The 72,089-nt window shown below is 42.0% G+C and overlaps 2 protein-coding genes across 5 annotated transcripts; both read right to left on the bottom strand.

Moving 5' to 3' along the window:
* Positions 1–6,246: 6,246 nt before the first annotated feature.
* Positions 6,247–7,662, bottom strand: LOC147620931 (EPIDERMAL PATTERNING FACTOR-like protein 6). Its single transcript, XM_086825483.1, has 3 exons — positions 7,212–7,662; positions 6,952–7,067; positions 6,247–6,757 (listed from the first exon to the last, which is right to left on the bottom strand). The coding sequence occupies exons 1-3, from the start codon at positions 7,336–7,338 to the stop codon at positions 6,551–6,553; spliced, it is 450 nt and encodes a 149-aa protein (XP_086681609.1). The 5' UTR covers positions 7,339–7,662; the 3' UTR covers positions 6,247–6,550.
* A 5,040-nt stretch (positions 7,663–12,702) lies between these two features.
* On the bottom strand, positions 12,703–42,809 carry LOC147620932 (E3 ubiquitin-protein ligase). Of its 4 annotated transcripts, none has more exons than XM_086825207.1 (5): positions 42,569–42,809; positions 13,546–13,616; positions 13,307–13,412; positions 13,084–13,219; positions 12,703–13,004 (listed from the first exon to the last, which is right to left on the bottom strand). In XM_086825207.1, exons 1-5 carry the CDS (start codon positions 42,643–42,645, stop codon positions 12,828–12,830), a joined length of 567 nt encoding a protein of 188 aa, XP_086681333.1. In that variant the 5' UTR covers positions 42,646–42,809; the 3' UTR covers positions 12,703–12,827. The 4 variants fall into 4 exon arrangements, with proteins under 4 accessions (XP_086681333.1, XP_086681335.1, XP_086681332.1 ...); XM_086825209.1 differs by lacking the exon at positions 42,569–42,809 and adding an exon at positions 27,412–27,906 and having other exon boundaries at positions 12,703–12,897; XM_086825206.1 differs by lacking the exon at positions 42,569–42,809 and adding an exon at positions 27,412–27,900.
* Between the last annotated feature and the right edge of the window lie 29,280 nt (positions 42,810–72,089).

The raw sequence follows: 72,089 nt of genomic DNA on the forward strand, positions 1-72,089 counted from the left end.
GACTTGTAGGTGATATGCTTCTTACATCATCCATTATGCTTTACATCAATCCATAATCTTACCAATCTATAGCTTTTCACATCTAAAACTGTATTCACAAAATCTAAAGCTTTTCACATCTAAAACTATATTCACCAAATCTAAATAAGCTTATGTCTTTCCAGATCTTTGCACACATGCAAAAACTTAAAGACTATATCCCCCTAAAACACACAATGCAAAAAACTTAAAGACTATGATCCCCCTAAAATACACAATGCTCTCAAAAAGAGTATGCTCCCCCTCAAATAAACATCTGTCTCGCCACTTTTTTAATACTCCCCCTTGGTGATGTGATTCCCTAACACTGGATGAATTCTAGGGACTATGTTCCAAGCTTGTGGCTTGCCAATACTACCCTAGTGCCTTAAGTTCATGACCTTGGCCACCTTCATCAATAACTTGACATTTATACACAAGGTAGGTCAAGAATGGACATAAAGGGTGAGAGCCACGGCCTTACACCTCATTCAATCATAGCAAGTCTCAAAACACACACATCCAAGCTTGTGGCTAGAATACTACCCTAGTGCCTTAGGTTCGTGACCTTGGCCACCTTCATCAATAACTTAACATTTATAAACAAAGTAGGTTAGAATGGACATAAAGGGTCAGAGCCACATGCTTACATACACCTCATTTAATCATAGCAAGTCTCAAAGCACACACTTCACCTTAACAAAGATAAATGTACATGCTTGTTATACATTCATTTCACATGGCCAGTTACAATAATGTTTCTCACAAAAATTTTGGCCTTCGTCAAATCCAATAGCCAAACAACATCCTTGTTAATGTGGCCAAAGTTGTTTTAGATGGAAAATATGAGTCAACATTCATTTTCATAAAGAGACAAATTGATTTAAAAGATTTCATAAAGGTGTTGTGGACCAGATGGAAGTTAGTGCAAGCGAGGTGCAAGCAAGCTATCAAGTTTTCTATGATGATCCCAAATGATGCACGTCATGGTCATACACACCGGATGGAAGTTAGTGCAAGCAAGCTGTCAGTTTTCTATGATGATCCTAAATGATGCATGTCATGGTGGTTACCATAAGGATTTTTAAATTGTGTGGATGAATGGTCCAATGCATAGAAGGGTCACTTTTGCTAAGTGTGCATGTGAACAAGGACTTAGCATATGAACACTTTTTATGATCTATACACATAGAAAAGTGTCCAATGCATAGAAAGGTCATTTTTGCTAAGTGTATATGTGAACAAGGACTTTGCACGTGAACCCTTTTTATGCATATACTTCTCGCCCCTTTCATACATACGAGTTTCCCCTTTTGTGTGTGAAATCACATTATGTTTATTAATGCATAAACTTTTAGGGTCTTTAAGACCTCCTCACACATAACCTATCAAGTATTAAGTTTTAGGGCATTGTCCCAAATCAAATGATGGAGAGATTCTAATAAAGAGGGGAGGTAGGGAAGACATTCAGAGGGTTCACTTGAAAATATGTATGCATATCACATTTTTCGGGGTAAATTGATAATAGGGTACTTACGTATAAGGGATTTTTCAAATGGAATTTAAGTAAAAAAATTGTAAGCTTGGATATAAAAAGTGGTCATTTTAATTACTCAAAATGCACAACTAAGGGCCCTTAACACATGTGATATATAAGTTTTCTAGTAAAGGCAATGCATAAGTGAACCTACTAGTTGTGGGGAAGATGTCCTCACACGGTGTGTCAAGGTTATTATTGGGAGCTATTTAACTATTAGTGGACATGCTGTTGGGAAGTTTTGTGACTATTATTGGCCACTTTATTGTTGGGAAGTTATGGTACTATACATCTAGGGAAAGGTGCAAAAGTGAGAAGCAGCTACACATATTTGATGGACCTACCACTAGTGGAGTAAGCTTGAGTTGTTGATTGAGGCTACTTTAGTATAGAAACTATGTTCATCTAGCTATACCTAGCCTAATGTGGGTTACACTACACTAAGATGAAGACTCCAAATAAAGGTCAATTTACACCAGAGGAGTTAAATTACCTTACTAACAGTCATCATATCCTACAACCAAAGCTTTTCTATTCTTTAGAGAGTTTCTTCATGTGTAATAAGTTTGAATTTAGTGAAGCATGCCACTTAAGGCTAAGGATATAGTGAACTGCTAGAGAGGTGCAAGGGAGGACTACTAAACCATGGCAATTAGAAGAAGGTTTGTTGGCTTATTTAGCTCTCTCTCTCTCTCTCTCTCTCTCTCTCTCTCTCTGAAACATATATATATGTTAAGAAAATCCCCTTGATGATGCTCAAGCTAACAAGGACTCTCTCTACCTCTCTCTTATCTAAAATAAGAGAATACATGAATCACTTGAAAGAAAAGAAATAAGAAGATAAAATGATATCTAGCAACCTAATTTATTTAACCCGTCACTTGTTCTTTTTGGATATCTAAAGGTTAAAGACTACAAGAATGTGGCCACAATAGCGTACTTAAAATCATGGCGAGCCAAACATCCATATCTTCATCACATTAAAGTAATTAAACATTGATGAAGAATAAGGAAGAGGATTTACAACATTAACTTAATATTTTCATCAGAGTTTATGAGAACCCAAGTGCACATTTTCATAGCTCAATAGGTGCATTCAATGTATACACAACCCATGTGCAGCACAACACATGTGATTAGCACTTTTCATGCCCCCACATAAGGGTCATTGCATCCTCCTTGAATGTGGGGAGATTACTATGACTACGTCATAGTGTAGAAATGTCCACCTCTCAAGGTGTTGCACATTAAAATGCAACCTTTGTTTTAATCTACACGCATTGCATTATAGAAGAGGGTACTGAAGGAAATGCCATACAGGCTTTGCACCTTGCATGTGTGGTGGGTGGTATTGAACCAAGGAGCTTTTTGTTGCTGGCATTCTCGCTTAACCAACCCACCATAGCACCCATGGGTAAAGGCAACCTTTGTTGACTAGACTCTTGTGAGAAAAAGGTTTTTTTTTCTTATAAAAACCTCAAAAAAATTCTATGAAGCTATATGGTTTCAAAGAAATTAATGTTAGGGAAATACTTTCAACACAAGCTAGTAGTTGAACAAAAGATCAAGTACCAAAAAAGTTTAAAAGTGTATTATTCTATGAAGCTATATGGTTTCAAAGAAATTAATGTTAGAGAAACACTTTTAACACAAGCTAGTAGTTGAACAAAAGATCAAGCACCAAAAAAGTTTTAAAGTGTATTATTCCATGGTTATCATTTATAAAAGTTTTAAAGTATATTATTGCATGGTATGATCATTTAGGAATTTATAAAAGTTATCATTTTCATAACACCTCAAAGATATGTGAAAGCACCTATAAATCTATCACCTAGATTCTTCTATATGTATGTAAATTATTAATAGTTATCTTCCATCAATTAAATATATTGATAGGTATCAAAATATACTTTTTTCATACTTCTTCTCAAAATGAAAGGTATTACAACATTTATACCCACGTTTAGTATTTATGAAAATCATAAATTTGCAAGGTACATTATTTATTTTTAATTCTTAGCATGTGTAGCATGTGCTATTAAAGCACACTCAAGTAAAGTTCATGATTTCTTTAAACTTTTATAAATCAGCCTTGATCATTTTTTCTAGCTAAAGCCACTTTTATGGCTCACTTATAAGACTAGAATTAATACAACTTTAAAATTTTGTTGAGAGTATTTTTATGTTACTAAGAGTGGTTATAGAACATAAAACCTTAAGTTCATTTCATAATCCTTTATTATTTTGTGAACCATGACTCTCTTTTTGTTAACATTTTTACAAGCACATGTTACCATTCTTATACATTGAAAGCGTTAATTTCTTGTGAATCCCATGAATTTCCTTTTTTCACCAATACACATCTATTTCATCTCTACATCCCTTTGAGCACTTTAATGATATAAAATTGTCAAACTCCTTAGATCTCACAACATGGCATTGCAATTAGATTTGAAAGAACACATGCATAAGTTATGTCTAGAGCAGCATGGGCTAGTATTTAAGGACAAGACATTTAAGAATTTTGTAAGGGTGCAATCAAATGAGAAATGGATAAAGAAGGATGTAAAAAGGGCAAAAAAAGTGGACATGATTTAATCTTTGAGAGGTGGTAGATGGTTTACAAAAGGCGAGAGAGAGAGTTGCAAGTTGAAATAAGCATTGTTACGTGCTTGATGGTGAGAGACATAGAGCCCATGAGCAAAGTTAAATGACAAGAGTGTTTATAAAAAAAACATTTCATTGTTTTCCCTACTAAGGTAGCTTATTAGTAGCTTCCAAGCACAAGGATCATTGCATGTTCTTGGGAGGCATGAATCCTCTCGTGTATGGGAAAGATATTTTGGCGCTTCATTTGCAGATGTGATTAGTAGTCTTTGAGGCTATCATCTTGAAGCAAATGTGAGGGAGAAAATGGACTTCTTAGTGGGAGCATGTGTGGTGTTAAGGATTATATTTTGGCATGGGTGGGCTTCCTTTTGATCAATGTTCTTAGTCTAATTTTAGGACTCACGAATATCCCTCCCATGCTAGATTGGTGTTTTATAAGGCTATAGTTTTTTTTTGTGTGTGTGGAATTGCAAAACAAATTTGTCGGTGCTCCTCAAGTGTGAAATTACAATCGCAACACACATTTGTCGGTGCTCCTCAAGTGTGAAATTACAATTGCAACACACATTCATTTGAAACATGGCTAAAATTTTCACAAGGGGATAAAATGCGTGGTGTTACAACTGTGAGGTCATGAGAATTGTGCTTTCTGTATGAATGGAAACGTCCTTGTTGTTTCTTGTAAGTTGTAAGGCTGGAAGGTCAAGTATTCCATAACCCCCATGGAAGTGAAGAGAGAATGGAGGGGCATGGAAACTTGACAATCCACTTTCACTAGGGGATGAGAGTATGGAGAATGTGAAGTCATGCATTCACATGGAAAGGGGGAAGCTTCTTCTTGGGTGAAGGACGAAAGGTGAGCCCACTTGAAACGTTGAAAGGGAGGGGAGACAAGATGTGAAAAGGAGAGCCAATCCTTGTCCATCTGTCACGAGGGCTTTGTCGTCTACTTTGTCGTCCAAATATTGCAAGGGTCAAATTATTATTATGGTTTATCTATGCACTAGTGATGATTAATGTGGCGTAAAGGTCTCATGGTTAAGCGACTAATCATTGTGATTAATGTGAGGTAGTGATTAATTGATGCGATTAGCTAAACGATGCTAGATCGTGTGAAAAGGTGGCGGCCATCATCGCCGCCGGCGAACTGAATGACGTCGTGCCGTGTGGACTCGTGCGCGATAGTCGTCTTTTATTTGAATTAATAAAAAAAACATAAAATCTATCATTATTATATAACATATTATAGTAATTGCCGTCACGGCGTCACCGTTGAATTGGGCTTTTTCTTAATTTAATACAAAACATAAATCATTATTTTTACTATTATAGTCGCCGTTGAATTGCGCAACTTCGTCGTGGCATGCATTAAAGGCATAAATATGGGGAGTGGCCTGCCACTCTCTATAATATCAAACTATTATTAAATAATTATTAAATATCAAACAATTATTGAATACATTACAGCCCTTTAAAAAAAAACCTGACAAGCCTTCATTGTTAGCATTAGAAAATAATTAAAATAATTTCTAATCAAACTAATTTCTCTAATTGAATAAATACATTGCATGCCTACTTTTCTAATTGAATAAATAGTTAATACCCTTTTTTTTTCCAAAGTCTATAGGAAACATAGTCTCTAATTTTTGTTTTTTTGTTTTTTTATGTTAAGGAAAAGAAAAAAGTCTGCTACATAGTCTCTAATTTTTGTATTGCTTGGAAGCCTTGGATCACAAAATGCAAAAAAGAAAAAGAAAAAAAGAAGCATTCTCTTTTACATTGAATGCACTATATATGTGTGTGTGTGTGAGAGAGAGAGAGAGAGAGAGAGAGAGAGAGAGAGAGACTTTTTCTCTATAGACACATTATAATATATATATATATATAGTTTATAAAGTCATATATTATATGACTTTTTCTCTGCAGACGCATTATCAAATTTTATGCTCTTGGTGTGTCGTGGTCCGATTCTCGTGTTCCATTTAACGACTCGTCAACTCTAGCTGAGCTGACAACAAAAGCTTTGCTTTAGTGCCTTCATGCTCATAAAACATATCACAAAAGATTCACAATAAAATCCATTGTAAACTAATGTCTAATATGAAAAAAAAATTTAGCTTAACCTAATCATCCACCATTGGCTAATTTAGCCGTTCAATTTGAGCTAATGTACAATGTCTTGGCACTCCAACATGGGATGCTTAGCCTCGCTACTAAACACCCTCCACTGATGGCTAATCAAGCAATTCAATGCAGCTTCTGTCTACAAACCTAGGAGATTCATAAGGAGCCCAGAATTAGGAGCATTTTTGGTAGATTAAGGAGCTTTTCAGGGTAGATTAAGGAGCATTTTGGGGTAGGTTAAGAAGCCCTTAAGTAGGAGCATTAAGGATTGTAGATCTTGCCACCACATTGGCATCTCCAAGCTACAGGATAATAATCTGTTGAACTTGATGGTGTGATTGTGCTGCGAATGGGCACTAGCACGCTCTTGCAAGGACTGCAGCTGCCACATTTCTTTACACACTTGGGTGGAGATGAACCAACTAGAGCTCTCATCAAACCAGCTGCTTCTGATCCGCTCCTCACCACCTGCTTTTTTGCGCACACAAAAAATTCATCATTTCCAATATTTCTAAATATACACCATTGCTTTTTGTAACCCAAATGCATTGAAAATTTCATACTGGCGGCTGCATTATAATTGAATTGTTCTGTTTTAAAGCTTGGAGGAATTATTTTGTTTTAAAGCTTCGAGGAATTATTGATTTTATCGCAACGCCTACCGATAATTGGCGATGGAGCAATGCTATTTGCTGCATACTGAAGGGAGCTTTGAGCTGCATATTGGATACTTTCTCTCCATAGCTTTGCCTTTGATCATCATGGATCACACGAGTAGCTGACATACATAATTGAAATCAGTAAAACTACTGATTTTAGCTGAGAAAACGACTCAATTGTTAATTAATATGCTATAATTAAGTGCAGAGCTAGACTTTAATCGATACAAGGACACAAGCTGAGAAGGAATTAGGGGCCCAACCACTCGAGAATTGGAAACTCATTGCAGCCCACAGAATAATTATCATGAGTGTGGAATAAAAGAACAGGTTTCTTTTGTTGCTAATTGGGGCCGCATGCTGCTGCAATGGATAAACGGTGATTAACATTTTGAGAATCTATGGGGAGGATTAGAGAATACCGAGCTATTAAGAACTCTGATAGTTTGATCACTAGGCTACGGCTAGGGTGATTAAATACTGCTACAAATCAGGGCTATACAAAACTCTGATAAATTTGATAAGAGTTATAGAGATGTATAATGAGTTATTGAATAGTTTGATCATGTGAGCTGGGCCAATACTGTCTACAATCCCAACGTGGGTTTCTCTATCAAAGAGATGGGCTACTTTGGTGATAGACGTGGGGTTTCCCTTTCAAAGGGATGGGTTACTTTTAGTGATAGGTTTGTTTGGTGTGGTGGAGAGGGAGACAGAGAGATACACACACACACAGAGAGAGAGGAGGGGCTCCAACTCTCATATATACACTAAAAAGCTTAGAAAAAGGGTACAGAAGGGGCTCCAACTCTCCTAAAATTACTAGGGGATAGAAGGGTACAAAAGCTTAGAAAAAGGTGGTGAAAGGCAAATATTTTTTTTTGTCAACGACAAATCATCTATGGCCCAAAGGTTGATAGAGGGGTTGTGTAAGGTCGCTTGGCTTTATTGGGTGTGTGTTGGTGTTGCATATAATGACAGCTACATAGGCCTATACGGCCTAACTACCCATGTTTTTCCACACTATATCTCTCTAACCAACCAACACTTGGCACTATTTTTTCTTCACCTTGGTTTGTAGCAAAACATAAGAGCTAGGGGCCTCTCTTTTCTAAGGACTAGTTTCCACGCTAGTGGTGGTTTTGTGTTGGCATAGCACTATTTCCTCACCTTCGTTTGTAGCAAAACATAATAGGTAGAGGTCTTTAGTTTCTAAGGACTGGTTTCCGTGGTTGTGTTGGCATCATAGCACTATTTCTTCACCTTCTAACATTTAGACCACTTTGGGTCTCTAGTTTCTAAGGATTGGTTTCCATGCTAGTCGTAATTGTGTAGGCGAAACAACACGAATTTCGAATTCAACTCATCAAAATCCTATCTAGTTCACAATCGTAAGTTATATGGGCTCTTTTTTCTTCATCTCATTTGATTTGCAGAGCGTGAAAACCAACCCTAATTGCCTTGCAAGATGGTAAATGGCTCTTGATGGTTTCTAATAGTAAGAGCCCAATTTTTGCTCTTAGAAAAAGTTTAAGGCACACGTGTTTGAGAAGCCATGCACAATCACATGCTAGGAATCCCACTATACATGTGCATCATGGCATGTCAAAATATTAAAAATATGAGGCAACCAATTTCATGAGGATGACGTTCTGTTATGACAAGACCAAAAGCAAAAGCACCCATCAAATCCATACCATCCATGCAAGGACCTGTTTCCACGCAAGGCTTAGTTGCATTGCCGGAGCCGGTTGACAGGTGTTTTTTTTGCAAGGAGGCTCAACGTGACGATCTCATGGGATGTTAAGTTTAGAGCGAGTAAGCCCTCCTTCACATGGGTGGCCCACTCTTGTGGTAAAGCTTGGCTAAAAACTCCTCTCTCTCTCTCTCTAGTCTCTCTCTCTCTCTCTCACACACACACAACCAAGGACCTACCACAAGAGAACCAGGTTTAAAAGCTGGGCACAAAACAAGCCCTCGTGAAAATGGCCCCCATCCTATACCACCTCTTTTGTTTCTACGTGGCACATCCATGTGGATTTGTAAACGCAAAAAGAATTTAGTACCATCCAAATGTTTATCTTCCCCTTTGTCTTGTTCATACGGTAGATTCTAGATTGTATACATGTCCTTCATTTGTACTAGTAGTAGTAGTAGTCAATTTCTCTTGCATATCTCCATCCATATTCATGGAGGTATTGCATGTCTTCATCCATCTTGACGGAGATATTCCAAGTCTTCTCGTGTGGTGCTCAGACTCGGATGTTGGATTCTTGCATCGATTTAAATATATTGACCTTTGAAGTTTGAAGTCCTAGTTGATTCTAGCCTTGCAATCAAGCTCTTGCCTTGTGTAATATAATACTTACTTTTTCTCCACATTAGGAATACCTTATGTTGCTCTCCACTTAACCTTGCACTCTCTCTACTTTTTCTTATTTCAACGCCAAGTGCTTAATAGTGTACAAGTATTGGTCTCCATAGCATCACAAAGTACCACATGGAGTTAAGGAGTTAAGTAGATCACAAGCTTACATAGTACATGCATTCAAGGATGAGCTTAAGAATCCCCTTGTCCACCCATGAAGGTCTAAGAGAGCTAAGTAGCTCAAAAGCTTACGTAGTACATGCATTCAAGGATGATCTTTTGAATCCCCTTGTCCAACCATCTTCGCATTTTATGTACGAATGAGTCTCTCTACATAAACCTATAAATCTGGATGTTTACATATTGAGATACCCCTTACAATAATTATTGTATTAACTATGAAGAATTGTGGGTTTTACCTTTAGGATAGACTGAATATTTAATAATAAATCATCAATAGAATAGAACCTTAGAATAGTAGCACATATTATGTGTCTTTAGCATATTAGGACATTTGGCTCAATTGATATCCGCCTCTACACGAACATGGAAACCGTTTACTTTTGATCTTGTCCATTTTCAACACTCTTGCAGATTGAATGGGTAATTGCAAATGCTTCTCCTTAAAGATTCCCTTCAACATACCCCAAAAACAACCTCTCTATTTAAAACGAATAGAGATTGTAGCAAGTTAAATGTCTTTTATAGTTGAGAAAAATTCACATCAAGATTTGTGCTAACGTTTCTTGAGGAAAAAAGGAAACGAACTAAATTCATAATTACAAATACATAAAAAGTAAGAAACACTTAAGTGACTCCTATGGCCTTCTTGACCTACAAGGAAAATGAAGTTGATAAGAACATACTTCGCAAGATTCTCACAATCCCATAGTGTGACTCCTATGGCCTTCCTAACCTACAAACAAAGTGTGCTCATCTTTTAAAAAATGTAAGTTCTAACCATCAAAGATGCACCTTTCTTTAATCCCATAGTATAAGCAAGCTTCTTCACAAACTCTACCATGATCTTATTAACTAGTGACCATTTAGTATAAGGTCCCTTGGATTAAGTTTCCCACCACACAATGATACACCACATTCCTATGTAGGAGCACTTGTTCCCTTGTTTGATCCAAGACTATTATCCATGCGTATTTTAAGATTTATTAAAGTGGCACAATTTTGCAAACGTGGTTTTTTAAAAAGGATTATAGATTGTACACATGTCCAAAAGTGATTGCCTAAGACGATCCAATGGAGAATGTAGATTTTACAAGATACATTCGCACCTCATTCGATCATAGTTATTTATTCCATTAAATAATCACTTATTTATTACTAATGAGAGATTGATTAAAGGATGCAATCAGCCTTGTTATGAGTCAAAAACTCATTTAAGTGCTTAATTGTAGCTTCTGATTAATTACATGTACATTTAGCCATCATTTTACAACGATATTGCTATGATAATCTCTTGATACTCCACTCAAGAATACAAGTAATCATTGATTGACTAAGAGTTAAGTCCACGGTTCACTTTACCTTACATAATATCTCTTCAACCATGATATCTATGATTAATCTCAAAACCTATTCAATGATTAATTGATTCATGTCTTGTCTGCACATTAAGAGATGTTTTGAGGCCAATGATAGATAGCTGAGGAAGGTTATCCTCATATCGAGACCTTCCAGCTACGCCTTATAGTGCCACTGGACTGCTTTCTTTGTCTTGCTGAGAAAGTAGCCACCGATCTAAGCTCTCAAAAAACAATTTGCCCAAATGCTCACTTGAAGCGATAAGCAAAGTACTGCTGCAAGCTCTCTCTCTCTCTCTCTCTCTCTCTCTCAACCTAATTAAGAAGCGAAATCAAGAGAGGATGAGAAATGAAAAGATAATTCCTACCTTTTACCCTGACCAAGTTCTACTACCAATTGAGAAATCTACAAAGCCAGGAAGGGTCAAAGCAAAGTATTAAATCCATGTTTAAAGATTAAAACAATGATAAGCTAATGAATAAGAGAGAGAACCGAAACATTAACATTAATTGCATCACAAATCTCTCTCTCTAAAGTGAGCAAGAGTACATCAATTTACAGCTCGGGAGAGCATCTTCAAGCATCATCTCCAATTGACTCCAAGCAAGCCACCGATACCACCCAATTGGGCAACCCATGTAGTTATCACATAATTGTGTTTGCACCATTACTTAAATCAAGAATCTTTAGAACCGTTTTTACCTTCTCTTTCCAACTTACATGCACCAATGTCTAAACAAATGAGCTTTGAATTTAGGGCATTAAGATCTCACACAACGTGCATCACCTCAGATTTCAATAGCCAAGAAATACTTTCATATCTTAGCAGAAGTATATGCAAGGGAGATACTAAACACATTTGGTATGGCGAAATGCAAGGTACTGGTTACCACAATGGAGGTTGACCTAAAGCTCTATGTTAATATGACACTTTAGAGTATGTGGATGGGACACGACAATGGTTGGAAGTCTAGTCTTGTTGATAGATAATACAAGGCCACATACCAATTTTGTTGTGTTAATCTGCACATGAATTGTTAGAAAGAAGGTATGCCAGTACTGACACATGCGAGGTACTTAAGGAGTGCAACATCAAATAAACTGCCAGCAAAGTCCTATGTGGATTTTGTAACTTATTTTGGGCGGGTAATTTGGACATCGGCAGATGCTAGTAACATGGCATCATTTTTGCACTTGGTTCAAGACGCACCTTGGATCAGTCCACAATTTGCACTCTCAATAATAGAGGCTAGTCACCATGCTAGGGAGTATTCTATAGGATACGGAAGCAATCTAAAACTATCCCCAAGTATGTTAATGTGACAATAGGAATTACATAGCAGTTTCTTGAAACCATTTGCTTTATACTTGAATAAAACACTCTGAGATTTAGTATCATTTGTGTGAGCTAAGCATATTTAGAAAGGTTGAGACTATTGGTATACTTTGCCATAACAAATATTTGTGTAGGCATCTTCACAAAGGCTCTTAACAAAGACTAGATGGAGCATCATCTTTATCAACTTGACCTTGAACACATGGGTAGTTTACCTTTGGTACCAGGGATGTTAAGGATCTCCACACTTATGGCAGAGGCCAAGCACCCACTAGCTCACTTTTGCATAACTCTTACTTGAGGCATACATAGCCATATTGGTTAACTAGACCTGATACTCGAAGATGATATGGAGAGAGCTTGGAAAGGTTTGGCACACTTCCAAATAAACACATGCTTATGTAGTGGGAATTACTCAAAGACACCATATCCTTAGGTTACAGGAACCGACCTCCTCTGGAAGGTGTACCAACAGAAAGCAAGTGCTTCAAGTACAGGGAAGCAAGTACCATAGTTGCAGGGCCATATACTACGAGCCCTGTTATATTAGAAAAAGTTTGTACAAAAATTTTGGAGAAGAAGGAAATCCAAGCAGGGATGAGATAACATGCTATATTAATGCTTCAGGCAACAGGCTCACGCGACCGCCGCTTTTTTGGGTGACATTTCACCAAGCCTGATAGCAGCTCTCTGACTTGGGACTTGCCTACGGTGATCAGCAGCGAACTTCTGAGTAGACCAGCGGAATATAGGAACCAAGAGAACATAAAGAGCACCAAGTATTACAGGTGCAATAACAACCCATCCAAGGACCTGTTGCCGTTGGTGGGGTCAAGCGCTGATTTATACCAAAAGTGCAGAAGAGCGGCACAAAATGCAACCATTAACTTACCACGTGAAGGACTCCATACAGCAAATCTCGGCTAGCGGAACCAGTAATAATCTTCTTAAACGCATCCGACGTCAGCTCAAAATGCATGTGGCTGTTGATGATCCACTCACCAAAGCGCAGGAAAGGTACTATCAAGCTACCACCATCGACAGATCAATGTTAGATTATGATTTTGGTGTGTTTACCATGATGAAGGCAAGTTGGGAGATCGTAGTAAACTCACCTGAGCTCCACAGGTGTTGCAATGAAATTTGCTAGCATGAGGGTGGCCGTATTACACCTAGACCCGAGAATAGCAATGGCTACTCCACAAAGGAACACCGTAACCCCTGAGAACATAGAACACAACAAATGGTAGGATGCATACATGAGCAACACTAGGCACACTAGTCTGCATGCAATTTGAGGAAACAATTCACAAAAAACTTCTGAAGTTCTCAGCTCATTCACCAACCCACCTACCACAAATAGGAAAAACTCCCAAGGTGATGCCCAGAGCCGCTGAAAAAGCAAGTTGTTTTGGCTCTGTACCCCTGACAACCAAACACATCATAAAAGAGTTACGAACTATAATTAAAATTTATGATGTGTCTAATAGAGCACAGAGCTCATCCAATAATAGTACCATCCTCCTCCATAATAGAGCGCGGAGCTGTGATGATGTCACCCTCCTGTGGTGAGGCCTCTCTACGGTGCCAGAGTATGTCCTGGATCTGCACTTGACCAGTAGAAGGTTGGGATCCCTAGGGGTGGGGGCATCTGGCTCTCCGAAGGGATCACTCTCTCTCTTCTTCTTCTTCTCTCTCCAAAGGCACCGCCCATCTCACACTACACCCAGATCCATTTGTCCCATGATTGTGATCTTATCAATGCAGATCAGCTCTACCATCGTCTCTTGGATGCACACCCATCTGCGCCCCTCACCACCCTCACCTCACAGCTCACAACAATCATCCACACATCCACCATCGACAGTTTTCCACATCCCCGCTGGTCCACCACCAAAGCCCGCACAAATACCATGCCTTAGAATTGTTGGTACGACAATGAATGCTGTATCACACGTGCACGTCTTTTGCCTGCACAAATCCAGAAGCGTGAAGCTGAACGGATTAACCAGTACCTTGCTCGCCGCAAGAAACAAGCACATTGTCATAAACAACACGAGGACTTACACCAACTCTTCTTGGGCGGGAATTCTGATGAGGCTTGGTGGATCCGAGAACGATGCTTACCCACCCCCATCACAGACCCACACATTTGGCACTCATATGCACAACCATTATACCACATACCCCACCAACCCCCCCTCCCACATCCACCTCACACACGTCCCACCACATCCACCTTCTTCATAGGGGACATGGTGGTGAAGGCTATATGCAGGCTTCAAAACGGCCAATCACATGATCACAAGGGGCTTAGGCTGAGCACCTCTCGTATGCAGACAACACCCTGGCACCCCTCCTAGCCCATTTTGTAAATAGAGCCCTCTCAAAGGGCTTTCCCCCCAGCTAGTCATCACACATTATTGCGCCTATCCATAAGGCGAGAGACCCCATGGACCCTAATAACTACAAAACCATCACGATCGGCCATGCTCTATGGATCTATACTTGAGTCTGAGCTTAGCACATTGGCAAAGAGAGAGGATACAAGGCACCAGGGCAGGCAATATTCAGGAGGCCCTTCTCCATGCTAGATCACATATTCACGCTTCGGGCTATCATTGAGCAGGCCAAGGTAGATGGTCGCTGACTATACTACTGCTTTGTGGACTTCTGCAAAGCTTTTGAAACAGTAACTCGGGCCCATCTCCTACAACGCTTACAACATCTCGGGGTCCCATCTGACATGATATGGGCTATCATTGCCTTACATGAGTCAGTTACTAGCAGGGTGAGATGCCCAGGAGGACTATCTAAGGAGGTCTCTAGCACCATCAGGGTGAAACAAGGATGCCCACTATCTCCGACCCTCTTTGGAATTTACATAGGGTGCTAGCAAAAAGAGGTCTAGATTGGCTAGAAGCTTATGATTAATAGCCTAGGACTTAATAATGGCTAAAAGCTTATAAATAAAGCAAGAAAGCTAATAAAGCAAGGGCCAATAATAGCTAGGTTATTACTATATATGTGACCCATTGAGCTGCCAAGGTGGGTGGTCCGGCCTGTGTGAAAATGCCATTTTATCCAGCCCTAAAAAGGGGATTTTTTCTGGATTTATTAGGTTTTATTTATGTTTTTTAGGTCTTACTACTGGCCGACTGTCCTTTTGCTGGACTGAACAGCTCGCGCAGCTTCTGCACTTGTACTTCACATCCAAAGGGGTGAAAAGAGCATTGTGAGTTTGTCTTTGATGCGCTCATAAGTCTCCGTTGCAGACGTGGGAATCGATTCTTGAATTTTTGGATCAAATGTTGTTGAGGTGGTAGGTAAGACTGCTGGTTGGTTACCATTGGGGTTGCTTGAACACAGAAGCTCTTGCGTAGGTGCTGAATGCACAAGAGTGGTTGAGTGACTTGCTTAGTGTTGCTTGGGTTTCCATTCTTGTCGAACTTTAGGTGAAGCTATTGGGATTGAAGTCAGTGGTGAGGCCTTCTTCACTTTGTTCGATTTCGGCAACCGTATGATGGGCACTCAAAGTATACAGATAAGCTAAGAAAGCTTGGAAGCTTGAAGCATTTTATCTTCAATTTATGGGGACAGCAACCCTCTCTACTACACAATGCACACCAGTGTTTTATCTTCAGTTCATGGGGACAACAACCCTCACTGCTACACAGTGCACACCAGCGTTTTATCTTCAGTTCATGGGGACACTGGCCCTCTCTGCTACATAGAGTACATCATCGTTTTTTCTACAGTTTACCTTAGGACAACAGCCCACTCTCTCCTACATTACATCATCGTTTTTCTTCTACAGTTTATCTTGGGACAGCAGCCTTCGCTGCTCACTATCTCACATCATCAGGACGGCAGCTCTCTCTGCTTATCTTCACCATCGACACCACTCGGGATGGCAGCCCTCTTTGCTCCTCACCTCTCACTCAAGTATTGCAGCACCCTTGTCGCCAAAGCTTGCACCACTTGCACCACTCAGGACAACAGCCCTCTCTACTTCTCACCACCACTCAAGTATTGCAGCACCATCGTCACCAAAGCCTGCATCACTTAGTGCAGCAGCCCTCTCTGCTCTTCATCACCCCTTACGTAGTACCGCAGCACCCTTGTCACCAGAGTTTGCATCACTTCACATTCCGCTGCCCACTACCACCTTAGAGTGCCTCTACATCCACCGACACAAGCCTTCAACACCGACCACCTCACGGCGTGCCTTTGCCTCACATTGACGCGAGCCTTAGCAAAATAATGCGTAATGCAGGATCCTGTCACACACAGTCTCACACCACCTTCTTGATCCTGAGTTTCGCGAGTCTTTAGCAATCCACTTTTAGCACTTCAAACTTTAAGAGATGAGAGAGAGAGAGAGAGAGATATAGATCTATATACCTTATTGGGTCCCAAATTACCCATTGAAGGGCCCCCTCCTATTGCTAGGAGTATTTGCTTTATTATCTTTGAAGAGAATGACCAAGGGACTGACTTTGGATTGTAGATAAGCCAAATGCAAGACCTCTAAAAGACCAATTGTCGGGATAAATTGTACACGGCTGTAGAAGCACCAATGATGACCGATCTCAAGCCTATGCACTCTTCCAATGGAACGTAAGAAGGCTGCAAATCTGAGGCTGAGAGAAGGGGCTGATTGGGACTGTCCTAGGCTGTGAATGTATGCTGAAAATGAATGTATGAATGCGTTTTACCTTCACCGGTAGGGCTGTAGCAAAACGATGATGTGAGTGAATGCTGAAAATTGTATGAATGCTAAAAACGCAAGGTACTTAAGTGGCTGATTGCTGAAGGTGCTGCATTTTGATGATGTATGGCTGAATGCTCAATCATCGATGCTCCTTGTGCTGAAGGATGAAAAGCTTGATTGGGATGATGACTGAATGATATGGAATGCAGCAAGCGATGCTATTTATATGGGTTTGATGCTGGTCGGCTGGCTACAGAGCTGGCCGACTGCATCATAAATGCTGCACGACTGGATAATATGCAATAAATGCTGAAATAATGATAATAAAATGCTAGAAAATATGGTAAAAATGTAGAATAATGCTGAATAATATTCTGATGCTTCTGCCATGGTCTATGTGGTCTTATGTGCATATGAGATGAATGTTATGCAAAATGCAACCATGAACTGATGCAGACCCTAAGGCTTCTACTGACTCTATATGCATGAATGATTCTCTCCAAGTGGGTTAAGGGACTTCACTAACTGACTGACTCTCTAAGACTGAGGAATGACCTACGTAGCTCGTGCCTGACATATCTTGGACTGAGGATTACAATGGGGTCACGGCGTACGACAAATATCAAATCCTAAAGGATTCTACTGCTGTACAATGTTGCATTGATAATGAGCCATCTTGTCACCATGCACTACAGTGCAGAGTGCATGCTCTTCGTCTAGCCAAACTGCTTCGTGGGTACCTCTGAAGGAGCTAAAGAAGCTCAGCTGAAACAGTTAGGATTTCATGTGGGAGACACACACAGAGAAAAAGGGAGAGAGAGAGAGAGAGAGAGAGAGAGAGACATGTGGGGATAAGTCAACTCACAAAGTATGAGTGTGTGACTCCCCTATCACACATGTATATTTGCTCTAGTGCACATAGTGCACTTAGTACTTTTAATGTACTAAGTGTACTATGTACTATAAAACTTATGGGCTTGTACACACTATAAGGGTGCCTTTACCCCAACAACCTCCCACTTAAAGGCAATGTGTCCTTAAGTGAAGGAAAAGAAAATAATCAGCATGTACATGATAATATACAAGGCCATATCAAGGCTGAAACTGGCCTCATCCAATGCCCATCAAGTGTCTGCAATGAGCAAACCGCTCTGGAGGCAAACTCTTTGTCAACAGATCAGTCGGGTTGTCATCCGTATGAATCTTGACAAGCTGAATCAGCTTGTCCTCTATCACCTCTCTGATGAAGTGATACTTCACATCCACATGCTTCATCTTTGCATGAAAGACAGGGTTCTTTGCCAACTGGATGGCACTCTGACTGTCACAATGCAACAATGGAATATCCCCTATAAAACCCAAATCAACCACTAACCGAGATAGCCATAATGCCTCCTTGCAAGCCTCTGTGGCTGCAATCTGTGGCTGCAATATACTCGGCCTCTGTAGTAGATAAGGCAATGCACTTCTGCATCCTGGATATCCATGACACAACACCTCCTGTGAATGTAAACACATAACCGGTAGTAGACTTCCGATTATCTGGATGACCGGCATAATCCGAATCCGTGTAACCATGCGCTAATGCATCCTGTTTGCCAAAGCAGATGCACATATCCTGTGTGCCCTTCAGGTATCTCATGACACCTTTCACTGCTTCCCAATGCTTCTTGCCAGGGTTGGCCATGTATCTAATAACCACTCCCACTTCAAATGCAATGTCCGGCCTGGTAGCAACCATGGCATACATGAGACTGCCACAAGCTAAAGCATACGGAATCTTGGCCATATCAGCCCTGTCACTATCCGACTGTGGGCTGTCCATAGCACTGAGTTTCACATATGGAGGCAAAGGAGTACTAGTCTTCTTCCCCCCCTCCATATTGAACCTCTGCAAAACTTTGCCAATGTATTCCTTCTGAGACAAATACAACACATGCTGATTTCTGTCCCGAAGTATCCGCATACCCAAAATGTGATTTGCATCACCCAAATCCTTCATATCAAAGGTCTGATGCAGCCTCTTCTTCAAGGCATCCATCTCTTTACGAGATTTCCCGGCAATCAACATATCATCAACATACAAGATGAGGATCAATAGACTACCATCCAAAGCTTTCTTGGTGTATAAGCAGTGATCTATGTCACTCCTCCTGAAATCCTGGGATTTCATGAATGTATCAAATTTATGATACCATTCCCTTGGTGCCTGTTTGAGCCCATAAAGACTCTTTTTCAGCTTGCATACAAGCTTCTCCATTCCATTCACTGCATTACCCTCTCGCTGTTGCATATATATCCTCATGGAGATCACCGTGAAGAAAAGCACTCTTCACATCCATCTGAATCAAATCCAGATCATCATGAGCAACCAAAGCAAATACAGCTCTAAGTGTGGTCATTATGACCACTGGAGAGAAGATCTCATCAAAGTCCACACCATATTCCTGCTTGAAGCCCTTAGCCACTAACCTGGCTTTGTATCTTGGCTTTGCATCAGGTGCAACTTTGAGCCTATAAACCCACTTGCATGGCAAAACCTTCTTGCCTGTAGGCAAATGCACCAACTCCCATGCAAGGTACGTAAGTGGCTGAATGCTGAAGGTGCTGCGTTTTGATGATGTATGGCTGAATGCTCAATCATTGATGCTCCTTGTGCTGAAGGATGAAACGCTTGATTGGGATGATGAATGAATGATACGGAATGCAGTAAGCGATGCTATTTATATGGGTTTGATGCTGGTCGGCTGGCCACAGAGCTGGTCGTCTGCATTATAAATGCTACACGATTGGATAATATGCGATAAATGCTGAAATAATGATAATAAAGTGCTAGAAAATATGGTAAAAATGTAGAATAATGCTGAATAATATTCTGATGCTTCTGCCATGGTCTATGTGGTCTTATGTGCATATGGGATGAATGTTATGCAAAATGCAACCATGAACTATGCAGACCCTAAGGCTTCTATTGACTCTATATGCATGAATGATTCTCTCCAAGTGGGTTAAGGGACTTCACTGACTAACTCACTCTCTAAGACTGAGGAATGACCTGCGTAGCTCATGCCTGACATATCCTAGACTGAGGATTACAATGGGGTCATGGCATACGACAAATATCAAATCCTAAAGGATTCTACTATTGTACAGTGTTGCACTGATGATGAGCCATCTTGTCACCATGCACTACAGTGTAGAATGCATGTGACTGACCGTGCTTTAGCTCCAACATCATCTTTGCTTCTACATTGGTCTTTTACTCAGAGTCTCCTCACATCAAAGAGCCTCTTGTACATATTTTCACTCACCATCATATATACACGCACTCACCCATTTCATGCTGTGTTGTTTTGTTCTGATCTCTCGTACATCTAGTCCTTTCATCCTTTTGCCCTCACACGGCCTAGTGGTATAGGATGCTAGATTGGGGCCATCGGTACCAAGCAGGCTTGCAGTAAATAGACCTCCGGCTTGGGAGTGGTGCGAGGCACTCAATCTATGGGTGGATGGTGAGTCACTAGCTACAATCCATCGCGGTCATGCGATGTGTACGACGATGTCGGGTCTATGAAACCTCGTTAGGGTTTCGGTTGTAGGTCAAATAATCCTTTGGTGTAGTCCGTGGAGACCTTACACGGTGGTATCTTTCATCCTTGACTTTGCATGGACTAGATTGACCCTCAAGTTGACTTAAGGTGTAACACGTGGAAGCTCTGGGGATCTTCTTTCAGCCCTAAACACTACTGGAAAACATGCTGATGCAAAACGCAGACATGAAGAGAGAGTAGAGAGAGAGAGAGAGAGAGAGATATGGCTGGAAAATCAGTATATCTCATATGGTACAAAAAGGTACCTAATTCTGCAGCCCTAGGCTGCCTTCATACAAAAGGTGGTATACACCCAAATCTATCCTAGACTAAGGACCCTAAGGACCCACCCCTTATGGGAGTGAATCACTCTACCAATGAGCACTCAATGCCTTATATAGTCTTCTTGAACATTGGAGGAGCTGGCCGACTGCTGTCGGACCAGCCGACTTGGCTTGAATTCCATAAAACGCTCGTCGGGCTGCGCCTCTCCATGGACTGAAGCGCCTACTGCAGCCGACCTCTTCTGGTACAGGCGACTTCACTTTTCTTGCAGCCTACTGAGCCCTCTAAGTCCTCCAAGTCTTGCTCCTCAAGTCCACACTAGCCACTTCTGTATCTTGTGCTCCAAGTCCTAGCTCTAATGGTCTTTTTCTGGCTGCCCCTTCTGGATTAGCCCTGATAATGTACATGAGCATGTCATGCACATGACATAAGGTTTGACGTTGGTGTTTAGAGGGAAACTCAGTTGCTTCAAGGCTAGGTTGTAGGAGGCAAAGTTGGTCATTCCACCTATCATTATGCTTAACGGAGGTTTTATGTGGGGTGTGCTCTCGTCGTATGGACACCAGAGTGTATGCCCACGTAGGATCTCCCAAGGCTTCGCCAGTTTCTTGTTTGGGATAGTATATGTTTTGGCATAGTTAACCTCTTGTAACTATCAGAAGCAATGCGTCTTTGAATGACAACAAGATAAGGGACTTTCTTGGTTGTCCGAGCATTGGCATATCACTCCTAGGGTGACAAGTTTTATGATTCATAACACACTCTCATGATGGTCAAACGATATTGATGCATGAGGCAACCTCAAAATTGTACATGAGAGAGGAGAAGTTTGGAACTTCTCGGTGTTAGACTGAATTTGTAGACCAGTTGACATTGAACCGTTTGATACTCCAGGGTGGGTAGAGTTCTGCAGGGTTATTTTTTATTCCAAGACTTTGGAGTCATATGGACTTTGCACTTGTTCGATGGGGTGTAACCCATGGACATGTTAGGGGTGGAATACGTTGTAACCATTGTCCTTCCAAGATCTCTATTAATGGGATCGCGTGGACCTTTAGTAACCTTAAGTTCATTCCCGTTTGGTGGGGTGAAAAGTAGCTAGAAACCGTATGTCATCTTCAAGTTGTTCGAGGACATGGAGCATACACTAAAGTTAATGGGGAGTTTTATGCTTAGATGTGAGTAATTATTGGTTAAGTGTGAAAACACAATCTCCGTTCAATCTTAGATGAGGATTGGACAGGGAAGATCTTGTGGTTGGAATATTGTGCTGGAAGTACATGGCACTAGGACTTGTTTGTGCATTAACCGGACTAGTTTTTGCCGAAACTAATGCAGGATGCCATTTGGTATGACAATTGAGTTGTGCTATGGGTCTGTGCTAGGGGTGTTATGGTAGAGCTTATTGCACTTCAAGACTGGATGTCCTATCTCTTGGATGAGAGATGGATTGACAGTAAGCAATTGGAACTTTGTAGCAAGGTCTACAAGAGGAGTCTCACACTAGGCTGGGTAAGAGGCAATAGATGCTATGGACATATGTCTGGATCCGAGGATTCGCTTACATATGCTTGTCTCCTTATGCATTCACAAGGACGTGAATTGGCCATAAGGGGGGAAGTATGTTATGTCCCGACAAGCCTAGGATTAGGGCTAGGGACGTGTGCTAACCTAGGATTAGGGTTAAAGCTTAGCTATGGCATAGGGACCTAGAGGGTTGACACATGGGCTAAGGGTGCTAGCAAAAAGAGGTTAGATTGGCTAAGATCTTATAATTAATAGCCTAGGGCTAATAATGGCTAAAAGCTTATTATATGTCACGTGCAAGACATGCGCATGCTCAGCATTATGAAGGCATATCTGTGTCGACTGCAGTAACTGGGGGATTTGTCTAGGGGACTGGCTAATAGCAGGTCAGCCAGTCTACAAGTGTTTTCCAGGCCTATAAATAGCAATCGCTTGGCTCCTTGATGATCATTCAGTCTTTCATGGGCTAAGTCATTAGACTAGGCATAGATTATGTGTTTTTCACCTTTTGAGGGGCAGCCAAAGGCTTGCCAAGACATGTACACCTTTTTGTACTATATGAATATACTGAAACTTAGCTCTCTCTCTCTCTCTCTCTCTTCTCTCCATCTCTCTTGCTTGCTAGGTTGTTCCACGATGGTGTTTAGGGCTGAAAGAAGACTCCTAGAGCTTCCGCATGTAACATTGGTATCAGAGCATCTGTGACATTGGTATTAGAGCATCAAGCTCCGCAAGGCTAAACACTGATTCAGTCCCAGATGAAGGTGCACAGTCCAAGAAGAGTAACACAAGACATGGGAGAAGTTCCCCGGAGGTTAGTTGGTGGTGTTCCACAAAACCTAAGGAGAATGGCAGTCTTGTGAGTCAAGTGCCCCTTGGGGCATACAGGAAAGGCTTTCAAGAAACGGTTCCGAGGGAGGATAATCCTCCAAGGTGTGGAGTGAGAGTGCCAGACTCAATAGTCAGGAAAAGAAGACCAAAGAATGTGTTTAGGGATAGGCCATGAAGGGCTAGGGGACAAGATGGAACAGATTGTCATGTGCATGAAATGCCATGGACACTCCCAGAGCTAATCCAGAAGGGGCAGCCAAGAAAAAGATCCTTAGAGTTAGGATTTGGGGCACAAGGTTGAGGGTGGACTTGCAGCAGGGCATGGAAGGATTTGGTTGTGCTGTCGGCTGCTTGCAAAGGTGGTCGGCTGAACCAGATCGAGGCGGGCTGGACCAGATCAAAAAACGCTGCATTTTTATGAAATAAGTACCACGACTGCTGGCCGACCAACAGTCCGCCAGTTCTCATTGTGTCCAAGAGCCTATAAATAGGCAGTTTGCTCATTGTGTTAAGTATTCATTCCTTTATGGAATGGGTCAAGTACTAGGAGTAGATTTTGGTGTTTACCACCTTTTTAGCAAGGCAGCCTAAGGCTGTAGAAGAGTACCTTTTTGTACTATATGAAATATATTGAATTTCCAGCATTTCTCTCTCTCTCTCTACTCTCTCTTTATGTCTGCGTTTTGCATCAGCATGTTCTCAATGGTGTTTAGGGCTAAAAGAAGACCCCCAGAGCTTCCGCGTGTTACATTGGTATCAGAGCATCAGGCTCAGCAAAGCTAAACACTAATTCAGTCCCATATGATGGTGTACAGGTCCAAGGTATAGGAAAGTACACGGGTACGAAGCCCAAGGCAGGAACACAGAATCGGGAAGAGCTCCCAGAAGATTTGTTGGTGGTGTTCCACAAAGCCAAAGGGGATGGCAATCCTGTGAGCCAGATAGGTTCAGGGGCAACGGTCCTAAGGGAGGATTATCCTCGAAGGGGTGATGTGAGAGTGCCACACTCATTTCTCAGGAATGAAGACCAAGATAGTGTTCAAAGTCAGGGCAAGAATGGATTGGGGACTGGAGGGAACAAATGCATAGATTTTATTCAGAGTCGGAGTGGTTTTGGAGACTGGGCCTTGTTTTCAGAGAAAAGGGTTTGCCAGAGATGGATGGATGACAGAGGGACTTCAAGAAAAGATTGGGCTGATGACAGTCATCCAAGAACAGGTTGGAATCCCGTCATCAAGTTTAGCAGAGGGGGATGTCATGTGCATGAAATGCCATGGACACTCCCAGAGCTAATTCAGAAGGGGCAGCCAAGAAAAAGATCCTTAGAGTTAGGATTTGGGGCACAAGGTCAAGGGTGGACTTGCAACAGGGCATGGAAGGATTTGGTTGTGCTGTCGGCTACTTGCAAAGGTGGTCGGCTGGACCAAATCAGAGGCGGGCTAGACCAGATCAGAAAACGCTGCATTTTATGGAATAAGTACCAAGACTGTTGGCCGACCAGCAGTCGGCCAATTCTCATTATGTCCAAGAGCCTATAAATAGGCAGTTTGCTCATTGTGTTAAGTATTCATTCCTTTATGGAATGGGTCAAGTACTAGGAGTAGATTTTGGTGTTTACCACCTTTTTAGCAAGGCAGCCTAAGGCTGTAGAAGAGTACCTTTTTGTACTATATGAAATATACTGAATTTCCAGCATCTCTCTCTCTCTCTCTCTCTCTCTCTCTCTCTCTCTCTACTCTCTCTTTCAGTCTGCGTTTTGCATCAGCATGTTCTCAGTGGTGTTTAGGGTTGAAAGAAGACCCCCAGAGCTTCCGTGTGTTACACAGACGCATGGATCTTCAACAAATTTGGAGTTGGATTGGGAGACCAAGCAAGGTTTCCAGTGAAAAGGTTGCCATGAAGGGAAGGATGACAAGTTTGGGAATCCACGAAGAGACAAAGGGATGATGACAATCATCCAAGAACACAAGTGGGAATCCCATCATCAAGTTTAGCAGAGGGGGATGTCATGTGCATGCTCATTCCTAGGGCTATTTCCTGAAGGGCAGGAGATAAAGAACTAGTTTTGGAACCAGACTCTAGAGCTACAACAGCTAGGCATTCACAGGAAGACTATGGAATCGCCTAGGAAGCTCTCGGCCAACATTTATGGAGGCATATCTGTGTCGGTTGTTGCAGCAAGTAGGGGATTTGTCCAGGGGGGGTTGGCCGACAACAAGTCGACCAACCCACAAGTGTTTTCCAGGCCTATAAATAGCAATCACTTGGCTCCTTGATGATCATTCAGTTCTTCACGGGTTGAGTCATTAGACTAGGCACATATTAGGTGCTTTCCACCTTTTGAGGGGCAGCCAAAGGCTTGCCAAGACATGTACACCTTTTTTGTACTATATGAAAATACTGAAACTCAGCTCTCTCTCTCTCTCTCTCTCTCTCTCTCTCTCTCCACCTCTCTTGCTTGCGTTTTGCATCAGGTTGTTCCAAGATGGTGTTTAGGGCTGAAATAAGACTCCCAAAGCTTCTGTATGTGACACTATAAATAAAGCAAAAAGGCTAATAAATAAAGGCCAAGTTATTACTATATATGTAACCTTGGGTTCACTTATTAGACATAAGAGGTCAAGTAGTCATGCGGTGGCCTCGGGAAGCATCACGTTGCCATGGCACTACAAGGTGGGTGGTTTGGCCTAGTGATATGGGACACTAGGTTGGGGCAAACGTTACCAAGGCTTGCGAAAATTAGACCTCAGGCTCGGGGGTGGTTCAAGGCACTGAACCTACGCTTGGGTGGTGAGTCGTTAGCCACAATCCATCGCGGTCATGCGATGCGTACGGCAATGTCAAGTGTATGAAACCTCGTTCGAGTTTCGGTTCTAGGTCTGTGGAGACCTTACAAACCCTCCTTCGGAGCGAAGGTGTAGATGCTTGAGAAAACCTTCAAAAGTCATAATGAGTTGGCCTCTAGACTGTACCAACATGGCTCAAGGGCTCACCAAAGCATGGTCTTTGTGAAAGAATCAGAGACCAAGGTTTGCTTTCAGGGAGACAATGGCACCAACACCCATACTCTCATGTTGAGCCTGATATAAGAACTTGACCAACAAATGATAGCCTACATTAGCTCACCAAAACATCCCCCCTTGCTTTAAGCAGGCTATGACACAAAATGATGGAGCCTTTTATAAGATTCAAGGCTTATTACAAAAATGGAACACATATGAAAGACTAACACACTCACACAATGTTTATTACAATCAATTTTGGGGGACCACCTGGGCAGAGAACCCATGACTCAAACATTCACACGTAATACAAATTAGATAGTCCAACCACCAAGGACATCTCTTATATTCCCAATCAGAAACCCCTCTCTCAACCCATTCCTTCCGGTACATTGTCGATCATATCAAATATCCTTCATTCATTGAAATGCCAATTTGGTAAAGCATAGGGTTATATTGGAACAATCTGTGTCTAAAAATGGTATCTCCACGGATATTCCACCTACTAATTTTAAGGGAGTGCAAATATTTATCGGATATGTTGAGTACTATAGAAGGTTTATTATATTCCATGCAGAGATTGCAAGCCCATTATATAGACACTATTAATCTTTAAATGGATCGATGAGCTTAAGAAGGCCTTGGTAAGTGCACCTATCTTAATACCCCCAAACAGGGACATAACCTTCCATGTGCATATTGATGCGTCAAATTTTGCCATTAGGTGTGTGCCGGCAAACACTAGGGGAACACAAGTTGGACTACCCTCTTTGTTTTGCTAGTAGTAGGCAACTCAATAAAGCTGAGATGAATTGAACAACCATAGAAAGAGAAACATTGGGGCCATGTTTTATGTGGTGAATAAGTACAGGCACTATCTTTAAGCTAACAAAAAAATTATATTATTTATGGATCACAATGCATTGTTATATCTTGTCAACAAGCCCATGGAATACATAGTTTCCATACAATAACCGAAATGGGGTGACCCAGTTGTTACTCCTTTTGCGTCAGCGTTGCCAAGCGGTTGACGCTTGGGCAATCATTTCTAGGCTTGGGGGTCAAGGCAGAGGACCCAGAATGGCTTCAATTTGAAGTAAGAGGCTCCAATTTGGAAAAGCCCCAAATTTTGGATATTGTTTAAGTCTTAATTTGATGCAGAGGACTCAATTTTTGAAAATCCCCAAAAATATGTGTATAAGCTCTAACTTGATCAATTTTACTAGATTCCTGAAAAGTCCTAATTTTTGTTGATAAGTCTTTGCAAGTACCAGTGGCTGTTGTGGATGATGACAGCGGTGACGGAGGGCAACGGTGGCGGAGGAGGCAAAGGAGTGCTGATGACATGTTGAGGCCAGGTGTTGACGTGGATCCACATGTACAAGTGGAGCAGATGTGCGAAGATGATGGCAACAGAGAAAGTGGTGGCTGAGGCGGCAGCTGCAAAGGACAATGCAGGGTAGGCGCTAGCAAAGGTGGCTCTCACAGGCTGCACAAGACAAGGGAGGCGGTGCAGGGCAGCGACAGAGGTAGGTGCAAGGGGCTGCACAAGTGGCACTGGTCATACGCAGCAGTGTTGGGTAGGAGGTAAGAGGCGAAGGTCTACGAGACTGTCACGCAAGGCTTGGCAGGCTTGTCGGCATCAACAACGGGTGTGCCGGACAAAGCGTGCCAGCAGCAGGTCGATGGCGAGCTCGCATACCAATAGGAGATCTAGGGTTTGCATCCATGGTGTGTATATGAAGAGAGAGAGAGAGAGAGAGAGAGAGAGAGAGAGCGAGCAAGGAGAGTATTACAATAGAAGTGATGTCCACTCACCAAGTACAACGCTTTTAAGCCTTATCTTTTGAGCCATACAAATATCACACTTTAATAAGTGTATGCCACATGGCACACTTATCTTATCCATTTATAAGAGTGTGTTCACACAACTAGAATAATAACCCTTTTAGAGGCTGTTCACACACACATACGGACATGCAAACAGGGGTTCACACACACACGGGGACACCCACATGAGACTCTGAATCCCAAATACTAGTCACACTAGAAGAGCCCCTAAGGAATACTTAGCCACACTAGATCTCCGACTCTAGTCACACTAGAGTGAAAGCAATACCAGTCACACTTACTAAAAATAAACAATGACAAGTCACACTAGCTTTCGTTATGTCCCAAAGAAGACAATTTATGCACTCACATCATATCTAATCATGCTTAGGGAGTAAAATGGTGACAAAGTGCATGGTAGAGTATGACTGGATTGGGGCTTCTTTGGCAGCCCAATAGGTGCCGAGGACATGGATCAATAGTTGGGACACAAGTCCATAATGCCTTTCATGTTGGCCTCCTATGCAAGTATGTGGGGCCTAAGCCACTTGTGGAGAATCAACCAGAGGTGGAAGAGGTAGAAGAGATTTTGTAGCCTGATCAGGTTGTCTTCCACAAGGAAAAGAGGTTTCTTCGTCACCACCTACAGTTCTAGTCACTAGTGTCAATATCACTGCTCATTGCAGAGCGCTCAATGATCAATCCATTTCATCACCAACAGATGATGAAGAAGCTGAAGATTCAAGATCTCCATCTGTCAACATGTTTCCTTAGCTATCATACTTTGGCTCTGCAATGGCGATGACCGCAGCTGGGTTGGCACCGCATCATCATCATCTGTCACTGCTAAGTTGTTAGTACCAAAAGTATGTGCGTATCATGCGATAAAACACACACATAAGTTAAACAAGAAAGTGCATGTATCCTCACCTGCTTGGGTGTCCCCAGCTTGTGGACACGCCTAAAATCAGTGACGACGGCTGGCCTAGGGTTTTTTTTTGACCCAAAATGTTTTTAAAAACTACCACGTACGGCCAATGAGGTGATAGCTCAATTGGTGAAGGTGTTTGCCTAGGACCAAGAGGTCTTGGGTTCAAAACCCCCCTTAGTGCTTCCTCGGCGGCATCGCCTAGTGGATAAATAAGCGCCTACGGGCAATGAAAAATTGGTAGCTATGGGAGGATCTTGGGCCAAAGGCTAATTTGAAAAAAAATTGCCACGTACGGATCCGTATTGTACCGTACAATACCGTACCGTACACTAGAACGCACCTTTTCATAAGGTACATGTGTACAGATGCAACCTTGGGTGGGAGACGTCACCATTTGGCTCCCTACGCATGATTAGCTTTGATGTGAGTGCATCAATTGTTCTCAAAAGCTCTTCTTTGGGATATAATGAAAGCTAGTTGACTAGCCATTGTCTTTTTAGTGAGTGTCACTAGTACTGCTTTCACTATAGTCTCTAGTGTGTCGGGACTCTGCTAGTTAGACTAGTATTCCTCGATGGGGACTCTGCTACAGTCACTAGTGACTAGTATTCCCCATCTGCAATGTGATTGGAATTTGCTAGTGTGACTAGTTAGTTGTCTTCTCTCTCTACCTAGTGTGACTAGATGAGAGACCGGTTTGACTCGCAGCTGTGTGCCACCAATGTGACTAAGAAAACACCAAGGTCACCTAGTTGACAAGAGCCCTGCAGATTGCCATGTGGACATTAGGGCTTTCTTAATCCCCCGCATTACACACTTTGCCTAGAAGGCGGTTGTAAGTAGGAAGCTTGTCCACTTGGCACTCACATGCATGATGCATGTGACAATGGCTCACAAAATGCTTGGTGTTTGGATTGAGGTTTGTACTTGTCCTATACAACACAGTATTGAGCCGGAACAGTCGGCCCCCCATAGGAACTTCTTTATTCAATGAATAAACTATTACAACAGACCAAGGTGTGGGTGCAACTTGCACTGGATTCTCCACAAATCTTCCACAAACACTCTTGCGCAAATATCTATATAGATACAAAGGCAAATCAGCCCTGAAACTGTCCAAAAAACCTGTCTCATGACAGCAAATTCAGCTCCAAACACAGCCAGAATAGAGTAAAGATACTGGCAGCTGTATGGTCACCTCTGTATGGCCAGTACCCAAAAGAGAAGATAGATTAGCTGCCGTCGTCTGCAAACAACCAGCACACAGCAGTGAGGGAGAACATGCACTGTACGGCCAGCGCTCAGAAATCGCCACCAGACAACTGTATGGCCAGAGGGAGTGCAGTCGATTGCAGATATCTGCAGTCGATTGCTGCAGATATAGATACGACTGAATTTTCACTTGAAATCTCATTTATGCTCTCACAAGTACCAAACAGGGAACTTGTCAAAGAACTATGTCTAGTTTTGTTTATCTCCTTCCATCCCCTTAGTCTTCTTCTGTTTGGTCCCGTCTGACTGTTTGAACGCTGCTAATTTCTGTCCATCAGGCCGCTTTGTGCTACGTTTGCTGTTGAGCTAGGAAGGTAAGAATGAGTTATAAAGAATGGGATTTCCTCCTTCCTTGATGGTTGGCTAGTCGGCCTGATGGTCATGGCTGCAAGTGGGGAAAAATGCCATTTTTTAGCCCCCGTCACGTGCATCTTGCACTTGGATGCCACCTGGACATGATGTATAGGAGAGCGAAGTTTCGGAGGAGATCTAGACACTATTTTGAGTGCTATGAATTTTGGTATTTTACTGCAATATTTATGGGATTTCGTCCCAGAAATTTTGATTGTACATAAATATATTGGCAATAAACTTTTTATCGAGATAAGTATTTATGTTTAATGCTTTTCTTTTGCCAATATTTGGAATTTTGTACATGTTAAACTCCCTTGCTAATGCAAGTGGCGAGTGTTTCTCATGTTCAGGAAAGTTATTTTCCTGAAAGGCATTTTCTTTGGAAACCATTCTTGATTCTAGAAAAGGCTTCTCTATTGTTTTGATGAATAGTTTATGGTTTTGGTCTTGTATATTGGAGGCTGTCACGTGCATCCCGCACTTGGATGCCACGTAGACATTTCTGTACAGAAGGTGCAAGACCTGGGATGGTGAACTGGTCCCATGTGAGCCCAGTCCGGGACGAGTCAGCCAGGGATCCATCTCAGTCGTCCGAGGTCAGGTGTGCATTGTCCTGCACATGAGTCCAAGGTCAGGTGTGCACTGTCCTGCACATGAAACAGTGCCAGTCCGCGTTGTGAGTCTCCCTCTGGAATGATGTCAGATGTTCTGTGTATCGAGTTTGCAACTGGATGCCAGACCTCTGTGGGCATGTAGGTTTGCATGTAGAGATGGGGCCAGCCCATAGGGCTATCCCAGTGCGAAGGTTTACACTTGTAGTGTGGGCATGGGGGAGGTGTAGAACCACCCCCAAGGGGCCAGGAGGGCCCAGGCTGTGCCCACCAGCCATGGCATGGGCTGGAAGGGCTGTCGGCCAGCCCTAGTGCTTCTGGACAGGCAGCCGACAGGGTTAGAAACCCTACCCAGCAGGTCGGCCAGGTGTAGGGGGCAGTCCCACACCCATGCGCAGAGTGCCCAGCAGTCTGGCACTGTCCAGCAGGCATGCGCAGAGTGGCCAGCAGGCTGCCTAGTGTGAAAGCACAATATTGCATGTGAAAACATTTTATTTCTAAAGACCTAGTCGTGGGGCTTTAATAAAGCTGGCCGACTGGATGAAAGGGGGAGTATAAATACTCCAGCCAAGAATCAATGAAAGCATCTCATAATTCACCAAGTGCTTAAGCAAAAAGGGGCCAGGACAGCCAAGAAGTTGCTAGCGCAAAGGGGTGAAGGACTGAAGGTCAAGGGCAGGATTCTCCAGCCAAGAAAAGGTCAAGTTTCTGTATTTGTTTTCAGATTTACATCATTCTAATAAAGCAAATACACCATCCGTGGTGGGGGCCCTACAGAGGGTAATTGGGACCCAATACTGTGTCCTCTCCATCTCCCCCATCTCTCTCTATTTTCTGCACATCTCCTTTCAGTTTGTGCGTTACTTCCGTCGCGAAAAGAGTGCTGATTTCTGAGTTTTGAAGTACCGATCCTTCTCCGAAGCTTCCGCATATTACAGTGGTATCAGAGCTCACTTCAAGGACAAAGATTCAGCAAAGAAAACCAGAAAATTTTTTCGCTCGAGTGGTTGGTTTTTAGACGCCGGTGGACTACCCCTTTCGGAGTGACTCCTGTCCCTCGAAGGACGGTTGGTTTTTAGCCTCCGGAAGCCTCCGGAAGTCTCCCACACAGATAGTGGATGGTCAGATTGCGTTCCGGAAAGGAATTGCATTTTCCCGCTATGGCGAGTTTCGGCGACGAGAGAGAACCAGAACCATGGGACCAGACTGCACCAGGCAGCCCAGCTAGGGCACCCGGCTTGAGTGTCACAGACATGTTCCAGCAGATGATGCGAGCAATCGCAGACCAGACAACCAAGTTGGATGAGCAGAAGGCACGGATTTTGGCTCTGGAGGAGCGTTCTCGCTCTCCAGCGTCGCGTTTTTCATCTCCTCCTCCCTCTCCTTCTGTATCCCAGATACCAGATCCTTGTCACAAGGACCCTCTCACGGGGTCACAACCGCAGCCAAGCTCCTTGCTTGAGATGCAGATGCGTGCATTGGAGATTCGACAACGAGAAGACGACGCCATGCGACGAGTGGAACACGAGCGTTACCTCAGAGCTTTGGACGCCAGATTGACACCGGCGGTGCCGTGGAATCATTTTCTCGAGAAAATGAATTTCAGTAAGTATAATGGTAAACTCGATCCCACTACTCTTTATTCATGGTCACGTCAATTTGAAGCTTACTTTGCCGCAGTTAGGAAAACAGATATTGACAAAGTGATCTTAGCTAGTTGGTACTTGGAAGGTGAGGCCATTCCTTGGTGGACTCAGTGGGCTCATGCCAACACCAGAGCAGGTATGGCAGCTTATGGGTGGGACGAGTTCGTCCGCGACCTTATGCAGCGGTTTCTACCGCCCCACTATCTTGAGCGACTCGAAGACGAGTTCAGGGGAGCGCGTCAGAATGCGCAACCAGTCCTTCAGTTTGCCAATAAAATTTCGACCTTGTGTCTGCAATTAGGCTTATCTGATATGGACAAGAAAGGGCAGTTTTTGTATGGCCTGAACACGCAAATCTAATGGGAGGTGCGTATGTTTAGGCCAGCCACCTTTGAGGACGCACTCTCGCTTGCGCAGAGTGCAGAAATGAAACACAATGGTGGCAAGCCCAAGACTTCCCAGCCGGCTTCTCCCAAGGCTAACGCCTCGGGGGGCAAAAGCCAGAACCAGACGGGGTCTTCCCTAGGACAGAGCCCGGGAGCCTCTGGCTCCAAGAACTCGAACAATGCGTCTAAGCTTACTCCAGACCAAAAAGCAGAGGCAGGCAAGACAAGTGGAAAGTTGAGTGCTGAGGAGCTTTCTCAGTACAAGAAGGAGGGTAGATGTTTCTTTTGTCAGACAAAAGGACATACTTCTCGGGATTGTCCGAAGAAGCCTCCAAAGGCTGCCGCCGCCTCCACAACTTCCGTGGTGAGCACAGCTCCCACCCAGACCCCAGCGGCTACCCCTAGTTCTTCAACCCCCAGTGCTTCAGTTGGAGCAATTATTAGCCAGGAGCTCGAAGATAAGCAGAAGGGCGCCCATGACCAGGAGTATGAGCGCAACGAATTGCTCAAGTCCTTTGGCTACATAGGTGGCCAGAGAGTCGTTGTCTTGTTTGACAGCGGCAGCACAGAGGATGTGATCACGGAACAGGCCGCTAGGCGTGCCCGTTTCGAGCTGACTCCGGTGGACAAACAAGTTGAGGGTTTTAGCACAGGCATGACAACGAGCGTCAAGTATGAAGCTCTAGGTGCTAAGTTAGTGATTCAAGGCATAGAGTTTGTGCGTGACTTTATGGTTGCCCCTCTTGTAGGAGCAGACATAATTTTGGGTATCCAGTGGTTTCACAAGTTTCTTCCAGATGTCAAGTGGGACAAGCACACGTTCCAGATCGATCGGAATGTGTCAAACACCCCCGTGACCATTAAGTGTGAGCCAGGTATTCCAAACTTTCCGCTCATAAGCCACTTGCAGGCTAAGCGAGCAGTCAGGAAAGGCGCACAGTGTGCGATGATTTACATCCAGACAGCCCAGACGGTGGCCAGTGCTTCCGAGAAGTACTCGATTCTCCATGAAAAGTTCCAGAAGATTTTTCTTCGGGATAGTCTCCCTCCCCAGCTCCCCCCGTCCAGACCAGAGGATCACAAGATTGACCTCCTCCCAGGCTCGGAACCCCCGAGCAAGTTTCCGTATCGCCTTTCTAAGGCAATGGAATCTGAGTTGGACCGCCAACTCCAAGAATTGTTGCAAGCTGGCTTCATCCGCCCCAGCGTGTCGCCATTTGCAGCACTGATCTTGTTTGTCAAGAAGAAAGATGGGTCTTCTCGGTTGTGTGTCGATTATCATGCACTCAACAAGCTGACTATCAAGAGCAGATTCCCGATGCCTCGAATTGACTATATTCTCGAGAGGCTGAATGGAGCTAAGGTGTTTTCCAAACTGGATTTAAAGAGTGGGTACCACCAAGTACGGATTGTAGAGGGGGACATCCCCAAGACAGCCTTCCGTCCAGAACAGGCCCACTATGAATTTGTGGTTATGCCATTTGGATTGACGAACGCCCCAGCTACATTTAACCGCATGATGATGCGTATTTTTGATGTGGAGAAAGTCCTTAAGTTGCTGGAAAGCAACGAGCTCTATGTCAATGAAAAGAAGTCAGAATTTTATCCGTTCCACGTACATTACTTGGGATATATAATTAGTGCTGAAGGCATTCGACTTGATCCGGCTAAAGTAGCCGAGATTGTTAACTGGGAAGTACCTCAGACCGCTTATGACATTAGATCATTTGTGGGTATATGCCAAGCATATTCCACCCACATTGACAAGTTTTCTGATCTCTCGGCAGACCTCACCGATCTGCTAAAGGGAGTGAAAACAAGAAGGCAAAAGATTCGAATGACTCCACGAGCGTTGGAGGCATTCCAAAACCTCAAGGTGGCTTTGTCAGAAGCGCCTTGTTTAGTCCTTGCCTCGTGGGACGAACCATTTCAAGTGATCACCGATGCGAGTAACATCGCAATTGGAGATGTATTGCAACACAATGGTCATCCAGTAGCTTACATGTCTCGTAAGTTACTGCCCGCCGAAAAGAACTACTCAGTCTATGATCGTGAACTCCTAGCAGTTATACAGGCCTTGAAACATTGGAAACATTTCCTGTATGGCCGTGACTTCGAGGTTCGCACTGACCATCAGGCATTGCGCTGGGTTCAGACGATGCCAAGTGCACAGTGGAGTGATTGACAACACCGCTGGAGTCAGATATTCCAGCAGTTCGGTGGCATGATTGAGTACCTTCCAGGAAAGGCCAATCCAGTGGCCGATGCTTTGAGCAGGAAGGGACAAGTATCTGCGATCCAGACCACTAGACTTGACCTTGTTGGTACAGGACTAGAAGACATGAAGCACACGTACGCGGATTCCGAGGAATTCGGTACACAGTGGGAACAGGCATTGGATGCCACAGGACCATGCCATTTTCTGATACGCGATGGTTGGCTTTTCTACAAATCTGCCTCCCAGTCCGAGTAAGCGTAATACACAGTGTTTAACTATTGTTGATAGGTTCAGCAAATTTGTTATACTTATTCCTTGCAGGGCCAATGTGACCGCCGAGGATGTTGCCCAGCTATTCATTCGGCATTGGTACCCGATTGGCGGGATTCCTAGGACCATAGTGTCAGACCGAGATGCCAAGTTTACCAGTCATTTTTGGAGGGCATTGTTTGATAATTTTGGTACTAAGTTGAATTTTTCCAGTGCATTCCACCCACAAACAGATGGCCAGACAGAGATATACAACCAGTTGGCCTTTGATGTGCTGAAGTGTTATGTCCACGATCAGCAAGGTAAGTGGGAATCGTTTTTGCCTTTAGTTCAAGCTGTTTTGAAAGACTCTTTTTCTTCAGCTATTGGCAGGACTCCATATGAGGCAGCGTTTGGAAGGCCTTTCCAGTCGTTGTTAACCAGGACTTCGTCTTCAGTACCGGAGGCGAACAGAGTGACGGAGTCTTACCAGGAGATCCTAGAGTCTGTTAAAGACAGATTAGCTAAAGTGCAAGAGGCCTACACTCGACACGCCAATAAAGACCGAAGGGACATGAAGTTTTCGGAAGGGGATTGGGTGTATCTTCGGACTATGAAGCAAAGATTGAAGCAGATGGGCAAGTGATGCCCAAAGTTGTCTTTCAGGAGCTTCGGACCATTTCCCATCCGGAAAAGGATTAATGAGGTGTCTATGCAGTTAAAGCTACCTCCGAGTTGGACTATGCACGATGTATTTCATGTCAGTTGGTTAAAGCCATATGCAGGTCCACCCCCTTCAGAGGTCAAAGACGAAGCGGAACCAGACATTATTGATGAAGCAGAAGTAATGGTTCCAGAACAGATCCTTCTGCACCGTTTCAAGCATGGCTCAGGCCGAAGACTACGACAGTTCCTCACGAAGTTTCAGGACCGAGGAACTCATGAAGCGGTATGGCTCGACAAAGAATTTTTCGAAGACTATCCGGCATTATTGACGGATTATTTGGAGGCTATGCAGCTTCCGTCAAGTTAAGCAGAAGGGGATGTCACGTGCATCCCGCACTTGGATGCCACGTAGACATTTCTGTACAGAAGGTGCAAGACCTGGGATGGTGAACTGGTCCCATGTGAGCCCAGTCCAGGACGAGTCAGCCAGGGATCCATCTCAGTCGTCCGAGGTCAGGTGTGCATTGTCCTGCACATGAGTCCAAGGTCATGTGTGCACTGTCCTGCACATGAAACAGTGCCAGTCCGCGCTGTGAGTCTCCCTCTGGAATGATGTCAGATGTTCTGTGTATCTAGTTTGCAACTGGATGCCAGACCTCTGTGGGCATGTAGGTTTGCATGTAGAGATGGGGCCAGCCCATAGGGCTATCCCAGTGCGAAGGTTTGCACTTGTAGTGTGGGCATGGGGGAGGTGTAGAACCACCCCCAAGGGGCCAGGAGGGCGCAGGCTGTGCCCACCAGCCATGGCATGGGCTGGAAGGGCTGTCGGCCAGCCCTAGTGCTTCTGGACAGGCAGCCGACAGGGTTAGAAACCCTACCCAGCAGGTCGGCCAGGTGTAGGGGGCAGTCCCACACCCATGCGCAGAGTGCCCAGCAGTCTGGCACTGTCCAGCAGGCATGCGCAGAGTGGCCAGCAGGCTGCCTAGTGTGAAAGCACAATATTGCATGTGAAAACATTTTATTTCTAAAGACCTAGTCGTGGGGCTTTAATAAAGCTGGCCGACTGGATGAAAGGGGGAGTATAAATACTCCAGCCAAGAATCAATGAAAGCATCTCATAATTCACCAAGTGCTTAAGCAAAAAGGGGCCAGGACAGCCAAGAAGTTGCTAACGCAAAGGGGTGAAGGACTGAAGGTCAAGGGCAGGATTCTCCAGCCAAGAAAAGGTCAAGTTTCTGTATTTGTTTTCAGATTTACATCATTCTAATAAAGCAAATACACCATCCGTGGTGGGGGCCCTACAGAGGGTAATTGGGACCCAATACTGTGTCCTCTCCATCTCCCCCTTCTCTCTCTATTTTCTGCACATCTCCTTTCAGTTTGTGCGTTAATTCCGTCACGAAAAGAGTGCTGATTTCTGAGTTTTGAAGTACCGATCCTTCTCCGAAGCTTCCGCATATTACAGAGGCTCCTAGCAGTATGGGATGCTAGAATTGTCACCTGTACAAGGATCTCATATGGGGAGTATTCTAGTGGTATGGGATGCTAGAATATGTCGCATATGCGGTTACAAAACTATGAATTATTCATCAGTAACATGGACTATCTGATTCTAGACTATGAGTTGTTTTGAAGCCTAATATGGCAAGTATTATGCGCCTGTATGGCTGGTCAAAGACATGCAGGGCTGTCTTGGACAACAGTGCGCTGGTTGAGCTTCCCTAGCTTGTGTGAACATGTGCTTGTTTTGGCAGCTTTGCAGGAAAGGATTCTCACACCGATCATGGCATGGCACATGCCTTTTGCATGTATGTGGATGGATCCCCAGAAAGGACTCTGGTGTGAGCCGCCAACAAGAGTTTATGCCTTTTGCATCTATGTGGATGGATCCCCAAGAGAAGGACTCTAGTGTGAGCCCACTGACATGCCAACAAGAGTTTATGCCTTTTGCATCTATGTGGATGGATCCCCAAGAGAAGGACTCTAGTGTGAGCCCACTGACATGCCAGCAAGAGATTATGCCTTTTGCAGGAATGTGGATGGATCCCCAGGAAGGACTCTAGCCCACTGACATGCCCATAGGAGTTTATGTCTATACGTGGTGGATGGATTCCCAACAAGGACTCTAGTGTTAGCCCACTGACATGGCAAGATTATATGTGTAGCTTATGGAGCCTAACATAATAAAACATGTATGGTTTGTGGAGCCTTGACATGACAACACGTGTGGCACATGTGTGGCCTGCCGCCTATGGAGCCTAACATCGTGTGTTTTCTTACTGTGCATGTGGCATACGCAGTCTAACATGACAATACATGTATGGCAGATACAGCCTGACATGGTGTGTTTCTCAAGACTAGCAACCCTGGTGCTCACTTCATACTTATGTTTTGGAAAGTATCCGGAAGGATTCTAGATTCCTGAACACTCATAAAACGGCAACTCTACCGTGTATTCTATGGTTACAGTGGATCTGGACTTATGGTTCTAATAATCAAATTAAGTTAAATGGAAGTCCATCTGCAATACTTGAAGGGTATTTTCCACTCTTATCAAGCTTATACAGTTGCGGACAAATGTCTTATAAGACGGAGGGCATGTCACCATTTGGTCCCTTCACCAATCTTGATCGGTGTTTCACACACTGAATGGAGCCAAGGTGTGAACAGAGATTTTCCACAGAAGAAAGCTAAAGCATTCACTGGCATATTTTGGCCTAAAAGATGGCAACAAAGTATGAGTTACATGGGATTTTATTTTTTGGTGTGATTTATAAGGTTTATAAGTCAACAGGTTTACACATCATTAAATTGTGGCAGGACTTATCATCTTTTGGGCATGCACATGCGGACCAAAAGGAGGCGCCTAGAGGAATCTTGACTAACAAGCTGGGAAAAGCATGAAATTTGAAATTTTTGGCAATTCAGCCACTTTTGGCTAAAAAGGGAAAAGCACAACAGATTTAGAGCTGGTCAACTTTATAAAACCGGGGGGGGGGGGGGGGGGGGGGGGGGGGGGGGTTGTTCTCGATGGATCATCAGTTGGGCACCCTCATTTCCTGGCCGTCAACAGTTCTGTCTCTCTCAGATCCAAGACATGCTCCACCGCCATCGAGCTACCTTTCCACGTGACATAGCTGAGGGAGACCTCTCGGCCATACTCATCAACCCCATGCTTGACATTTTGGAGAGCGGTATACCATCTACTCGGAGCTGATGTTGCTCTCATGTTTCTATGTTCTTAGTATTCCATGATGAGTTTCCATGGACGGTTTTGTATCACCCCAGTGAGATAGCTATGTTTATGTTTTCTTTCTGTTTTATTTTCTATTCCATGATGAGATATGCCATGGACATTATTGTATCACTTTGGTCTCATAGGCCCATTGGGTCTTTAGTAGACGCTTAATATTTCTTTTTCTTTCTTTCTCTCTCTTTCTAGAGCGCTGGCTCTACAGCAGGGCAGCCACCTTCTCTCACCTCAGCACTGGCCGTACAGTGTGGTAGCTCGTAAGAACTAATCAACTCTTCCCCGACCTGTTTTGTTCTCTACCCCCTTCTGTGCGCTGATCGTACACAGTTGCAGCGATCGACTGCACTCCCTCTAGCCGTACAATTGTCTGGTGGCGATTTCAAAGCGTTGGCCATACAGTGCATATACTCCCTCGCTGCTGTGTGCTGGTCGTTCACACGTGACAGCAGCTGATCTATCTTGTCTTCTGGGTACTAGCCGTGAAGAGGTGACTGTTATGAGACAGGTTTTTGGACAGTTTCAAGGCTGATTTGCCTTTGTATCTGTATAGATATCCCGGAAAGAGTGTTTGCGGAAGCTTTGTGGAGAATCCAGTGCAAGTTGCACCTGCACCTTGGTCTGTTGCAACAGTTTATTCATTGAATAAAGAAGTTCCTAGGGGGGCCGGCCATTCCGGGTTCTTTTGGTGATTGTTTATGTTCTTCCGTTGTGTCTCAAAGTTTGTTTATGGTACTGTGCTGTCTGTCTCTTGCCCGAGTGACCAGGGTTTGGTTTCAGCAAGTAAGACATGAAAGAGATCTCTGTATCTGGTTATTTGCAAATGTGCTTCTAGGTAAAGTGAGAGTACAACACCCTCGACACCGAAAGGCAGACTCCTACATTGGTCTTGGTTTTGGTATACATTTTGGCTGGCTTTGCTTGGCATTAGCCCAGAGTGAGTTCATTTAAATGAGTGGTTGTTGCACACAAAGCAATTTATTTTGCAGGGCAGTCAGAGTCTTCTGCTTTGCCAAGTGCCCAATTTGCCGCAGACATGGCACTGTCCTGGGAGCCCCAAGAACTTGATCTGCTTGAAGGAGATGGATCCATCCAATAGGGGGAAGAGACCTTGTGGGGAACCTGCTCTCGCGAGGGGATGAGCAACCGGGGAGAGAATCTGTGTAGAGTGACTTTGTAAAGCAGCTCTACTGCACTCGTGTGTTTTGAACTTTCTCCCTTTCAATGCCTTTTATGGAAGGATAATCTGACCTCTAGTGGATCATGGCCTGTTACAGGAGCAGCAGCACAGAGTGTTAGCTCACATTGGCCAGGACACAGCAGCTGATCCCCTGTTTGTTCAAGCTCTTGGGTGGTACTCAACTAGACTGGGAATAAAGGGGCAGTACTTGGAAGCACTTGAAACCTTGCACACTTGCCAGATTGTTCTCTTTCCGAAAGTAAGAACAATAGCCCAAAGTCAATACGCCTGTGCTGAAGTAGGGCCATTTGCTGCTGAGCCAGCTGCCTAGGTTGGCTGAAGCTAGTAATGCTCAGAAGCTTTGCAAGCTGCTACAGGAGTTCCAAGACAGTCTATCTCGCGACCCAGTGCTTGGCTAAGTTGAGAACTTGGGTGCCCAAATTTGCTGACTTCTGCTTGATCTGACCGCCTCATCGATGTCACTTCTGCTGCCTCTTGCTGCCCTTGGTACAGGCTTGCTCCCATTTTTCATACCGTGTCTACCTTGCTTTTTGTGTGCCCTGCCTGACTTGATCACTACAAGCAGAAGTAAAGCAAATTCTAAATCTTCCCCTAGATGGCCTCAATATGAACATCAATCTCTAGCAGATCCATGTCCCTGCACACAACACCACCATCACCATTCCCAACCATGTGGAAATGAAATGGTTGAATATCCAGCCATTCTGTAGGATATGCCCCCTACTTCAAAGGATGTTCATCATCCAAGACTAAAGAATGTGGCTAGTTGGCAAGTACTGGGAATAGATTCGCCCTTGAAAGGCAGTCTCCTTGGGTCACATTAAGGTGTAGGGAAAGGCCACTAGGATGACAACTCCCGCCGGTCGGTAGCTGAGAGGCTAAGGCGGGAATCGGTCGGACCAGAGACCGTTCCCGGCAGCTGGAAGCGACATGTTAGCACACGGCATTGCCATTCTGGTGGTCTGGTATGAGCATCCGACACGTCAGCAGCAGGAATATGATGATTTCCGTACACCAATCAAATCTGATGGGCTGGTCTAGAATAACTTGACATTTTTCTTTTTGGCAAGAAAGAGACTTCTATTAAGTATGAATGAAACAATACAAAATCACGGCTAAAAGCTGGAAAATGAAAAATAAATCCTCATCCCATAGCGTAAGGTGATCTCAACCAATCTGGGGTATTATGATGCCAAGAGAGTCCCGTGGTAGTCAAAGAGAAGAAAACATCATATTCCCAGTCTCTCATAACACAGTGCGCTTTGCCAAAGCAGATCTAGATGGCCCCTGTATACGAGTTCATGTGGCCATAAGAGTGTGAACAATATCACTCCATATGGTGTAGATGCATTGAGCATCATGTATCAAAATACCCTCTAAAGCCTCTATGCATCTGACTCTCCAAATATGCCAGGCTGAAATACTGGCAATGAACTCCCAAGTGGTATCAACGCTCTGCAGGGCGGTATATACCACCACTGAGGAATATTTTGAAGTGCACACCTCCGATAGTTGGCAGTGACAATTTGAGAGTCTTAGTCTTGACAAAAAGCCCCTCATTCAATGGAAAAATGCCCTCATTCAGTGAGAGTCTTAGCCTTAGGAGTCTGAGTAACGACTAGCAGACATATTGAAGATTGATACAAACCTTAGGTGGGTACTTAACTAGACCCTGGCAGCAAAGCTGTTCTTCAAAGGACAAGAATAGTCTAGAAAGAAATAACAAAAGATGGTACATGAACAAGCTAAAATGCAGACAATCGATTAAGCGTGATTGCAAGCTTCATAATGATAGGTATAGTGTAAATCCCAACCTGCGCAAGATGAGTATAACAGGGTCAGCCATTTTGGACCGCCACCATCGCCTCAGCCACGCAAGTTGTGAGTTCATTTTCGCCTGAGTTTCTTTGGAACTCTCAAGGAGGATGTAGCTGTATCTTATGCCAGAGATATGAACGTGTGACTGCCTATGTGTATGGCAGTTAGTCGATCACAACTCTCTTCGTGCGCGTGCGTGCGCGCGCGTGTGAGAGAGAGAGATACTACGGGAGTAGGTGAAGAACACCAGAGCATTTAACATGTACAAGTATACTATTATTATTATTTATTTATTTATTTTAATTTTAAATTAAAACTAATACAAAACATACTTCATCTCAAAAAAAAAACGTGACCCATAGGAAGGACTGGCAATCTACCTATATTTATTTATTTTATTTTTTTTACCAACAAGCGCAAGAATTAATTAAGAGAGACAAACATTACAAAATCTGGCTGGGATACAGTACCAAATGAAGACAGAGGAGGCCAACCGTTTTGTGACTTTACTGCAATCCAGTATTGAAGCTATACGATAAGGAATTTTGAGATTTGTAATTGTTATGAATCTACCTATATTTATATTTGTATTCAGAATATTGGTACATAATAACCAAAAATAATGCTTTTCTTAGAGGATTTTACATGCTCTAATGTGATGTACAAGTGTTGATGTGATACTAATACAAAATATACGTCATCAGAGTCATTATATTGGTACATATACATATAATAACCACTATATAGTTGATGCTAATTAATTAATCGACTGCAAAAAACGGTTTAGGCGCTTGTTGGAAGCTTGGTAAGTTCGTGCCTATTCCCTCCTTTGTCCTTTGAGGATGTGTTGCATGTGGATGAACCTCCGTTCCACCTCCAAATATGGGTATGGGAGCTAGTAAGAGGCTACCCACTGAAAGCAAAATGCCCTTCCTAGTTCTAGACAAAAACAACATCATAGTGTATTTTTACTAGCCCAAATTTGAAAAACCTAGCTATGAGTTTTTGTAGCCCTTCTTTTAGGGAATAAATATTCATACATTTTATTTATAAGCCCAACCCTTAGTGTGCATTTTGAGAGGCAAATTCAATTGAACTAAAAAGTGTTAAAAAGGTTTCTTATCGATTGGTGTCACCGTGTGCACTTGCCTATAAACTTACACTTATCCACGCTTTTTTCCAATTAAAACCCTCTCTAGTTGCTTCGAATTGGTTGATTCGTGCTCATCTATAAGATCCTTAATTGTACACTTACTCTCTAGAGACTAAGCCATGGCCTAGAACTACCTCCACCATAGTGACCAACTCACTAGATATTTTCAACAATGCCCACACCTTGCAAGAAGAATCTGTAATGAGATTGCCATTTGTAGCTCGTCTTAATTGAAGCTTTTTTCGATTTTTCTTCAAGTGTTCTTATCCAAATCTCTACTTTGCCCAGGTCTCTCTCTCTCTCTCTCTCTCTCTCTCTCTCTCTCTCTCTCTCTCTCACACACACACACACACACACCCCCTGAATTAAAGCTTTTTTTAATTTTTCTTTAGATGTTCTTATACTGAGTACTTTGGCCAAATCTCTCTCTCTCTCTCTCTCTCTCTCTCTCTCTCTCTCTCTCTCAAGCAATCACTCTTGTGGAAATGCTCCTATCACATGCATTCAAAACCAACTCTTTTATACATGTTTAAGACATTCCATGATCTTTAAATCTCCTTTTAATTAGAGTCTAAAGTTTGAATAAATATCCTCCTATATTTTAGATACCCCACATGTATTCATAGTCCTAAGGAGGCCTATATATACACACCTTGTATTTATAGTGTATTTCATGATTTAATAACATCATGTTAGCTAACTCACATGATACTCAAGTCACTCCCTCTATGCGTGCGAGCATGAACGCATGTGTGTGTGTGTGTTGTCCAAATGGTGGTATTTTCCATAGAAGAATGCTCCATTTTAAAGGATAATTTTGGCAAATCTCACGGCATGAATGAAAAAAATGTTGTGGGCACATCGAAGCTAATTCTTGGACATCATTCTTGTTTAATTTGGAGAACATTATCCTCAATACGATGTAATAACTTCCTCAATATATGAGTGCACTTTAGCATTGACGAGACATCGATGGAAGGTTTCAAATTTAAAATGAAAGACCTAAACCACAAGACAATATTAGGACGAGTGACCAAACATGTAAGGTAAGCAAGCTTATTTCAAGATTGAAATGAAAAACCTACCCAAAGACCACAAGACAATATTAAGCAAAGCCATAAATAATCAAATATGTGAGGTAAGCAAGCTTATTTTAAATTTGAAATGAGAATCCCACCCATGCAATTTAGCATTGGTGAGACTGCCATGGAAGCTTTCAAAATTGAAATGAGAAACCTACCCAATAACCACAAGATAATATTAGGCAACGCAATAAATGACCAAACATGTGAGGCAAGAAAGCTTAATATTTCAAAGAAGAACGAGAAAACTTTCCATAAATGAAACTAACAATGGTAAGAAAAGACCTATAGGTTATACTAAAAGATGTCAAAAAGTAAACTACAAAGTTAAAAGAATGTAATCAAGATACCTCTAATAAAAATATACCTAAAGTGTTTCTAATAGACATAATAAACTGAGGCTGGATATCACTGAAGAAACTTCCAAACTTAAAACAAAAGCATGCATGAGATACAAATTGTAGGGAACGTATAAAAAATGCAAAATGACAGAGGTTTACATTCCCATTTGGTTTATATTCTATTGTAAAAGTGATATTCACACTTGATGCGTTGCAAAATGAGAATGTAAACCTACACAAGCTCTCAAAATAGATTAAAAATCATAGGGGGTATGTGTTAACCCCATTTTGATTAACAAAGATACTCCTCTATTTAAGGACATTAATAAGTGTTATGTAAAGGCACTATAAAGGTTATACATTATGAGATACTAGCTAGCCAATGCTTTAGGTAGTAAGTTTTGAGTGCCCAAGTGTGAATAAGGACTAGTTGAATATAAGGCGATTTCTCATAATGGAAACACACAATCCCCTTTTGTATTATGAGAGCTCTTATCTTGTCTTGTGTTTGAGAGAGAGAAAAAGAGTGTGTGTGTGTACTCTAGTGCAAAATAAATGACCTGTTGACATATCAAGCATTATGAAAGGATGATTTACCTTCTCTTTTTCCTTACATGATACATCTAAATTTGTTTAATTCTCAATACTTGTAGTATCACCAAATGATCTGTCAAAATTCTTGGCATTGTGCCTCAACCTTCCTGTCACCAAACTCTCCATGTCTAGTAAGCACATGTGATTGCTGCTCTTGATTCACTCTGTTAGGAGCCACATTGTTGGTTAAATCAATCTCTATGAAATCCTTTACTGGAGTATACCATCTACTTATCTCATTAAAAAAATCATCTCTGCTTATTCATATCTTATGAGTAGTGGGGTTATAGTATCTATAACCTTTTTGCTTAAGGACTAATGAAGATGTATTTTTCTACTTTGGGATCCAGTTTTCTTCTCACTTCATCTAGCAAATATATATAGGTGATGCAACCAAAAACTTTCAAGTGTGCCAAATCTAATTTTCTATCGTGATTGTGTTTCATGTCATGAAATGTATACGTTTCATGCCGTGAAATGTTTCACTGCACTTTCACGAGATAAGACTTTTCCGTTTCCTTGTGTCAATTGTGTCAGAATAAGATGCACTAACTTTAGTAAGGCAATCCTGAAATTTTCAATGCTAATGGCGTGGGTAGTGTTTCCCATCGTGAAATGCAATACGTTTCATGTCGTGAAATGCTTTCTTGCACTTTCATGCATTCATAATCAAGTCAATAGAATGATGTTTTAATTGATTTGGAGTGTGATTTTCCTACCCACCAATAGATCCAGAATGGTTGTTTCTAGCAAAAGAAATATAATGCAAGTCACCAACACAACCAATGGCTTCTTATTTTTGTGATTTTCATGATTTTTTTTGAAAAAATAGAAAAAAGATTGTTACCAAGTGCTATTTCACGATTATGAAATTGGTGATGAAAACAACAAAATTAAAAGAAATTCTAAGTGTTACAGCTTTCCTCTAGGCAATACCAAGTACTCACCCACACTTCAATACACACAATTTTTCACAACTAAGCTAATTTGTTCACTTCCACACAAACCTTATCTACACTGATTTTCACAATGCACTTCCAGAATGCAAAGGCAATAGTGAATCTTGTATAAGGGGAGTTGGAGCTTTAAGAAGATGGAAGAAACAATGGTTGTTTTCCACAACAGCGCCAAAAATGTTATGGCCTAATACACCTCCCAAGAGAACTCCACACATTCACAAATGAAAGAAGCACTAGACATCGTAGGGTACTTACTAATGCTTCGAGCTCACGTCCCTTCAGGCTCTACAAGCTTGCTTTTGGAAGCTCCAAATAGTGGCTCATAACAAAGCCTTGATGAAGAGTTTAGAATCTCAGCTATTATTACATGAAGTATACAAAGAGCCAAAACAATGTTGAGAATACTTGGTAGTGATTCAAGCATGCGTAGGTCTATGAGGGTCAGATATCGAATGGAGACATGTTGAGATATGATATAAAGCCCATCATTATACTTATATGTCAAAGCAATACAATAGATAAGAGCCCACATGCTTAGAGGAGACACTTGGACATAAGCATCGAAAAGATGCTATGGATGAAGAGATGGCTACATTGGATGCAAATGAGACACAAGTTGATGCCTTTGAATAAGGAGAAGGCGACAATTGGATACAACTGGATTTATAAAGTAAAGCAAAATTCAAATGGGTCTATGAGTACATATAAGCATCATGCACACTCAAAGTTTGTTTGCAAATTATATAAAGCCTTATATGGCTTGAAACAAGTACCTAGAGTATGGTAACACAAGATAAGAGGGTAGGGAGGGGCTATGATGGGAGAGGAGAGAAGCCATGTATTGGGATAGAGAAGAAAGAAAAGCTATCTCACATCACCAGGTGTCTCCTTCGCTCCCAAAAAACTTGCACATAAAAGATAGTATAGATAAATATATTATACACACGTGTGTGTGTGTACATGTGCGTGTGCGTTTAAAAATGTAAATAAAAATACATACATACATACACACATATATATATATATATATATATATAATTTATATTTTATTAAAATCTACTTTTATTCTCTCTCTCTCTCTCTCTCTCTCTCACACACACACACACACACACTCAAAAATCTTGAAACTCACATGTATAGACCTGCACATGCACTAATGCAAACGCACACTTTTCCCTCGCGCATGCACTAGACCAAATACACACTTTTTTCCCATAGACAATCACACGTAAAAACTCTCTCTCTCTCTCTCTCTCTCTCTCTCTCACACACACACACACACACACACACACACACACACTCCTACATCCAAAATGCAAAATTTACATACATACACCCACATGCCTGTAACTACATTCATTGTTTGTAACTACTTGTAACCACCATCAACACCCAAACTTCTATATTAAGGCTTACGTATCATGTAGTCAATACTCTTACATATCAATACAACCATGCCTGTAACTACATTCATTGTTTGTAACCACCATCAACACCCAACAAACTTCTATATTAAGGCTTACGTATCATGTAGTCAATACTCTTACATATCAATACAATTTGTCGATCGTGCAATTCAACATATTTAACTTTCATCTTTGTTATGTTTTATTCTATTTTACACATTAGGTATAGCTACATCAAACTCCAACCAAGTTGCACACATGACATCATTCACCCTCACACAACCATTGAATCTTCTCGTCATTGCTCAACTATCCAATCATCGAAGTTTAAACTTTCAACTTCATCCTAATTACTTTACTCATCAATAAGAGATCAAAAATGTTATCTATATTTTATCATATATATGTAAAATTAAAAGATTACAAGGATACCTTCCCTTCTATTTAAAGATGGATTTTACCATACAATAAAATACCTCAAATGAAGCAAGTTTAAATGCTGCCTTGGCCTTCTCAAACAATGAGATCCCTTCATCTCTTACAATTTTGTGCCAAAACCATAACCAAGGATCTCTTCCAATCTCATCCCTTCCCCACCACAACCACGGATCTTCATACCTCCAAATTGTACAAGCTCTCCCAGTGGTGAAAGCCCCATTACCCGACTACCTACTTTGGTTCAACAACACTTGATAAGGGATAATTCAATGTTTACCTTGGGTAGACTAACACCCTTGCGTAAAAGCAACGACGGGTGTGAGGCCATGTGACTTGCGCTTTGACACTAAAAGACCCACTAAAAAAGCAAATACTTCAACTGCAAGGGCAAGCCAAGGAAACATTAAATTGTTTTGAACAAATACAACACGAGGGTCTCTGTTCAAAGCACCCCTACCTGCAGCACCATACCTTGCCACCATTGCGTCCCATTTCCAATCCCCTTAGCTTGGGCCTCGCGGATGGCGCTATCGTCTCTGAGTCCCTTGTTGTAGCGCCTCTGCTCTAGCTAGCCTTGCTGTCTTTATCAGACGATTAGGTACGTCTTTCTACTTCAACTGCTTGAAAGCTATCCCAACTGCAGCAGTCTACACAAGCACAAGCAGATAGTGCCAAACTACTCTCAAGTCTAAAGGGAATACATGACCATTCAACTTGAAGTACTTGTGCCAATGATCATGGTATTATTTTTTCCATGCAAGATCTATTGATTAACACATTAAGTAGCTTGCTTTTGCTATGGCTTTGGGTATATCTTAATAAAAATAACGACAAATGGCTTGCTTTTGGTGGCTACAAAGTGGTGCTTACAGACCCCCCTCCCCACCCACCCACCCACACACACAAAGTAGAAGAATGGCATCAAGAAGTCCTTCATCAACGTTTTTATGGTAAGCATCCTTTCATGCAATAGTGGATGCACCTATAAATCAAGTGTGGGAAGAGACTCGTGATTTTATGAGCTCGCACAAGTGGACGCCCTTCGTGGGATGAGGACCTGCACGTTGTTACATGGCCATCCAACTTGAAGTACTTCTATCAATGATAAGCCACTTATTTGGCCTCAATTTGACAAGCATAGAAATTACTTTTAGATTAGAGAATTGCTTCATGAAAAGCTTCATTTGAATATAGAATAGGTCATGGGAATGACCATTCTTTAGGAGAGGAAGAGAAATGTTTTAAAAAAACATTATAATGTAAGCATAAATAAAAATTTATGTGTTTTATCTTTACAATTCATTAAAAAACTTCAATTGTATTAAAAAGCCATTCAATTGAATGCTTCTCAAGCTTGAGAAGGATTGAGAAGAAAGAAACATTAGGAGATTTTAAAAAAAAGACCACAAACCACATTTTACCTCCTAGATTGCTTGATTCTTTAATCAAAGTAAAGGCCCCCAACCAATCAATTGGTTTGATATGTTGATAAAGACTCCAAGGAAGATTGAAGAGAGAGAGAAGCTCCAATCTCATTTTTTTCAAGCAAGATCTGTTGCTTATTAACAGCATTTAGCACCTTGCTTTTGTTGTCTTTGAGTTTATCTTAATCAAAATAGCGACAAATGGCTCGCTTTTGGTGACTACAACAGTAGTGTTTACACACCTTCCCTCCCTCCCCATGCACACACACAATAGAAGGATGGCATTACAAGTCCTTCATCAATGTTGCTATGGCGATGGTTGCACCCATAAATTGAGTGTTGAAATACTTTTTGAACTTCACCTTCAAGGTATTTCAATCAAAACCACCAAACATTTGCTATAAGTAGCATGACAAACCAAAACTTGGGAAATATATGCCTAAGAAGAAGACGTGTAAGAATTAAGACCTCAAAGAAAAGTAAATATATATTAATGTTAAAACGCTTCCATGTGTTACAACATGAAGACATTATATGAGCAATGACACTTTAGTGTAATACTCTATTGTCAACAACATTATACTAAGTTCTACATAAGACATGTGTATATTTCTGACCAAGCAACATGAAACTAAAAGTGGATGATGCACAGCTAATGTGGAGATAGCAAGTAAACTATTTCTAGATGCCGCAAACAAATATAATGTTGAAACATACTAGTGTACTTACTATAACTGCAAAAAGAATGAGTGGTTATGTAAGTATAGTATCCCTTCTTCCAAATTTTCTTCATCAATTGACAAGCAACTACTAAATACCCAACTTGTTTGCATCACAGATGTATCAATGAGCATGACTTTCATAACGAATGCCATTGCAATAGACATCAACTATTGTGGTAGAGTTTTCATAACAAATGCCATTGCAAGAGACATTAACTATTGTGGTAGAGTTTTCATGATTTAACCTTACTTTCTACTAAGTCGAATTAAGCGTATGGCCCATTTAGTAAAAAAGTTAACATGTTTCGTTATATTTACTCCATAACATATATTTTTAAAATTAAACATTATCTTTACACATTAAGCACATGGCCCATTTAGTAAAAAAGTTAACATGTTTCGTTATATTTACTTCATAACATATATTTTTAAAATTAAACATTCCCTTTACACTTTTTTGCATTTATTTCGATATCAATAGTGTTATTTGAAAAATGAAAGAAGAATCTTTTTTTTTATGTTTATAAACTTTAGAGAATGACTATCCATTATTGTCACAATTTTAAAACACAATACCATTCAAAAAAAATTAGAATGAAATAAAATTTTACAATATCGTATTATGAATATGAATTTTTTTTTAACACTTACAAACTACAGAGCTTCAATCTTAGATGTGAAAGGCAGATTGGAAAAAGGAGTATACAATGCTTAAGGAACCAAAAAAAATAGATCTCTCAATTAAATCTTTTACTTGTCCACAAAAAAATACTTGCATGGATTACGCAATACCAATGGTCTACCAATGTAACATTTACGATTAAGTTTTCTCAACCTACCACTCAAGCACACTAGCAATCTACCTTGCCATAATTTTTAGGTCTCTCAACAACCCCATATGAAATATTGAGGACACAAAAATTGCAAAGTATCAAGAGCATTTGCAATCTTCGTTGAAAAAGATTTCTATTTTTTGAGTATTTGAAATTTTAGCAAGGTTGAGGTGGGGAGGAAAAAAAACTCATACCATATGAGACCATACGATATCAAACCACACCGTACAAAACGTACGTTACAAAAAGGCTTATACCGATCAAGAAAAAACCATGACTATGACAACTCCAAGCTATACTCTTATGTATAGTTTTTTTTTACTCACCCCAACAAGCACAGCATTTATACCACCTGTACAACAATGTGTAACTTACATTTAGATGTGCTTACCAATTTATAACTTTCTTTTTGCACGAAATTTCAAGACCTCCATTCATCATAAGCGTAGGTACCTTATCCACCCTTTCTAAGTATGTTTAACAAATTCATATTTATTCAATCAATTCAAGATATTTATAAGTAAAAATGTACGGCCGTATGTTAACAAGATAACATCATTCAACTAATAATAGAAACAGACACAAAGAACTAACACTACACAATGAATTAACACTGCTGCAATATTAAGCAGAGCCTTCAAAACGGAGAGCATTCTGTATAGGCAGATACCGAGCATCTTAGTTTTGCTTAAATGATATTTCAATCCTCTGCAGCAAATTCCATGTTTAAAAAAAAACAAAATTTGGAAAGAAAAGGCTTGAAACTTTGAAGATAATGTTTCAATACTAATCGTAAGCGAGAAAATGTTTAGTCTCGGCACACCCTCAGCGACCCATGTGAAATCATTCTCCGGCGATTTGATCCACCCTCGAGGCGGTGTTATGGGCAGCCGCGCAGCAAAATGAACACTGGGAGCTGCAAAGCGGGGGGACGCCTGTCACCGCCAAGCGAAGGGGACTACAAAAGGCAGGCCTTGGAGAGGAGCGTCAGACGGCACTTCCTATCAAGGTCATCTTTCATCACAGGGTGCCCACTCACACACACACACACACACACAGACGCAAACACAGAGCCGTAGATATGAGACCTACATAATGTGGTCACCCAAAATCGGCGCCGATCGAGTAGAAAAGAGACCCGTCCGGCTTCCTATCATGAGGGGTGATTGTTCGCTCTCCGCCCAACTCTGCCGAACAAGGTCATCGCCATCGCTGGCATACCTCGACCGTGGCAGTTGGCGACCTTCGGCTTACGCCACCATACCTTCTTGCACTACCAAGCCTTCCTCTCTTACCATTTGTATAGGCTGTTTTTTAGGGCTTCGCGGCTGTTTCACATTTTGGCCCTGCGCGTCACACCGTCCATTCTTAGGGCCTTTCCACTCTCCGAGGGCACCACCTTACCTTTGCAAAAGGTTTTAAATGGCAAAGATGAATCCTAGGGCACTCATAGAAATGTAGACTCCTACGAAGGTCCTGCAAGGATTGGGGTTGGGAGTGTAGGTGGCACTTAGTGAACGAGTGGTCGAGTGGGCAAGTTACTATCACACGTGTAGGGGCACATGTCCACGTACGTCGAGGGGACGTCCGATCACTTATGCGTGCATGCACGCTTGAGATGGCCGATCCTTGGCTGCAAGGGGTGGTGGAGCATGGTGGGGATTAGTATTGAAACAGAGGAGATGGAGTGACCCCATGATGAAGAAGGTGGTGAGAGAGAGAGAGGAAGAAAAACGTTCCCAACCGGATTAATGTGAGGCTCAACACACATGTTCAGAGCCAAGGAAAGAAGGTATGCATGAAGGTGAACCCTAAGTTGATCAAGAATCATATTGGGTTGTTTTCTCTATGTAGTGCTATCATATTTTGTCTAGGTAAACCCCTTGCTAAAGACGAGGTAGGCAAGTGGCTACAAGAGGATGTCTTGCATGATAGGGTTGTCTCTAATGTGTTTTACTTAAGTAAGGGATTCTTCAACGTCTTGTTCATTAAAGGGAAATATGTCTTAGAACTGTTTGTGAAAGCTCCGCTTTTCATGGGTCATAGGTTGGTGCATGTGTTCCCCTTTGATCCCCTATTTGATGTAAATAAGAGCCTTCAAGAGGCTTGCCCTGGTGTGGGTTGAAATTTATTGACTTCCTCTTTGGCCTAGACCTGCATTTGCGGGATGTTGCTAGTGCTTTGGGCCCTATGTTACATCTACCTAACCACTCTTTCCAAGACATGTTCGGTATACGATAATGGGTAATGGTCCTTTTGGGGGTCAACATGCCAACAATGTCTGTATTTCTTAGAACACTAAGGTTGAAACCCCTAAATTCATATCTAGGTGAACTAGGGAAACTGGAACTAGGTCTTAAGTTTAGCCTCTTTCCTAGGGCATGCTTCAGATATGCGGGGACTTTGGTCATATCGCTAAGAATTGTGTAGGATTGTTGCATGCTAAACTTGATGATGGGGAAAAAGAAACAGGGGAGACAGGTGGAGAAAACAGTGCTAAGGGATTTGAACCTATCTCAAGTCAAGTGAAAGAGGGGAATGGGAAAGAGAAAGCCCTCCAGGGAGAAAAGTGTTATGACTCGCCCTAGCCCTCCTTGAAACACATCCAAAAAAAGATATTACCTGGTAAACCGCAACTGTCTCGTGGTGAGGATCTTTCCAATGACTGAGCTCGTAACCCTTGAGGTCTCCAAGCTCTGCAACTCCTTGAGAAGCAATTCCACTGCATCTCCTACGAGCGTTGCCACAACGTAGCATTGCACTACGGGTCCTCACCCTCCTCTCACCTCACTTCACTCACACACACTCACTAGGAAGAGAGATTAGCAAGCGGATTAACAAGAGCAAGTCTCAATTGCATAATGGGAGAGTATGTTGTATTATAAGAGTACATCACTTAGGACTTCATCCTATCTTGCTGTCACACGCTCTTGAAGCGAGAATCGTCATAAATACTTCGTGACACCGTTAAACGGGCGCCTGTCCAAGTTGTAGCTTTGGACACTATGGCTTCATATCTTGAATGTATGACCCTTTGGTGTATCTACCCTGACTCTTGATGTAAGATAATGGCGGTAGCTCTTGTTAACCCTAGAATTGGGTTAACATTCTCCCCTGATGGCAATCGCGTCCTCGTGATCGCGTTGAAGGTCGTTGTGTGGCGAGAATGAACAAGCTTTGTCAATGGTGGCAGTGATGTTGAATGACGTTCAATGGTCTTTGTTCCTCCGAAAGAAATAAGAAAAGCTAGTTAATGAATGAATAGGTTAGTGGTTGTAAGTTCCTTGTTCCCACCGAGCAACAGATTCGGGATACTAGCAGCGGAAGTAGCACTTCTCGCGCGGGACAGGGATCCCACATTCGGGGCCTCACCCACGGATATCCGGATAAGAGACTAATCCGTCGGTTGTTCCAAAACCGAACCCGGAAAAACTTCCTTTACCGGAAAGCACGGGCGATTCCACCAGGATAACTTTTTACTCTAACGTAGTCAAGATCATTTCTGATCGAGCTGATCCAATTACATCTATAAGATACTTGGTCAGATCAAGGGAGAAACTTGCACTTGGATCATTTGGATCAACGCTTTTTTCCCCATTCAAGAGGCACAGCCGTTGATTCCTATCCATAGAACAGTTACTGTCCGAGATTTATTTTATCTATCGTAAAAACAAAAGTTTGAGTCTCGATTTACGGATCCATCAGTCCAGCCTAACCCCATCCAGTCCCATGGGTTAGCCAACCGCCCAACCACTGTAGTGATGGGATCCAATTAAGAATTTGGTTAGGTTTTGTCCCGGGTACCAAGGAAAAGAGTTCCAAGGCCCCCTAGCCGGATGTTCATGCAAAAATAAAACTAGTCACACCACTCACACACCCAATAAGAAATTACCTTTTCACAGATTCAACCAGTTTAAAACAATCCTTTAATAAAACCATAGTATCACTGATCACAATCTTCCAATTTATCCGGTTGATTCTTAAATTTTCCATCATTCCTTCATCAGAGTATCTATGGCATCATTGGCAACTAGGACGCTCACCACCTGTCCACACAGGGGCCGTTTCCTAATCCCTAGCCCATAATACTCGACAATATAATCTCTTATCAAGATGGACTCTCATTGAAGATCAGCAAGATCAACCAACAGATCCATATAAAGAGCCATGGACTCATCCATTGAAGACCAGCAAGGTCAATCAACCAGATCCATGCCCGATTTCAGAAAACAACTCCTACTCTTGTTCCAATATCTTCCTCGACGCACGCGTGGGTATCCTAGGCGACCCAGAGCCCGAGCACCGTATGGTCAGCACCCTCTAAGATCCTTCGCAGGTGACCTAGCGCTTCACTCATAGGCCGCTTCCTTGGCCCCTCATCCACCGTACCGGAAGCTCACCATTTTAATCGCACCGAGGCTGGTCAAGACCTCGGTCGACCTTGCTACGCGAGACGTCCTTCATTGACTCCCCGTCAGCAGTTGCAACTTTATCATCATGACCTTAATCACAAGACGGTCAAAATGCTCCCCCCAGCATTCTTGACATAAAACAATCATTTACAAACAGCATTTACAAACAACATTTACAAACAGTTTACAATACAATTTCTATTTTAACTTTCATTTTTTCACATTATCCCTCATCAATCTACATTACTTATTCCATATTCCATTTATATGTATACTCATCCCATCACATCATTTCCATCTCATCACTTCAGATTCCCTCACATCACATATCGTATATTCACATCCATACATCCACATCTATATGCGTACATTCACATCTACATGCATACATCTACATCTCTATGCATACATCCACATCCACATTCACATTCACCTCCATACATCTACATCTACATGCATACATCCACCTCCACATTCACATCCACATCTATACATCTACATCTACATGCATACATCCACCTCCACATCTACATCCACATCTACATCTACATGCATACATCCACCTCCACATCCACATCTACATCTATACATCTACATCTACATGCATACATCCACATCTCCATCTATACATCTACATCTACATGCATCCATCCACCTCCACATCCACATCTACATCTATACATCTACATCTACATGCATACATCCACATCTCCATTCACATCTACATCTATACATCTACATCTACATGCATCCATCCACATCTCCATTCACATCCTCATCTATACATCTACTTCTACATGCATACATCCACATCTCCATGCATACATCCACCTCCACATTCATATCCACATCTATACATCTACATCTACATGCATACATCCACCCTCACATCTACATCCACATCTACATCTACATGCATACATCCACCTCCACATCCACATCTACATCTATACATCTACATCTACATGCATACATCCACATCTCCATTCACATCTACATCTATTCATCTACATCTACATGCATCCATCCACCTCCACATCCACATCTACATCTACATCTACATGCATACATCCACATCTCCATTCACATCTACATCTATACATCTACATCTACATGTATCCATCCACATCTCTATTTACATCCTCATCTATACATCTACTTCTACATGCATACATCCACATCTCCATGCATACATCCACCTCCACATTCACACTCACATCCATACATCTACATCTACATGCATACATCCACATCTCCATGCATAATAAAATTCTTTTAATTAATCTAGGATGATAGTTCCTAGAATATGGTAGGAAGTCCTCTTTTTATGCTTTGAATGAAATTATTTTATGCGTAATTTCTATAAAAATTTTGCCATAGCTCCGCTACTATGAGACTGATAAATCTCAATTTTTTTCTAAGGGATAAGGCTCATTATTAAAGAAATAATTAGAATGGTCTCTAATTGGATCATCAATCCATAATGGTCTCTAATTGGATCATTAAGAAAATTAGAATGGTCTCTAATTGGATCATCAATCCATAATGGTCTCTAATTGGATCATTAAGAAAATTAGAATGGTCTCTAATTGGATCATCAATCCATAATGGATTGAATCATCAATATACATAAACTAAAAGCATAGAAAAAAGCCAATAATTTGGCCTCAAGCATAGCTTAATCTTGGATTAAGGAAAAGCCTTATGAAAAGCTTCATTTGGATTGAAAAGGGTCATGAGTATGACCATTTCTTAAGTGAGAGAGAGAAAGACCATTAGAATTAAATATAAGTAGAATTTTATGTAATTCTTTACTATCATTAATTAACTTCAATAGCATTTCAAAAACCATATCAATTAAGCTTCTCAAGCTTGAGAGGGGTTGAGAAGAGAGAATCATTGAGAAATTATAGAAAAGATCAAAATTCACTATACTTATCTTATAATTTGCTTGATTCTTTGATCACGGTAGAGGCCCCCAACCAATCAATTGGTTTAGTATGTTGATGGAGCCACCAATGGGGATTGAAGAAAGAGAGAAGTATCAAAAACTAGTGAATTATTAAAGAATTCACAGTTCTTGGCTTAGGTAGAGTAGAGTAACAATGCATAAGACACTATATCTTTTTCAACAAGGGAAGGCTTCTATTTATAGAAAAAATTGAGCTCCTAACCAAACAAACTGATTCTAGAATTTTACAAGTCAGTTTGGTTGAATTTGGACTAGATTTGGATCTAGTTTGGTTACTTTTTTATTTGATTTGGTTCCATTTTGATTTGGTTTGGTTCAAGAGATATGAGAGATAAAAATATCACATTATTTTTGAGTTAAAAACTCATTCAAGCATGTGAAATATGCACCTCCTTTAAAGAACTCCTCTTCCTTACATATGTGTCAAAATTTTATTGCTCATAGTTTTTTTACTAATAAACCCTGTACATTTTCAACTCTTCATCTTATGTGAAATATGCACCTTCTTTAAAGAACTCCCCTTCCTTACATATGTGTCAAAAATTTTATTGCTCATAGTTTTTTTACTAATAAACCTTGTACATTTTCAACTCTTCATCTTATGTGAATTATGCACCTTCTTTAAAGAACTCCCCTTCCTTACATATGTGTCAAAATTTTATTGCTCATAGTTTTTTACTAATACATTTTCAACTCTTCATCTTATGTGAAATATGCACCTTCTTTAAAGAACTCTCCTTCCTTACATATGTGTCAAAATTTTATTGCTCATAGTTTTTTACTAATAAACCTTGTACATTTTCAACTCTTCATCTTATGTGAAATATGCACCTTCTTTAAAGAAGTCTCCTTCCTTACATATGTGTCAAAATTTTATTGCTCATAGTTTTTTACTAATAAACCTTGTACATTTTCAACTCTTCATCTTATGTGAGCATTTACTTATTTTTGGGTATCTTCTTTTACAAATTGGATTTATCTCCTCCCTACACATGGATTGATGCTATTGGCCCATAGGAACCTTAATTGGACCATAATCCAAAAATTTCTGAAAATCTAGATCCTTAGACTAAGGTTCTTTATACCTATTTCCAATTAATTCCAATTGCACATTGGAAAATTCTTTTTGAATTTCTGTTTTAGGGGAACTTATTTTAATAAGATGAGATATTTTTCTATCCAAAAATATTCAAAATCTGAATATTCTCTCTTTATAATAATTTTCTCTCTCTAGGCTAAAACAGTTAGAAACAAGGTCTTTATATTTCTGAAGAGGGATTGATTACAGGGGGGAGGATACTAGACATCAAAAAAGGGTTGGGGGAGGAATCTTCACTTAAAAAATGCGAGATGTCCTCATCTCGCAAACTGGGATAATTTTACAAGATGCACGAATATGAGACTTAGAGAGAAATTTTAATCAAGATTAACCACCAAGAAAAGTCTTAAAGAAAGCAAGATAAGAACAAGATTTAAACTTTATTCATTCTCGAAACTTATACAGTAAAGATAGAAGAACTCTTTACACTTCCATAAGCCCGTCCATCATATGGTCACAAAAGCAGCACTCACAAGCTGCACAAGTATAGGGTAACTCATCTATGGGAATGATTCTGCTGGTTATTGCCGCACCTATCTCAGTGGTATGAGGTGATCTAACAAAAGGACCTCTGAGAGGCATATCTTCTCATGAGGAAGAAAACACGCCAGTAAGAAGACCCGCTCAGAAAACCCAAGATGCCTTGATCTCATGACGCAGTAGTATCGGGGACCCAAACCCAAAGCTTCAATAACCATGGCCAAGCGGACATTGTTACGAAAGTGCTGCTGTCCCCAGGGTGTTACCCTAGTTATGTTTTGATAGGTCTGCCATTTGGTCTGAGCTACAGAAGTTCCTAGGTGAGGAAAAAGTGAGCGCTCATACTGTTCTATAAAGTCTTTCTTCACAGACTCTCTTGCGTCTTGAAGGTGAGAAATCATCATGGATAAAACTAGTTCTTGTTGCCAAGCCATGAAGGAGATTAAGAAGTAGGGAAATCGATGGGAGTAAGATTACTGTGAGCGATGAGTAAAAGTTACGACTTATATAAAGGAAGGAGCTAGTGTAACCTAGAAGCCAACGGTAACTTGCCACTGAAGTTTTTCTGTCTTTCCATGATTTGAGTTTGACACATTTTTCTATAGAAGGCATTAAGAATTTTGAGATGAGGAGATAAAAGAAGCTTGTAGGCTAAGTCACCTACTTTCATTGAATTCAGATATAAGCGTCACAATATCTGGGGGATAACTTCTTATACTCCCCAAGAGATAAAGAACTTCTTTTGGGCCGTACTCGAATGAAAACCAAAACCTTGGTATCCAAAACACTGATTCTCACTTCTGAATTCATTGTTCTAAATCCTTAAAACAGGTGGGATACCTGAGAAGTATTCTAGGGAAAGGGTCTTCCTTTTTTAAACAGAAACTTTCTTTTATTTTAGAGAGGGAATAATTATAAGATCAGAAAGGAAGATTCTTACTCCAGTATACCTCGAAGGTTGGGGAGGAATCTTACAGTGGTGTATTGGGAATTCTTAATGGGATGGTGGGTTTTGTGCGAATGATTGCATTTTTTTATTTGTGTGAGCCTCTTTTTTTCCGGCTCACTTTGTTTTTGGCAATCATCTACAAACCTCTCCAAACGACGCCACCATCTTCACAAATCAATGATCTTCAATCCTTAGTGAAGATACCTATATTAGCCTCGTAAGTCGACGTAATTCTTTCAATCCTCACAACAAGTGGCCACTTCAGTAAGAGTCTATATGACTCAATTCTTTTACTTCATGTAAATGTACGTCATAAGAGCGCTTAAATATACATAAAAACATAAAAAGCACATGGGTAGAAGAAGACATAAGCATGTCCTTCTCAACAACATTTGACAAGAATCCTGCCACACAAAGGGACATCATCAAAGGCCAAATTCTTCAAATGATGAATGTCGATATTCAATGAATCAAATGAGGAACTAAGAATCACCATCTTGTTCTGATGATTAAGTCTACATTCCTCCGGATCCTTCTCTCTCTTCTCTCCCATTATTAACATCTCTTAGTGTTCCTACTAACAAAAATAAAATGTAACCTTGTCGAAGGAAAATTCTAGGCGATGGGTTGTACCATTGACCAGGCTTTCGCCCACCATGGCCCCCCATCCAAAGATGTACCTAGAAGTTGTCGATGGTGAGGCTTTGGTGCAAATGCTCTCCAGTGCATGAGTATGGATATGTACTCATGGATCAGCTGCTACATTAATTTAGCCAAAAGAATAGTAAGGAATAAGCTTAACAAATATATAGTGGTATCCTATGTCGCACATATGGGTGTCGAGGTTTGTGTGGTGGTCTTTAAGTTGGATGCTTCTACATCATGTATAGCTTTTGGCTCTTTTGTATTTATGTCCCCTTTTGGGTTTATGTCCTCTACAGACTCCTTTTCACTATCTTTGAATTTGACCTTGGTTTCGATAGTTTGTTGTCCTTTGTTTTTTCTTAGTTTTAGAAGGTTTTGCTCCTTCTTTTGGGTTCTGTTTCAAAGCATGTTCTTCTACCCATGTTGAGGTGTTATCTATTATATTCTTTTTTACTATTTCTTGTGCCTTGGCCTGTAAGCGTATAAGGTGTCAGTGACTATGGGCATGGAAGTATTCCAAATTGTGTAGTCTACCACTTGGTGATGTCCACGACAATAGAAACACTGAAGTGTTTGATTAATTGCCTCATGAGTAGTTTCTACCCTTTGGACTGTTTTTGTTTAGTGCATAGGAGATGGAGGTTTTGAGTCCATTGTGGATGAAGTAGGACACTTTTTAGTATCATGGTCAAAGGTTTTACAATATATGTAGTATAGAAGAACAGGTGCCTTGTATGCACAATGAAGATTATTGGAATGGTCGTAGTGATTGCACTTAACACAAGGCATTTCATTCCTCACTTTTAGAGGCATTAAGGATGTCTGGTTTTGAAGGTTTTCATTCTCTCTAAGAGATGTTGGCTGTAAGGTTTTAAGCAAGGCTACATAAAATTTTGGGAATGCCAATTTCGAGATTGATCTTTCTTTTACCATTGCTTCACTTGGTTAAACGTATTACTTCTTTACAACATTAATCGAATGTTTTCGGATTGGATACAATGATCAAGTTGTGTAAGCTGTTATTCTTCAAGCCCATCATGAAACATCTCTTCAATTGACTCACAACGTGAGTCCAAGAGTTTTATCCTAAGTATAAAATCTCTAATGGATTCATTTTCCTTTTGCGTTTAGTATCATAGATATCCATTAAAGTTGGATCCTCTTCCTTGCAGTATGGTATTGTCAACTTTTTATCGTTGACCATCATGATGACTCTATCGCTATCAAAGCACAATGGTGCTTGGGCAGCAATAGTCCATTTATGCCCCAAGATCAAATCTGCTTCCAACACATACTCAACCACAAAAAACTTGCAAGTAAGGGGGTTAGCTTCAATATACATTATATGTTCAAAGTACCCCAAACATGGCATGTTCAAGTCTTTCTGGATGGGTTGTGAGTGTTGGTTGACCTAATAAATCCCATAGCTCGAGGGTCATGAGATTGTGTTCTCGTGTTGGATAAAGCTGTGCTTGAGCTATGGCGATTTTATTTGAAATTTCCAATCCAACCAAAATCCTAGTGATCTTTTCAGTAAGATATGTTGGAAGTTCCAGCTCCTGCAAGGTTTCTTCCTCCCGTAATAGTAATTGTACATTGCCTCTGCAGGAGTGTTCAAGGTGACTGTTTGTATGGATTTATCTATTGAATACAACGATTCACCTATCCAAGTTCCTCCAAGGACGACATCATACTCAAGGGAATCTAGGGTAACATGGAATGTGAATTCCATATTGCTATCGATTATCTGAGTAGTGTAGTTAAAGTAGCCTAGAACTTCAATGTTTTGTCCATTGGCTCCTCTTGCAAGACTATTGTCTATTGGGATGAGTTTAGGTTGTCCCAATGACACCCAAGTGTATATTGACATGTGTTATAACTAGCGCGCGAGGGCAAATCAATGTGTGTTTGTGCGCTTTTGCCGCACAGGTCGTAGCTGGGGACTTGCCGGACACCGTATGCGAGCCACGAATGGCTACAAGCATACAACCAGGAAGGCAAGCTCAAAACAGAATGCAAAAGGTGTGTCACTCACCGCTTAACTGTCGCCTTGAAGGATTCCCGCGTCGGTCGCAGCCGTGAAGGAGGAGCCGCCGTCGCCGCTCTACCGCCTCTCCGCCGCGCCGCCGTGCCGCTAGACAGTGCTCGATCGCTCTCTCACGCTCTCTCTCTCTCTCTCTCACACACACACACACGCAGGAGAAGGAAACCAAAGAGATAAGGCAAGAGCACTCTTCTATTCACAACACATGAGAATGAGGATTTTAGGGTTACATTTGACTCTTATAGGTGACTTGGCCGTTCACACTTGGGCGCCCATACATGGCCGACCGACCCTAACCCTTATCCTACTGATATCCAAGGTGCGCCTCTCATCGGCGATCACCCAATCCCTTTATCCTTAACATATGATACCGACAAGCCTGGACCATGACTCAGAATATTTAAATTAATGATGTAAAACATAGTACGTCTCAATGTCCGCCATGGGTTAACATGCCCCCCTTCCTGATGTAGATTCCGTCCTCGGAAGCTATGGTATGGTAAGCTCGATAGGGTTGTTGTGGTTGACCGTCTGCAAAACAGGGAAAAGAGTGAAAGTATGCTGGAATTCAAAAGATATAAAGCGTATAAATTCAACCATGTTAGACCACAATGGATGTTGCTTATGAGAACTTAGTTTATTTAAGGGTCACATGAATGAGCTAGTGTAGCAAATTAACAGGAGTTTAAAATTATTGAAAGTAAATCAAGAGTAAGCAAGGTGTCAAAGGTTAATCAAGGTTTATAACTGGCCGAAGTCAAGGAAAATAACCAAGCTTAATAAATAAACAGATGACCACACTGTGTCTACTCTAAGAACAAGTTAATACCACAAGCCTTGGGACACAAGAAACATCAGAGTTACAGGAGCCTTTTGCCTTTATATTTTTTTTTAATGCACGTGACAATTTTTATACATAATGGCGACCTTCCTAAGGCAAAACTAACATCGATCCTGGTACCATGTTTAACACAAGGCATTATCCAGGAATCTATTAGCTCACTTTAGGCAAGGCTACCCCCTACCAACCAAGGCATCGGTCTGGAGTAGAATACTCCTCGCCTACCAAGTATCGATAAGGCGATAGTCTAACATTAAAGCACATCATAGACTTGTATTGCCATTTATTGTAAGCTTTTTTTTTTGGTTACTTTTGATCTTCGCTCCTGAACTAAAATGTGTTCTTACATCCTTACGACAAGGGGTAAAAGCTATGTCCTAGAGGTCAACACACACACAGCCAGGTGTTCAAACATTAAGATGGTTTGACCCTAGACCTAAGACAATCGTATTCCAAGGTTAACTAAAGACGTCATGCTGCCTAGGAATAATTCCAATAAAGTTAAGCTCATTAATGATTTACACTAGTATGCAAGCAACTTCAAAAACTAAGTAGTACATTGACAATTTCCATGTGGTCATGCCTTATAGTTTATGAAATTAATTGAACAGTAAAAACGAAAGAGAGTGGGTATGGAAGAATTACACCTGTAATTGGAGATCTCCTTGATTCGATGAGACAGCTTGCAATTTGATGTAGATATATTTTGATGAACGTTGCGGCAGTCTCAGGACTTAAAAGCGAACCCACCTCAAACTTTTTTAACCTGTACAATCAACTAACAAGCACTATACCTCGAGAGGCACATTAGTGTGAAAATTTCAAGGCTTGTTTAAGGAATCTAAACTAGAAAAAACTTAAAAACACTAACCTACCTACCAGTCACCACACTACTACTGAGGATACGGTAAGAGGATGTTGTAGAGTCCTGGCTCTAGCCCTAAGGCTAAGCCTCTATCCGCATCATCCAAACAAATAAAGTCAACCTCAGTAGTGCCATGAGTTTCATCCATCCATTCATCATTATCAGATATTTCCTTTTCATTTTCCCATCCACATAAACTCATCAAAAATGTAACCATGCGAGGATAGTCATCTTGTGGAAAAGGAAAGCATTGGGCTATCGGGGATATGTCCTCGAGACGGAGTAGGGGTCAGTCATGGTCAATAGGCAAATTAGCCATTCTAATTCCTCAATATTTTCCTCTCTGGCTAGTACATCTATATGATCCCATTCAGTTTCAATTAGAGGATAGCACATGTGGAATAGCTGAGAAAGGTACAGATGATACCTCTCACCAAAGGTAGGAGTGGATGAAGTGTATGATGATCGGGCATCTGCCATATCTGCAAACACAGATATAGCATCAGTAGGTTTATGACAGGACAATCTAGTTCTTGATTGTATACGGATATTTCTCTTGTTTTTGTGCTCTTGCTCTTTTTACTATTTTTGTTTTTCTTTTTTCTTTTCTATGTATGAAGCTATATATATACATCCCCTTGAATTTGGCAATTATATGGTCAGGGGAGAAGGTTAAGGAGGAAGCAATAGAATTTCGAGCGTGAGTACATGCTCCCCCTTTCCTTGGGTAGATCATATTATTTGCAATGATGTTGCAGCCTCTTGGAACCAATTTGTCCAGCGGGTCATAGGTTGTGATGTGGGCAGATAGCTTTTTATGACCCTTGTGGCTACATCCAATTGCAGAGATGGTAGTGTACGCTCCCATTGACGAATGGAGGAAATGGTTTCCGACGATACTATTACAAGGGGAGACGTAGACTCATCGGTTTTTTGTTGGGTGTTGACAAGAGTAGGTGTAGAGCATGTAGAAACTTCTATATGATTGTGTGCCTGGCATGAGGAGCTAGAAGCTTCATGTGGCTCCCCCCTTCCTGAGCTAGGTGGTAATGATTGATATCATTTGGGAATCCAAACTAACTCTGGAAGAAGTGGTGCGGAGCACTCTGTTACCTTTCCCTTACCACGGTCTTGAATTGTCATTGGGGTGGCAACAATTGGTTTGCAAGGTTTTACAGGTAATGTAGAGGGATTCACCTTATGTTTAGGGACCCAAATCTGGTCATTCCCCTCGTAGTACCCTTGGGCTACTAATAATTTTTTAGGGATCCACCGCGATGTTACATTGCCCTTTCTCGAGTGGGTAGCTGCTTTCCTTTTATGAGGCTTCTTGGTGGCTGAACGAGATTGAGCAGGGGAAGTAGCTGTTAACGAAGCTTTGGGGACCCATTTGTATGTACTCTTTGGCATAGTAAGCGAAGCTTTAGGGACCACCTTGCCTGTTTCCACTCTTGGCGTTGAAGCGTTAGAGGGGTGGCCAACAATCGAAGATGGTTTTGCCACTGGACTTTGTGATTTTTCGTTATCTAATATTTGAGTGGATGACTTAGGTGCGGGATTTTGAGCGGTCAGACCTAGTGTTGGTTCTTGCGTTGTGACTTGTCTGGTTGCCCAATTGATATTGCACTTGGTGGCCATCATCCATTTGCGCCCTAAGATTACAGTCCCTTCCATGGTACCAGCAGGCATAACCAAAAAACTTTGAATTATGGTTCCCTTGTCATAGGCAACCGGAGTGTGCAGAATTCCTGAGATAGGGGTTTTCTTCTTGTTGATTCCTTGAACTTGGATAGAACTCTTGGATAAAGGTGGTTTTCCCAGTTGACACCACACGCCATATGATAGCAAATTGTGTTGAGCTCCTGTATCCAATAATGCATTATACAGCACCTCCCCGTAAAGGACTCTGTAACTCAACTGGGTATCTTAGAGGTGGGTCAGATTCCAATGCATCCTCCTCTGCTTCCTCGAAAAATACTTGCGTAATTCCCAAGTTGGCTTCTCGTTGTCTCCTAGCACGCTGTTGACGTTCTTTGGCTTCGACTCTTGCTTGTATCTTTTTAAGCTCAGCCTGTTCTTTAGCTGCCTTCTTTTGATGGATTGCGTGTAACTCCTCCTGGCTCAGGGGGTCATAGTATCTTTTGAATTTACTCCCATTAAGGAATCCAATGGTTTCAACTCCGTCGAGAGTCTCCACTCTAATGGTACCTTGCGGTGTAATTTCACATACTCTATACGGTCCCTTACCAGCATATTTGAGCTTCTTCTTTTCATTTCGCACTCCATACATCAAGACTTTATCCCCAACCTTGATGTCCTTGTCCTTTAGATGGCGATCAAACCATTTTTTCCTTCTATCCTTCTCCACAAGGGCATTGTATACAGCCAATTGTCTTTCTTCGTTTAGCTGCTCAAGGATATATAGACGCTCTACTAGGGGATTACCATCCCAACCCTCTTGAGTAGCAACACGAAGACTAGGAATGACAAATTCCCACGGCATGACTGCTTCTTGGCCATATACCATTTTGAATGGTGTGCAATTAATAGCCACTTTGTACGCAGTACGATAGGCCCATAAAGCTGTCGTGAGCTTTAGATCCCAATCCGTGCGATGAGCTTCAACTGTCTTTGTCAAAACAGAGATTAATGTCTTGTTTGTACTCTCGGCTTGGCCATTCGCTTGCGGATAATAAGGAGTAGATTTATGATGGGATATCATGAAATTTGTTGTGAGCTCCTTAATCACTTCATTTATAAAATGCGTACCATTGTCGCTCACAAGTTCAAAAGGACAACCGAAGCGTGTGATTATATTTTCAAAGAGGAACTTGGCTGTTGTCCTCGCATCTGCTTTACGTGTCGCTTTCGCTTCAGCCCATTTGGTCATATAGTCAGTGGCCACAATAAGATAGCGAGATTGTGTGTTTCGGGCCGCTGGGCTAATTGGACCTACAAAGTCTAAACCCCACTTTTCAAATGGTTGGTTTACTTTGATTGGATGTAGGGGCATCTGATCTTTCCTCTGGGGTTTCTTATATCGTTGGCATTCATCGCAACCCTTCACAAAGAGTGATGCATCTTGGAACATAGTGGGCCACCAATACCCTGATTGTAAGATCTTTCGCACAGTTAAGTCTCCTGAGAAGTGACCACCGGCTATGCCCATATGTGCCTCTTGCAAAATGTATAGATACTCATCCTCTTGGGCACAACGCCTAAGAACATCATCCTTTCCTCTTTTATAAAGAGTCCCAGCTATCAGGCAATAGGGTTCGCATTCTTTGATTAGCTTTCGAGCTAGATCTTTACGAAGCTCCTTGGGTGGAAAGCCATTAACCAAAAAGTTAACAATCTTCTCACTCCATTCAGGCATTGTCTCCACCATGAACAGGGAAGTGTCCGGTAAGTCATCATCAACCCCCGTAGGAGCCTCACCATTAGGTATGCGAGACAAATGATCAGCCGCCATAACATGTTTTTTGCTAGGTCTCACAACAACAGTGAAATCAAACTCAAGAAGAATCAATAGCCATCGTGTGATTCTTCCTGTGGAGCATGGTTTGTGCATTGGTCAAGCCAAAGGCCATGACGCGAAAAGCAAACACTCCAAACTCCGTGATAAATGCTGTTTTAGCTTGGTCCTCGACTGCAATTGTGATCTGATTGTAACCCGAGTACCCATCTAAAAAGCTATATGCCTCCTTGCCTGCCACTCTTTCAAGCACATGTTCAGAATATGGCAAGGGGTAATGATCCCTTCTGGTGGCTGCATTAACCTTTTTGAGATCAACGCACACTCTGAGTTTCCCATTCTTCTTTGGTACGATGACTATCGGAGAAACCCATTCTGAGTGCTCAGTAGGGTATATGAATCCACATTTTACAAGCTTTTCAATTTCCTCTTGTACAATCTTTGCGTACTTAGGATTCATTGGGTAGGGACGTTGCTGGACTGGTTTAGCAGTGCTAATCATTGGAATCGTGTGTTGCACCACCGAGGGTGGAACACCCTTCATATCATGATATGTCCAAGCAAATATGTCCTTGAATTCTTTAAGAAGCTTCGTAAGTGCAGCTTCTTCCGCCTTGGTGAGGTCTTGAGCAATAAAAACTGGTTTAGACTCCTCACCCGGATCTGCTAAGTCTATCTCCTTAACTATCGCAGGGCCATCGTAGACACCGCTACTCCCATTGGTAGGCGTTCGTTGGGCTTTTGTGTAGACTACTTTACGTTCCCCTGTGGTGAATGATTTGAAATGCTCGGGTGCGGGGTGTAAGTCTACTGGTTCTTGTTGTGCCAGACCTTTTTCTTTCAATTCCGCTTCCTTTTGTTGTTGAGCCAACTCTTGGTTTTGCCGCCTTCTTGCAGTACGACTTAGTTTCGGCTTCTCTTCGATTTCTAATTGGGCGACGTCATGAGGTTGCGGAATACACCACATGACACTTTGGAGGTATTATCCCCAATTATCCGCTATCTTCCGATGAGCATCAATGGCTCCTACATAACTAAGCCATTCTGCAGTGGATCTTTCCTTGTTTATTGCAGTGCGTACATTAGCTCGATAGCGTTGGCGCTTATGTTTCGTTTTCTTCTTACCAAGTTTTTGATTTTTGTTTCTATCAGATTCGGACTCACTTGGTCGATCTTCACTTTTGGATGAACTGCAGGAGGCCACTGTCCTAGGCCTTGAGCACCTTGCTTCCACATTTGGGTGAATATTTGATTCATTTTCCCCATCAGGCTCAGGGTCAATTTCTTCTTGAGATTCATACTCAGAATTGCATTGGTCAGAGTCTTCGCTACTTTCAGTGTCGGTGGAGTTTGCCACTTTCTCGCCATCAGGGGTCAAATGCATAACACTTATCATGTTTATTGGCACTAACGGTGGCATATCTTGCCCCTCAGGTGTTACCCAACTTGTGCCTCTATTTCCCCATGTGTCTATGGTTGCCGCTAGGTGTACCCAATCCACGTTATCTGACTCAGTCATACCCGGTAGGACATCCATATAAGGAGAATCTTTCCCATCATCAGTCTCTTTTTTGCATGTATAGCAATACCTTAATGGGGCAGAGTGAACAGTGGTATCCGATCGATTATCAATGATAGCCTTGCTTCCTAAGGGATGCGCACGACCATTCTCAAGATCAACTCGAATGACAGAGTCCTGGAATTGTAGATAGACATGGTTTTTCGACCAGTCATGCACCATTTGTGCTTCCCTCATGAAAGGACGTCCTAAGATCATTTGATATAACATAGGATGCTTGGAGAAATCCATTACAATGAAGGTATGTCGTACCTTGTATCCCAGAACCTTGATCTTAAGGTCCCTTAACATTCCAATAGATTTAGCAATAGTTCCATTTGCCATCTTAACCACTATGTTTGTGACTTCGAGGTGAGGTCTCCCCATGGATTCCCAACAGTTTTTAGTCACAATGCTCACTCCAGCACCACCATCAAGGATTCCCTTTAGAGTTAATCCCTTGGTAGTAATGGGGAGGGTGGCATTAGATTCGTCACCTTCAAAGTACTGTCCCATCTTGTTCACAGGTATTTCCACGACCGAATCTTCATCAAAGTTGGGTTGTAGATCCCAATGTTCCCCTTCATCTTGAAGCGTGTCGGGTCTATCCATATTTGCAAATTGTGGTAACCCCGCCTTTAGTTCTCCATTGAGAAATGCCCGAAGAGCTAAGAATAGCTCAGGATCTCCGTATAATTTGGATATGATCGTGGTTCTGATCTCGGAGGACATGAAATCCATTAGCTTGGACACATTCAGCGGTACTTTTCGAGACATCGCCCCTTGACTAGGGACTGGTGAAGATGGAATCACTTCCTCCTCGATGGGGTCAGGCATTCCCTCACTAAACATTCGTTCAAGCAAAAAGGGTGTTTGCCCACTTCGTGATGTCCTATCCTCACTTTCTTCCCGAATGACGGTTTATGGTTCCTGTGAGGTTGAACTTGCGTAGGAAACACTGTGTCTAGAATTTTGATTTCTCTCGGGTTTGGCTCCAGTTCTCTTTGTGTTTCTTCCACCAAACCCCTTAAGTGTTGCACTTGTTCAATCTCCTCAACTGGATTTGGGTAAGTTCCAATCTTTTTCTTGAGGGTTTTTGGCCCACGTGGCTTGTCTTGGGGAGTCTCACTCAGGTTGGGTGGACGAGAGGGCATTAATTGACTTGATTGTGGGGCCGAGGAAGTTTCCTTCTGTTTCCCCTTATTTATGTACTCGCTTGATTCTCCGTCATTGAGCTCCCGAGTGGGTTCCTCCCTTAAGGTAGTGGCTTTGGTCCCCATGGTTTCTATTGAATCGGAATCATCTTCAGGATCATTCATATACACGGGGTCGTCTCCCGTCCCTATGTTAGTCTTTGAACTGGGCTTGGAGCTCGTGGCATTAAGCGATCTCTTTCGCCGTGTTTTCTTTTTCTTTGCCTGAGCGATTGATGCAGTATCCCTCTCTTCAAGAATGTAGTTTTGATTTTGAAGCATTGACCGTGTAACTACATTCACGGGTACAATGGGTGTGGTTCCTCGTGCTTGGTTGGTGACCTCAACCAAATTCAATGGCGTAATCTTAGGTGCATTAGGATTATGTGGACATTGAGCGATCAAATGATCTATGCCACAACGATTACATGTAAGTACCGGCATTCCCGATGTGCTCCCTTGATTTGGTTGCATTTGAGTAGCGATCTTCTGTAGCCTATTAGGGCACTCCGCTACACGATGCGGTCCACCACACTCATAGCATTGAAGAGGTGGTCTCCTCGCCAAGGTATTAAGGTTTTGCCCTCTTGTGGCGAGAGCAGCCGCTTGATATACAGGCTTAACTTGCCCGAAATGATTCTCCATGTAGTACTGGGGAATCATTTCAAACGTATCAATCCCGTATGGAGCAGTAGGGTCTATCTCCTCTTCATAATCCCCACATGCACTATGTGACTCACAACCCATCTGGTTTATTGGGGTAATCCTTGGATGTGGAGGTTGTGGTCCTAGCACTGGCGGTGGTAACGGCACAGACTGGACTACATTCGGATTCCTTGGAACTATGTGCTGTGACGGTTGCTCGATAGGTTGTGCAGGCATTAGCGCGGGTACTTGAGGTGTGTTTGACCAAGCTAGTGGTGCCTGGTTTGCCAACATTCGCTTAAGTGTTAGGCAATCTTTAGATTGATGGCCATACTTACCACATGCATTGCAATTCCCATTGAATTTGACTCTAAATGTGGGACATTC

Source organism: Cibotium barometz, chromosome 31, assembly GCF_041138505.1.
Source record: "Cibotium barometz isolate CiBa-2024 chromosome 31, ASM4113850v1, whole genome shotgun sequence".
Taxonomy (NCBI): Eukaryota; Viridiplantae; Streptophyta; class Polypodiopsida; order Cyatheales; family Cibotiaceae; genus Cibotium; species Cibotium barometz.

What these genes read in the sequence shown, in the direction of transcription:
- LOC147620931 (XM_086825483.1), bottom strand. Translation starts at nt 7,338, where the DNA reads ATGTTAATCACCGTTTATCCATTGCAGCAGCATGCGGCCCCAATTAGC. An exon ending in GAGTTTCCAATTCTCGAGTG is followed by an intron (nt 7,068 to 7,211) that starts GTTGGGCCCCTA and finishes TATGTATGTCAG; the next exon opens with CTACTCGTGTGATCCATGAT. An exon ending in TGCTCCATCGCCAATTATCG is followed by an intron (nt 6,758 to 6,951) that starts GTAGGCGTTGCG and finishes GCAAAAAAGCAG; the next exon opens with GTGGTGAGGAGCGGATCAGA.
- LOC147620932 (XM_086825206.1), bottom strand. Translation starts at nt 27,518, where the DNA reads ATGTGGATCCACGTCAACACCTGGCCTCAACATGTCATCAGCACTCCT. An exon ending in GCAACACCTGTGGAGCTCAG is followed by an intron (nt 13,220 to 13,306) that starts GTGAGTTTACTA and finishes CGATGGTGGTAG; the next exon opens with CTTGATAGTACCTTTCCTGC. An exon ending in TGTATGGAGTCCTTCACGTG is followed by an intron (nt 13,005 to 13,083) that starts GTAAGTTAATGG and finishes CAACGGCAACAG; the next exon opens with GTCCTTGGATGGGTTGTTAT.